Source organism: Dromiciops gliroides, chromosome X (assembly GCF_019393635.1).
Source record: "Dromiciops gliroides isolate mDroGli1 chromosome X, mDroGli1.pri, whole genome shotgun sequence".
Taxonomy (NCBI): Eukaryota; Metazoa; Chordata; class Mammalia; order Microbiotheria; family Microbiotheriidae; genus Dromiciops; species Dromiciops gliroides.
Genome location: NC_057867.1, coordinates 68,270,184 through 68,342,272, shown reverse-complemented (window position 1 = coordinate 68,342,272; position 72,089 = coordinate 68,270,184). Strand labels below are relative to the sequence as shown.

Sequence of the window (72,089 nt, the reverse complement as noted above, 5' to 3'; positions counted from 1 at the left end):
CATTTTTTCTTTTACTTGAGTTTTCTTGTACAAAATTACTAATATGGTAATGTTTTATATAATTGCACATTTATAGCCTAGATCTGATTACTTACTGCCTGAGGGAGGAGGGAGGGAGGGGAGGGGGAGTTAGAATTTAGAACTCAAAACATTAAGTAAAAATGTTTATTATCAAAAAAAGAAAGAAAGTGAAAAACAGTATGCTTGAATCTCCATTCAGACTTCATCAGTTTTTTGATATTCCTTTTTTTTTTTTTTTTTTGCGGGGCAATGAGGGTTAAGTGACTTGCCCAGGGTCACACAGCTAGTAAGTGTCAAGTGTCTGAGGTCGGATTTGAACTCAGGTATTCCTGAATCCAGGGCTGGTGCTTTATCCACTACGCCACCTAGCTGCCCCCTCCATCAGTTTTTTATCTGGAGGGGAATACCATTTTCCATCATGAGTCCTTTGGAATTGTCTTGTATCACTGTCTTGATAAGAGTAGCTAAGTCTGTCACAATTGATCATCCTTAATAGACTGCTGTTACTACATAAAATGTTCTCCTAGTTCTGCTCACTTCACCATGTATCAATTCAAGTAAGACTTTTTAGGTTTTTCTGAAATCATCCTGCTCATCATTTCTTATAGTACAATGGTATTCCATTATAATTATATACCACAACTTTTATGCCACTCCCCAGTTAATTGATATCCCCTCAATTTCTAATTCTTGCCCCTACAAAAAGAGCTGCTATAAATATTTTTGTACAAACAGGTCCATTCCCTTTCTTTATCTCTTTGGGATACAGACCTAGTAGTGGTATTGCTGGGTCAAAGGGTATTCACAGTTTTAAAGCCCTTTGCACATAGTTCCAAATTTTTCTCCAGAATGGTTGAATCAGTTTGCAAATCCACCGATGATCCACTAAAGTGCTGAACACTAAACGTTTTGACAAAGATTAACTCTATATTTTAGAGGGCTAGCTAGGACATTTACATTTCATGTTTGTTTCATTCTATTAAAGAAAAATACTGACAGATTTTTGCTAACTAAAATACATACTATTTATTCTCTTAGCCCAAATAAACTGAGAAGAGACTACTACCTTTTTAACTGGCTTAAGAGTGAATTTGTTTTGTTAATCTACACTAAGAAGATCCAACATACATCTAAAGATATTTGTTGGCAATACAAACCTGAAAGCCTTACAATATGGTATGATAATTTCAGTGTCTATAATTAAATGGCAGGGGTTCCAACTAGATAGAGCTGTCTCTTCTTGTGTGAAGGAGGCTCCCATTGTGGAGAGGAGGACCTACAACCAAATAGGCTCCATGGCCACTTCATAAGGGCAGAAAATCTGGGATGAGTGGAATTATGCAGGAGAACCTAAAGTCAGGGGACACAGCATGATATAGTAGAAGGGTGTGTAATCGAAATCAAAAGACATAGGTTATAGTCGTAATTCTGCCACTAATTTGCTTTGTGACCTATCACAAGCACAGAAAGAAACTTGCTACAGACATATATCAATTGGTGCCAGGTGATGTAAGCAAAACCAAGAAAACAAATTTAAAAACAACAATATTTTTAAGACAACAACTGTAAGAGTTTTACGAACTCTGATCAGTCCAAACCTGGATTCCAGGGGACCAGGCATGCTTACTTCCTGAAAGAGAAAGTTGATGGACTCAATTTGCAGATACAGGCTAAATGTGAATTTGTTTTGATTGACTATGCATATTTGCTAGAAGATTCTTGTTTTGTTTATACTAAAGAAATAATTATTCTTTTGTTTTTTGTTTTTGTTTTTTTGTTTGCAAGGCAATGAGGGTTAAGTGACTTGCCCAGGGTCACACAGTTAGTAATTATTCTTTTAAACAAATATTAAAATAATACTACTTTTTTAAATAGTCTATCAGGTGCCAAAAGACTTGGTAGAGGGGTAAAGCAGGACCCAAACCAGGGGTTAGGTCACAAAAAGTGGCAGGTTAGATTCGGTTTGGAGATTATTTTGAGATGTTGCAGTTCAGTACTTCTAAAGATTAGTGAATTCATTTCTCTATTAATGCATATTACAACTCTTCTACACCTTAGTAGAGTCTTTATGAGTAGATCTGACTGAAAAAAATTAGCACCTGGTAGCCAGTCTTCTGATGATGAAATTCTTTGAACTTAAGCTAAAGAGGTCCTTGTATGATAGATATTTCTAATCCTGTGTCTTTACTGTTTGAAAACATTCCTGCCTGAAAGGATCTGTCCAAGTTTCTAAGGTGCAAAAAACCTATTACAATAAAAGGAAAGAAGGGAGGGGTGAACCTTGTTTCAACCTTACTCTCATCAGATTTGGTTCAAAGAGGGAATAACATATATGTTTGTTTGAATAAATAAATTTAGCTTATTCTTTAGGGAAAAAACAGAATCCTAAAATATGCTGTTTACAAGAAACATATTTGAAGCAGAGAGTAAAGGTAATAGGTTGGAGCAGAATATATTATGCTTCAGCTGAAGTCAAAAAAGCAGGGGTAGCAATCTTTATCTCAGACAAAGCAAAGGCAAAAATAGATCTAATTAAAAGAGATAAGGAAGGAAACTACATCTTGCTAAAAGGTACTATAGATAATGAAGTAATATCAATACTAAACATGTATGTGCCAAGTGGTATAGCATCTAAATTCTTAGAGGAGAAGGTAAATAACAACAAGAAGAAATAGAAAAACTATACTAGTAGGGAATCAGAATTTGTTAAATCTAGCCACAAAATAAATAAGAAAGAAGTTAAAGAGATGAATAGAATGTTAGAAAAGTTAGATTTGAGAGATGTCTGGAGAAAATTAAATAGGTAGGGATAGAAAAAATATACCTTTGTTCAGTGGTACATGGCACATATTAAAAAACTGACCATGTTAAAAAAAATTGACCATGTATTAGGGCACAAAAACCTCATAGTCAAATGTAGAAAGGCAGAAATAGTAAATGCATCCTTCTCAGATCATGGTGCAATAAAAATCACATGTAATAAAGAGCCATGGAAAGGTAGGCTGAAAATTAATTGGAAACTAAATAATCTCATTCTAAAGAATGAGTGGGTCAAACAACAAATCATAGAAACAATCAATAACTTCATCCAAGAGAATAACAATAATTAGACAACATACCAAAACCTATGGCATGCAGCCAAAGCAGTGCTTAGGGGAAATTTTATATCTCTAAATGCTTACATGAATAAAAAAGACAAAGAGGAGATCAATGAATTGGGCATGCAACTAGAAAAGCTAGAAAAAGAACAAATTAAAAATCCCCAACTAAATACTAAATTAGAAATCCTAAAAATCAAAGTAGAAATTAATAAAATTGAAAGGAAGAAAACTATAGAATTAATCAATAAAATTAAGATCTGGATTTAGGAAAAAAACAATAAAATAGATAAACCTTTGGTTAATTTGATTTAAAAAAAAGAGAAGAAAACCAAATTACCAGTATCAAAAATGAAAGGGGTGATTTCACCACCAATGAAGTGGAAATTAAAGCAATAATTAGGAACTATTTTGCCCAACTGTATGCCAATAAATTTGACAATCTAAATGAAATGGATAAATAGTTACAAAAATACAAATTGCTCAGGTTAACTGAAGAGGAGATAAAGTCCTCAAATAAGCCCATATTAGAAAGAGAAATTGAACAAGCTGTTAATGAACTCCCTAAGAAAAAATCCCCAGGGCCAGATGGGTTTACAAGTGAATTCCACCAAACATTTAAAGAACAATTCCAATACTAGACAAATTATTTGGAAAAATAGGTGAAGAAGGAGTTCTGCCAAATTCCTTTTATGACACAAATATGGTGTTGACACCAAAACTAGGCATAGTGAAAACAGAGAAAGAAAATTATAGACCAATTTCCTTAATGAATATTGATGCAAAAAGCTTAAATAAGATATTAGCAAGGAGATTACAGCAAGTGATCATCAGGATAATGCACTATGACCAGGTGGGATTTATACCAGCAATGCAGGGCTGGTTCAACATTAGGAAAACTATCAACATAACCACATCAATAAAAAAAACTAACCAAAATCATATGATTATCTCAATAGATGGAGAGAAAGCTTTTGACAATATACAGCACCCATTCCTAATAAAAACACTAGAGAGCTTAGGAATAGGTGGAGCTTTCCTTAAAATAATAAGCAGTATCTACCTAAAACCATCAGCAAGCATTATATGTAACGGAGATAAGTCAGAGGCCTTCCCAATAAGATCAGGGGTGAAACAGGGATGTCCATTATCATCTCTATTATTTAATATTGTACTAGAAATGTTAGCTTTAGCAATAAGAGAAGAAAAAAGAATTAAAGGAATTAGAATAGGCAAGGAGGAAACAAAACTTTCACTCTTTGCAGATGATATGATGGTATACTTAGAGAATCAACTCAACAATTACTTGAAACAATTAACAACTTTAGCAAAGTTGCAGGATATAAAATAAATCCACATAAATCAGCAGCATTTCTATACATGACCAACAAAGTCCAGCAGCAAGAGATAGAAAGAAAAAATTCCATTTAAAGTAATGGTAGACAATATAAAATACTTGGGAGTCTACTTGCCAAGACAAACCCAAGAACTCTATGAACAAAATTACAAAACACTTTTCACATAAATCAAATCAGATCTAAATAACTGGAAAAATATCAATTGCTCATGGATAGGCCGAGCTAATATAATAAAAATGACAATTCTACCTAAATTAATTTACTTTTTCAGTGCCATATCAGTCAGACTACCTAAAAATTATTTTGTAGAGCTAGAAAAAATAATAACAAAATTCATCTGGAAAAACAAAAAGTCAAGAATATCAAGGGAACTAATGAAAAAATGTACAGGAAGGTGGGCTATCTGTACCAAATCTGAAGCTTTACTATGAAGCGGCAGTCATCAAAACTATTTGGTACTGGCTAAGAAATAGAGTAGTGGATCAATGGAATAGGTTAGGCACAGGAGACACAGTAGTAAATGACTTTAGTAATGTACTGTTTGATAAACCCAAAGACTCCAGCTTCTAGGATAGGAACTCAGTATTTGACAAAAACTGCTGAGAAAACTGGAAGATAGTATGGTAGAAACTAGGCATAGACCGACATCTTACACCTTATAATAAGGTCAAAATGGGTACATGATTTAGACATAAAAGGTGATACCATAGGTAAATTAGAAGAAGAAGGAATCATTTACCTCTCAGATCTTTGAAAAGGAGAACAGTTTATGACCAAACAAGAGATAGAGAATATTATTGAATGCAAAATAGATTGTTTTGATTACATTAAATTAAAAAGGTTTTGTACAAACAGAAGCAATGCATCCAAAATTAGAAGGGAGGCAGAAAGCTGGGAAACAATTTTTATAGCCAGTATTTCTGATTATGGCCTCATTTCTAAAATATATTGGGAACTAAATCCAATTTATAAGAATCCAAGTCATTCCCCAGTTGAGAAATGGTCAAAGGATATGAACAGGTAATTTTCTGATGAGGAAATCAAAGCTATCTATTGTCATATGATAAAATGCTCTAAATCACTATTGATTAGAGAAATGCAAATTAAAACAACTCTGAGGGAGGCAGCTAGGTGGCACAGTAGATAGTAAGTGGTCACACTAGCTGTGTGACCCTGGGCAAGTCACTTAACCCCCATTGCCCCGCAAAAACAAAACAAAACAAACAAAAACAACAACAACTCTGAGGTACCACCTCATACCTGTCAGATTGGCTAATATGACAAAAAGGAAAATAATAAAGGTTGGAGAAGCTGTGGAAAAATTGGAACACTAATGCATTTTTGGTGAAGCTGTGAACTGATCCAACCATCCTGGAGAGCAATTTGGAATTATGCCCAAAGGGCTATAAAGCTTTGTATACCCTTTGACCCAGCAATACCACTACTAGGTCTTTTTCCCAAAGAGATGACAAAAAAGGGAAAAGGACCCACATGTACAAAAATATTTATAGCTACTCTTTTTGTGGTGGAAAGGAATTAGAAATTGAGGGGATGCTCATCAATTGGGGAATGGCTGAACAACTTGTGGTATATGAATGTAATGGAATACTATTGGGCTGTAAGCAACAATGAGCAGGAGGAGTTCAGAGAAACCTGGAAGGACTTAGGTGAACTGATGCTGAGTGAGCTGAGCAGAACCAGGAGAACATTGTATACAATGTGTGTTGGTCAACTGTAATAGACTTGACTCTTCTCAGCAATTCAATGGTCCACGATAGTTCCAAAGAACTCATGATGAAAAATGGTCTCCAAATCCAGAAAAAAAAGAACTGTGGAATCTAGATAAAGATTGAACCATGCTATTTCTATTTTTTTGTTTTTCTTTTTTGAAGTTTTTCCTTTTTGCTCTGATTCTTCTTACACAGCATGAGTAATGCAGAAATACATTTAATGTGATTGTACATATATAACCTATATCAGATTGCTTGCTGTCTTGGGGAGGGAGATGGGAGGGGAGGGAGGGAGAAAAATTTGAAACTAGAAATCTTATAAAAACAAATGTTGAAAACTATCTCTACATGTAACTGGAAAATAATAAAATACTGTTATGGAAAAAATTATAAGCACTATCTATCTAAAACCATCAACAAGCATGGGGATAATAATGGGGATAAGCTAGAAGTCTCCCCAATAAGATACAGGTAACTAGGAAATAAATCTTTGCACCAAATTTCTCTGGTTATGGTCCCATAATGCAAGATCTGTAAGGAACTGATTCAAATTTATAAAACTAAGAGCTATTCCTCAATTTATAAATGGGTAAATATGAACAGGTAGTTCTCAAATGAAGAAATCCAAGCAAGCTATCACCCAGAATACATAAAAAAATCACTGACAATTAGAGAAATACAAAGTAAAATAACTCTTTAAAAATATATTATTTATTTGATTTTTCTTTCAGCTGGCTTTTTTTTTTGGGGGGGGTGAGGCAATTGGGGTTAAGTGACTTACCCAGGGTCACACAGCTAGTAAGTGTTAAGTGTATGAGGCCGGATTTGAACTCAGGTCCTCCTGAATCCAGTGCCAGTGCTCTATCCACTGCGCCACCTAGCTGCCCCATAAAATAACTCTTAAGTTCTACTTCATACCCATCAGATTGGCAAAGGTGACAAAAAGAAAAACGACAGTTTTTGGGAGGGCCAGGGTAAACAAGCACACATGTACTGTTAGTGAAGTTATGAACTGGCTCAGCCACTCTGGAAATCAATTCAGAACCTTGACCCCCCCCCAATAACTACATATATACAAACACACAAAATACATGCATATACACATGTACACATACAAACATGCACATATGTGTATGTATATGAATGTATATATTTATAGCATCTATTTTTGTAGTGGCAAAGAACTAGAAACTAAGGGGATGCCTATCAATTAGGGAATAGGTGAACAAATTATGGCATATAAATATAATAAAGTATTATTGCATTGTTAGAAATAATGGAAGGGGGGCGGCTAGGTGGCACAGTGGATAAAGTATTGGCCCTCGATTCAGGATTTCCTGAGTTCAAATCCAGCCTTAAACACTTGATACTCACTGGCTGTGTGACCCTGGGCAAGTCACTTAACCCCCATTGCCCCGCAAAAAAAAAAAAAATAATGAAAGGAATGGTTTCAGAGAAACCTGGGAAGACTTGTATGAACAATTTATATCATAAGAATGACATTTTAAAGACAAACACCTCTTTTCAGAGATGGGGGACTATAGGTGGGAAAAATAACATATTCTATCAAACTCAGATGTTATATTGATTAATTTTTTTCCTTTCTCTTTTAATATATGTTATGGGGAAGGTATATATTTGGAAATGAAGGCTAGGTAGAAAAGATATCAATAGGGGCAGCTAGGTGGCACAGTGGATTGAGCACTGGCCCTGGAGTCAGGAGGACCTGAGTTCAAATCCGGCCTCAGACACCTAACATTCACTAGCTGTGTGCCCCTGGGCAAGTCACTTAACCCCATTTGCCTCACCAAAAAAACAAAAAAAACAAAAAAAACAGAAAAGATATCAATAAAACATTAAGTGTACATATGTATACTAAGTAATAAAGAAAAACTATCTAGATTATAGGAAATCCCAGATAGTATGACAATGATTAAAGGGGACATCAATTAGATTTATCTAAGTATGAAAGAAGTAACAGAAAAGAAAGAAGTTAATGATTTGAACTCAATATTAAATAATTAGAAATAATCAACCTATGGTAATTATCAAATAGCACTCTTAAGAAAAATGCCAATTTTTTCCCATATTGAACACCACTTGTACAGAAACTGACCATGTACTATGGAGTAAACAATTCATAAATAAATGTAGGTACAAAGAGTAAACACATTCTTTATATACCATAATACAATACAAGTTGAAATCAATAAGGGAAGTATGAACAAAGGAACCAGACCTAGATGGAGGTTACCTTAATCCTAGAGAACAATTGGGTCAAAGAACAAATTATAAAAATAATTAAATAACTATATTAAATTTTTCAGTATAATTTCAGTGAAACACTGTGAGAGAACAGCAGATACCAATATTTAGATATAAACATAAAAGCACTTGTTTTCTATTATCCACACCAGGGCTATTCTGCATTAGCATGGAGTATCATAAGTTGACTATACACCCTTTAAAAAATTCTGCAAGGAAAGAAAATGTTTTTTGCTATGACTATATTTGAGAGAAAAAATACTTTAAAAGAAATTAGTTTTAAGTCTTAGCAATATAATTGCAGAGGAGGGGAAAACCACCTTGATTTAAATCACTTATTCAGGAATCATTTCCCAGTTTGTATATTATCCAGATGCCTTCTCCCTTTGCCTACATTTTGGCTATGGTACTACAATTGGCACCTTCACAATAAGTTGAGAAGTGGTGTGAAGGGCATTTTTTTCTCCTAGATAGCAACTCTGCTGAATAGTTTGGGAAGAAAGTTGAAGCATTTGATGGAAATGGTGTTTATGGATTATGTTGCCATGACCACTTAAAATAAAGTTATCGATACTTACAAAAAAGTTGCTAGTGATTATTGTTTATCATCCTAAGTGAGTGTCAGAAGTGAAACTTTAAAACCAATTTTCTGATCATTCTTCATCATATGTCTACTAATTTTTTCAGTTCCTAACATAAAACCATAAATTTTCAGCTACCATTTAAAAACTCTAGTATTTAAAGGTTTGCTTTCTTTCTGTACACAATACTGTATCAAGAAGGTCTCTTATTTTAGAGAAAAACCTCAAACATTGTGAAAAAGGAGCATTTTAACTAATCTATCATATGCCTTTTTAAAAAAAGCTAACCAAAAAATTTCAGGGTTATTAGTCAAATGAGTTGTGCTTATGCCATCTCCAAGGATATCAAAGTTACAAAATTAGGGAGCATTTTTCAGCACTGAGATTCATCACCATCAGCTCAAAATCTCCAGGGAGCCAGAAGTACTGGGTAGTATACTAACCTTGCTGAAAGCTGCCTCATGACACACATACAGTACTACTGATAGGTATCAAAATCATGTAATATTAACCCATCTCAAAGTCATTCAAGTTTTATTGAAGTAGCAGCTCTCCAAATTTAGATATAGTTCCTTAGGATATAACAAAAGGAAAGATAATATTGATGTATAAGTGATAATAGGGTGATGATTAAAAAGTTCAAGAGACATATTTCTGGGTAACTTAATCATTTTATTAATAAGACCAGCAGGTTATTAATAAAAGGATAGTTAGGGGGCAGCTAGGTTGCACAGTGGATAAAGCACCGGCCCTGGATTCAGGAGGACCTGAGTTCAAATCCAGCCTCAAACACTTGACACTTAATAGCTGTGTGACCCTGGGCAAGTCACTTAACCCCCATTGCCCCACCCCCCAAAAATAAATAAAAAATAAAAGGATAGTTATTTGGCAGGCTCTCTTAGACCAAAGACTATTCATGGCTGTGGGACTAAAAGTTTATATACTCTTCAAAAGAGTATGATTCATCCACAGCAATCAAATCTAATGATTTGATTAATTACTAGCTTAAGACCTTACACAGAACTTGATGGTCAGCTGAAATCAGTTAACATAGAAACACATTGTCATATTTCACAAGCAACCAAGATGCTCAAGGTCTGGTGTTAGATGCTAAGTAGAAGAGTTTATTAAATAATTTTAAGCAATTTTTCAGTGAATAAAGAACTTGAGACGTGTTATGGTCAAAGTGGTGATTATCAATCAAGCAATAAGCATTTATTAAGCGCCTACTATGTATCAGGGATTACGCTATGGTAAAGATACAAAAAGAGGCAAAAGACAGTCCCTGCCCTCACAGAGCTCATGATCTAATGGGGGAGACAACATGCAAACAGATATATACGAAGCAAGGTATATACAAGATATATAGGAAATGATTAACAGAGGGAAGGTGGTAGAATTAAGATGAGTTGGAGAAGGCTTCCTGTAGAAGGCAGGATTTTAGTTCAGACATAAAGGAAGCCAGGGAGGTCAGTAGAATGAAGGAGAGTGTTTCAGGTATGGAGTACAGCAAGAGAAAATTCCCAGAGGCAAGAAATGGAGTTTGTTTTTCATGTAAAGGCCAGGAGGCCAGTGTCACTGGATCAAAAAGTAAGTGGTGGAGAGTAAGGTATAAAAAGAATGGAAAGGGGGCAGCTAGGTGGCGCAGTGGACAGAGCACCGGCCGGGGAATCAGGAGGACCTGAGTTCAAATCCGGCCTCAGACACTTAACACTTACTAGCTGTGTGACCCTGGGCAAGTCACTTAACCCCAACTGCCTCGCCAGAAAAAAAAAAAAAAAAGAATGGAAAGGTTGGGGAAGGATAGGCTATGAAGGCCTTTGAATGTCAAACAGAGCATTTTGGTTTTGATCCTGGAGGCAATGAGATTGTCTTGGAGAAAAGTTCCTGAAGGCCTAAGGAATCTAACAATAGCAGTGTGGTGGGTTTCTCTCATTTAGGAATGAGTGCTTAAATGACCGACTTATTGAAGCTCCCCAATTATTATTTTTAGTAATTCTTTTCTTGCCTACTTTATCATTAAAGTTTTGTCAACATTTTAATTTAATTTTACCTACTCTTCCCTAATTTTATGATGGATTAGATATTATATAAGTAAATTTTCCCTCAGAGTTCTTACACCACCTAATATCCATTTTAGAATATGAACAAGCATATGGAGTGATAATTTTTAAATGTCCTTCAATCTAGAGCTGAGCAATAGTTAATTCGTATATTTGGACAATGGTCTGAAAAAAATGTGAGATTCAAAGCTGATGAATTTTTTTTCTTTTATCCAAGTTTTCTTATATAAAATGACTACCATGGTAATGTTTTACATAATTGCACATGTATAACCTATATCTGATTGCTTACTGCCTCAAGGAGGGGGTAGGGGAGGGAGGAAAGGAGGGATAAAATTTGGAGCTCAAAACTTTAAATTAAAATGTAAAAAAAAAGGAAAAAACCTTGATGAAAGCTGGCAACAAAACATCAGTCATGACCTAGCCTTAAGTAAGTCAACCATGAAATCTGTCATTCAAAATATTTGCTAAATAATAGCTATTGTTTATATTATCTTTTAAGTTTACAAATTGCTTTACATATACTATCTCATTTACATATACTTTCTCCTCCAAACAACCCTATTGAAGTAGGTGTTATTATTATCCCCATTTTACAGATGAGGAAAGTAAGGATGAGAGATTAAATGGCATGTCTGGACCACAGCTAATAAATACTATCCGAGGTAGGATTTGAACTCAAGTTTTCCTGACTCCAAGTCCAGCACATTATGCCACCTCACTGCCTTAGACCCATGATCCAACTAAGTACACTGTCTCTGACAGTGGCATAAGGACTCTTTGTGGTATGACATCATTTATCTCCATGATATCAATTTCAATCATTAAGGATGTATTCCCCAAATATTATAACCGAAATAACAGATTTATAGATGAAAGGGGTCTTCAAGGTTATCTGGTCCAACTCCCTCAATTTACAGATGAGAAAACTAAAGCCTGGTGAGATGATTCTCCCAAAGTCAGGCAAATAGTAAGTGTCTGAGCTGGGATTGTACCCAGGTCCTGTTGCTCCAAATCAAGGTATTTTTTCCAATTAATAACTTCATGTATATATGAAGGAAACTTAATAACCGAGGTAAATTTTCATTTTTCGTGTTAGCCAAAATTCTCATTACTTTGTTTGAATCTGTGGAACACAGTTTCTGCAATATCAAGCCATAATACTTTTGTTCACATTAGAAACAAAGTTCTATGAATATATTACTATTTTCATTTTAGTTATTGACTTCCCTCTATAGCATCCACAAATTTATCTAAACCTTCATTTAACCTGTTTTAAATGGACACTACGTCATGGATAAGGAGTTCCATATTGTTGCTGTCTACTATCTTACTACCTAAAGACTTAGGATCACGAGATCATAGAAAACGTGAGGGAATTCAAAGATCATGTAGTCCAACTTCCTCATTTTATTAATAGAGAAACTGAGGCCCAGAGAAGTGATGTTCTACCCGCTGTGATAGACCTACTACTCCTAGTTATGTTCAGTATGTCAAACTCCCCTCTCGTCTCACCAAATTGTGTGAGCATCTGTCCTGTATTCTTGAGATTCTCCCTTACTAGTGACTCAGACAGGCCCCTGCACACCTTAGCAGGGAAAAGCACTGAATTTATCCAGCCCTCCCAGCTCTTCTTTTCACTCTCTGTAATCTGTTCAGGAGACAGAAGACAAATCTAAAGACCTAGATTCAAATTCTATTTGCGACACGAACAACCAATGGGATCATAAGTTCTCTGAGGCTCAGTTTCCTTTTCTATAAAATGAGATGGTTGGACTAGAAAACTTCTAAGTTCTCTCTCAGCGATATATCTATGATCACATACTCTTCAATTTGACTGTGGGAGGAGTCACACTATATAATACAGAAGAGAAGGTCCTTGCCTAAGATGGTAGAAGGAACACTCAGGTATTAACATAGAAACATTTTTTCAAAAATTTCTTTACAAGAATTAAATGGAGAAAAACACAAATTTGCCAATTATAGTTTAAAATCTGAATCAGTTAAACTTACCAATAAGATGAAAGAGAATGGCAAAACAGATGAGAAAAAAAATCTAATAATTTGCTGCAAATGGGAAAAACGTTTAGAAGATAAAAGACAGAGCAAAAATCCAAGGTTGGAACAAAATCTATTATGCTTTGGATGATTCCAAAAAAGCAAGAGTTGCAATCATAATTTCAGAAAAGGCAACATTAAAAATGGGGAAAGCCAGTAGAGATTAAACAGGGGAAATTCACATAAGTACTCTGGTATGGCATCTAAATCATTAAAGGCAAAGCTAAAATAATGTAAAATGACACTAACAGCAGTACAACATTTGTAGGAAACTTTAATATCCCCCTTTCAAATATAGAGTCATTTAACAGAAAGATAAACAAGAGAAACATCAAGGTGAACAGACTGTTAGAAAAATCAGATTTCTTCTGAATAGGAATATTCAAGGATATACCTATTTGCCAGTTTCATATAGCACCTTGTACTAAGTGCCTAAAGAAATCATACAGAAATGTTAGAAAGCAGAAATAGTAAACACATTGTTTATAAAGAAATCATAAATAAGTTGAGTAATTCGTATAATGGCTGTTGTATTTCATCCTCAAAGATGACCAAAATGGCATCACTGTGTTAGGGTCAAGTGTGTCCAAAGGTGGCTAATCAGATTAGACCAATATGAGCTTAGAAAGCTCTGCCACAGGTCAGGCACAAATTGTCCATATGATTAATATAGGAAACATAAGGAAAATATATAGACCTAAGTAATGATTTCCTAAATGAGTGTTAAAAAATCATAACTAAACTACATTAAAGAATGAGAAAATAAAATATACCACAACTTTATAGGATGCTGCTAAAGAACACAAATTATAGGGAGCAGCTAGGTGGCGCAGTAGATAAAGCACTGGCCCTGGATTCAGGAGGACCTGAGTTCAAATGCGACCTCAGACACATGACATTTACTAGCTGTATGACCTTGGGCAAGTCACTCAACCCTCGTTGCCCCACAGAAAAAAGAAGATAAATTATATCTCTGAAAACATGTATTAGCAAAAATAGAAGAGGTTATTGAACCGAGCATGAAGTTTAATAAAACAAGAAATTAACAATACCAAAATAAAGTCCAAAAGAAGAAAATTAGGAGAAATAGATAAAAATTAAAAACAGGAAAGATATAGAAATGATAAAGTTGAATTTGTTTTTAAACACTAAGAAAATCAATAAACCACAAACTTGATTTTCAAAAAGAGAGGAAAATCAAATTACCAAGATAAAAAACATAAATAAGGTAAATTCACAACAAATTAGAAAGGAAATAAAAGGAATTACCAGAAATTACTATACACAAGTAAATATTCAAAAAGCTGAGAATTTAAAGAAAATGGATACATACCGAAAAAAATAAAGTAACCAAATCGACAAAATAAGAAATGTCTTAGCCAAATCTCACAAAGTAAAATAGAGCATGCCATAAACAAACTACAAAAGGGGATGGCAGGGGAGAAATGAGGTTAACGTGGATTTACAAATGAATTCTATGATATTTAAAGAACAATAAATATCTATGATATAAAGATTGTTCTTAATGGTTGAGAAAGAAAGCATTCTACTAAACTCCTTTTATGAGGCAGATATGGTGCTGATTCTCAAACCAGAGTGAGATAAAACAGAGAAAGATGTTAGTTATAGGCCAATTTCACTAACAAATATTGGTTGATGCAAAAGTGTTAAATAATAAACGCTAGCAATTAAATAAAATGCATGCTATAAATATTATCTCATTTTATCCTGACAACAACCCCAGGAAATAGGTGCCATTATTCTCCGCTTTTTACAGATGAGGAAACTGAGGCAGATATCAGTTCAGTGAACTGCCCAAAGTCACACAGCTAGTACATGTCTAAGTCTGGATTTGAACACAAGTCTTCTTGACTCCAGACCCAATGCTCTTTCTACTTAACCACTCAGTTATCCTCAAATATTAGCAAAGAAACAGCAATAAACCAGAAAACTATTCATTCTGGCCAAGCTGGATTTATACTAGGGATGTAAAGACAACATTAGGAACGTAATTAGCATAAGTAATCATCTGAACAAAACTATATCATTATATCAACAAGTACAGAAAAAGCCTTCAACATAATACAATATTAATGCATAAGAATGGAAGGGTCCTCCTTTAATATGATCAAAAGTATAAATCCAAATCCAAGATCTAGCATTATTTGCAATGAAGAAACCTTGGAAGTTTCCCCAGTAAGTACAATGACCAAGGAAAGATGTCTGATCTCTCCAATTTTATTTAATGTAGTATTAGAAATGCTAGCTATAAGAATAATACAAGAGAAAGAAATTCAAGGTATAGACACTGACAGAAAGAAGGCAAAATATGCTTATTTTAGGTGACATCATGGCTTAGAAAATATCAGGAGTCATGGAAGAGATTAATAGCTTCAGTAAAATAGCAGCATATAAAATAAATCCACATACATCACCATAATTGAGTAAAACCAGTAGGAAATTCTAGAAAGAGAAATTCCATTCAAAACAACTCTACAATTCATAAAACATCTGGGATTTAGCCTACCATCCACTTAGGTCTTATACAAATACAAGTACAAAACACTTTAAAAAATAAATAAAGATTCATTCATTGAAGAGCTATTCTATGTTTATGTTTGGGCTACATATACTATAATAAAATATCAATACTGCCTAAATTAATGTACAGATTTAAACACTATACTAATTAGACTTGCAAGATGTTCCTTTATAGAACTAGAAAAAATAACAAAATTAATTTGGAGAAATAAAAGATCTACAATCTTATGGGAAATAATGAAAAAAAGGGATTAAAGGCACCTAATTTTACCTGATTTCCAACTACCTTATAAACCAAGAATTATCAAACTATTTGTTACTGTTTCTTTTTTAAAAAAAAAAAAAAGGTAGAAAAAATAGATCAGTAAAAGAGAGTAGTCAAGAAAACCCTAAATAGAAGTGAACACCAACAGATCCATTTTCAACAAGCCCAGATATACAAAGGACTACAGGAAAGCTTCTCTATTTAACAAGAAATTATGGGGAAACTGGAAAGCATTTTTCAGAAAATAAGTTTAGACTAGCATCTTACAGATAAACAACCTAAACTTTTAAAAAGTCATATCCAGGGCAGCTAGATGGCACAGTGGATAAGCACCGGCCCTGGATTCAGGAGTACCTGAGTTCAAATCCAGCCTCAGAGACTTACTAGCTGTGTGACTCTGGGCAAGTCACTTAACCCCAATTGCCTCACCAAAAAAATAAAAATTAAAAAGTCATATCCTAAAAAATACTCTGAGAAAGTAGAAGGTAACTTTTACAAGCATACCCAAAGAGAGGACATAGATCACAAAAGACAAAATTTATGACTTCAAATATGTAAAATTGTAAAGCTTTTACAAATTGGTAGCTAGAGTAAAAAAAGAAACGATTGAGTAGAAAAAAATTTTAGATTAAACATTTCTAATAAATTTTTTTTGCAAGACATAGAGGAAATTGACATAAATATTCAACTTTGATAGGTTAAAACTTCTCAATCTTTTGGAATACCCTGTATAAAATAAAGAATCATTCCTGGATAGAAAAGTAAGTAAAGGATATGAACAGTTTTCAAAAGGGTAAGAAATTATCCAAATCACTAACAAGAGAAATTCAGATTTAAAGAACCATATGGTTTTACCACACACATATTAAATTGGAAAAGATGATAAAAGACAGGTTTTAAGTTGGAGGAGCTATGAGAAAGTAGACTCCACTTTTGGTGGAGCTATAAATTAATTCAACCATTCTGGAAATCAATGTGGTATTGTATGAGAAAAGTCATTACATTGTTCATACATTATTATATTCCAAAATTTTCATAGCAGTATTTTTTTTCTGCTGACAAAAATACTAGAAGGAAAGTGGATGCTTCCCAATTGGGGAATAGCTGAAAAAATTATAGCACATGGATATAAAAGGGAACAGTATTACACAGTAGAGAAAACAAAAGAGAAAAATTCAGAGAAAAATGGAACTGACAAGCCCAAGTGAACAATATACAAAATGCCTCAGGACTGTAGAAAACAATCTCAAAAGATAGGTAAAGTCAGATTAAATGTAATAATTGCTCTTGCTTCCAGAGCACAGAGGACACACTTGTCTCCCCTGAGAAGAGAGATGGTGGACTATAAGTATGAGATCTTATATATGCTGTCAGAGGCCGTCTCTATATCAGTAAGTTTTATATAACTTTGTATAACTTACAAAGGAGGGTGGTATGTTAGAAAATGACTGTGATGTGAAAAATAAAAGACAGCTTGAAAAAATTTTTAAATAAAAGCTAGGGTTTTATTCTTGAAAGCAGAGTAGGCCCACTCTGTTTTAGTTCAAAATAAAGTCCCTATTATATGACTGCATCCAACAATAAAAGGTGTGAGCCATTTAGTAGCTACTTTTGAATAAACACAAATCACAGGATGTATGTCCTAACATTCAAGAGATTTATGAACTGCATAAAAATCGTGTCAGATTTTTCTCTGACCAAATGCCTAGGTAACTGTACTCACGGAAATAACTTGGAAAGTTCTTTTATCTTAAGAATCTAGATGAACAGTCACTACCAAAGCTTTGGGGAAAATAATCTAAACAACACACTGACATTGAGTTTAGGTCAATAAACAATGAGGCAGAGTGGGAATTTCAGAAGTGTAGAATAATTAAATCTATCCATAAAACAAGATTTTTACCTTGTTGTTGCCTTCACTTCAAATGTAAATTGTTCTTTACCCAAAAGACTTCTTCACACAGCTCTTGGACCTTAAAATACTAAAGGAAAGGAAAAAGTTAATTGTAAATGTGTTTCTTTCTGAGCAGATATTCCTGTGTGTGTGTGTGTGTGTGTGTGTGTGTGTGTGTGTGTGTCTGAACCCAAGTCTTCCTGACTACAGATTCAGCAATTTATTGGATATGTCACAGTATCTCTCATTATATATATACATTCCAAAAATAATTTGAAAGGATTCTCAAGTGTAAAGATATACCTGTTAACCAAAAACGCGTGATTATTTTTCCTTATCATGTCACCTAATAAGAAACAGCCAAACTCTGCTGATGATAGAATAATATAATTTCAATTTGGTTATTCAAGTTTTTTAAAAGGTTGCCTGGCAGAGGGAAAATCAAATTCCTAGATACTCTATTAAAAGTATACGAGATGGGGCAGCTAGGTGGAAATGTGTATAAAGTACTGGCTCTCGATTCGGGAAGACCCGAGTTCAAATTCAGCCTCAGACACTTGACACTAGCTGCGTGACCCTGGGCAAGTCACTTAACCCTTACTGCCCCACCAAAAACAACAACAACAATAACAACAACAACAAAGTATATGAGACTGCTCTAGAGATTTTCTTTCTGAGAGCTGCATATTACACTTAATCCTCAAATGCTCCTTTATTTTATGAATTTACATATTTAAAAGAATTTAGCTTATTTTCGACTTATGATAAGCAGTTTGTATTTATTCGCTTTCAAATCATAAATCTGTGGACTTAAGTACTATTATTGACCCAGACTTTTCCTCCTTTTTTCTATTTCTTTTTTCCCATATTAGAGAAATCTTGTTTAATTCCTAGTGTCAGGTCCCATTCCTGCTTCCTTATTCTGTATTTCTTTTCTCTCTAATTTTGGTGAGAAGTTTGCAAGTCCTCTAGGCTTTGCCAGCCAAAACTAAATAAAAGGCTAATTGAAAACTAGCCATCTTTTTGCCCTTGTTTTCATAAACCACCTTGATGGTACCTTTCCCCTCAATTCTGGGAGTGACCTCTCTATTACAATGAATAGTAAAAATCCTTCCCAGATCTTCAAGGATTCCAATTTCTCTTCCTCCTGTAGCCTCCTGAATGACTTCTAGCCATATCTTGATAATCTCTCTCTATGGTTAAGTCCCAAGTCACACCTGATAAAGTACAAAAATGGTCTTTTGGGGTGCTCCTAAACACTTCTGCCAACTCACCATATTGTCATTATTCCCTTAAGGTACTGGTTAGTTTTTTTCTTTCCCTTCCCTCTACGTACATACCAGTGAGTTAGCGTGGCTCTGGAACCAGAAGCACCAGGTTGAAACCCCCTTCTCTCTGATGTTTGCTACCTGTTCAACCTTGGTCAAGTCACTTAACCTCCCTGGGCCTCAGATTCTTCATCTTTAAAACGAGAAGATTGGACTAGATGGCCTTCTGAGGTCTCTTCCAGCTCTACTTCTATAAAGCCGTGACCAAAATTTGAACCAGCACCCAAAAAAGAACAGCAGTGCAGCTGAAAATGCTGGGGATGGGGAAATAGGCTAACAACTACTATGATCTCAATTGTCTCCTTTGGTTTTCCTTCACCGTCAAAGCCCTGTCACATATCCTACAGTGGATGTACAAAAAGAGCGCACAGTAGTTATGGATCTAGAGCTAGAAGGGACCTTAGAACTCACCTTATTTTACAGAGGAGAAAACTGAGGTCCATAGAGAGGAAGTGACTTGTCCAAAATCACACAGGAAGTGTGTAATAGAACTGGGATTCTTTGAATAATTTTTATTTGCATATCCATAGGAAAAATAAGTACACCTGAATCATCTAAGTTTACTACATGTGGCTCTGTGATAGACACTACTTATGCTAAACCTTTAGATTCAGCATTAACATTGGCAGAAGACAAATTGAGATATTGAACCTAACTTGAATCATTCTCACCCTGTTCTAGGGATAGGATAAAGGAAGCTGCCTCTTTGGGAGAGGGTGTGTGTGCACATATGTATGTATTCATGTAAATTTGCCAAAGACTGAACTACATCAGAGATTCAAAAACCACATATAATGAAGAAATGGATATTCCTACTGCTAAAAAAAAGGTAGAAACACATTTTAAAATATCCATTTGGATTAATACAGTTAATCCTTATTAGCTGTGTGATATAGTAGAAAGTAAAAGAGGTTTGGAATTAAGACATGAATTATAATTCCATATCTGAGTTTACTAACTATGCCAATTTGAACAAGTTGTTTAACCTCTCTAGGCCTTACTTTCTTCATGTAAATTGAAAGGCTTGAACTAGATGATTCCTAAAGTTTCTGCTCTACTTAAAAATTGTATAAAGCAAATTGATGGTTTCGTGTATATTCAGAATTGCCAAGATAAGGTTTCAGTGAATCAAACTTATCATTAGTATATTCAATTGTATCCTTAAAAGTTACTTTCAAAATCTTTTTTTAACATACTTCATCATTTAAACTTTTAACATCAAAACCTGAGGCCTCTAATCTACTTTTCTGAAATAAGAAACTAAAGAAAAATGTTACTTTTACAACCAAGGTTAGTTCAGTCATCTCTCAACTAACTTTTTTTTTGTTTTTTGGGGTTTTTTTGGCAAGGCAATGGGGGTTAAGTGACTTGCCCAGGGTCACACAGCTAGTAAGTTTCAAGTGTCTGAGGCCGGATTTGAACTCAGGTACTCCTGACTCCAAGGCCAGTCCTTTAACCACTGCGCCATCTAGCTGTCCCTCAAGTAACTTTTAAGTCATTTTACGAATGTCGGTGAAAGTGATGACATAGAAATGCTTTCTATTTCCTTTTCCCTTAAGTTAAAAATATCAATAACAGAAGGAAAATTAACCGACTGAACTGATAGTTCTGTTTTACTACTAGTATCAAGTGCTACAGCAAAAGCAAAAAGGAGTTCCATATATAACTGATCCAGGTCTTTAGCATTATTAATACATAAATATCATGAATTCTTTCCCCAAAATTTTTTCTGGTTATATCCCCACAGCTTTTCAATTAAATTATTATGCTATGCATCACCTACCTGCAGTACTCCCAACCTAACCTAAGGTTCCAAAATCCTAGAAAAAAATGTAGTAATCTAGCATTTCTTTCCTTATTCTATGTGAATTTATCATAAGATGGGTTTTCCTATGCTGAGAATCTTAGAAATATTGATTTTATTATTATCTTAATGTCAAAATTGTGTCTTAAAAATAGGGGGAAAATTGTTCCTCTACCTCAGAAGTACAGAACTAATAGCTATCCTGGTCAAATTTGCCAGGTTGAGTTTTACTGTGTCATTGTAAAAAAATAAATATTTTCAGAGCCATATGGGGTAGGACTAGAGATGCTAAAAATATTATGTGACAGCTTCATTCATATAAGTTCTTCCAAGAATTTATTTCTTATGAGGATTATAGACAATAAAGTTTATCTTTGAAGCATTAAGGGCTGGCTCATTAGTCTAGAAAGCATTTACACAATCAACTTTAAACCTTGTTTTTGCTTTATCAACAAACATACCTCAAAGTAAACATATGGAGCTCGTCTAAATCCATTAACTATGGGGAAATAAACTTCAATACATACGGAAATATTTTGCTAAAATAAAGATACTAAAAGTGAGAAAAATCAAGCCCAATTGCCTGAGGACACAATTTCATGAGAACAGAAAATGATTTTCAGAGTACCTTCCTTCTACCGCAATTTAGGATCCAACATATCCCAAGATAGGGGGAATTTCAATTTGAAGTCAAATCTCTATGTCACTCTATTCCATTGCCTCATTTGACAGATGAAGAAACTGAGGCCCAGACAATTTAGGTCATTTGCCCAACATTCCACTAGTAGTCATCAGCAGAGACAGGAAAGTAGATCATGATGCCTCCTTTCCTGTCCAGTCCACTAAACAAAGTTTCAAATCTCTCTTGTGAACTTGGGTCCCTACAGGCAGCCAACCTTGACTTTCGCTATGCTTTAACGGTCACTTGACAGTTGACCAAGGGTCCTCCTATGTTCCCCATCTTCCATTTTCCCAATATTGGAACAGTTTCCTAAGAAATGATAGGGGATTTTTTATATAGTACTAAGAAATCCTTAAAAACACCATGCGAATCCTCAGAAACTTCCTCCCACCTTTTGGGGGGGGGGGTACCACTATGCTTTGATGGCTGGAGAAGGAAGTGGCACACCACTCCAGTATCTCTGCCAAGAAAACCCCAAATGGGGTCACGAAGATTGGGACTTGACTGAACAACAATATGGTTTGATTGGCAGAGGCCTTTTGCACCCATCTGGAGTTGGGCCTTTACTTGAGGTGGTTGTCCAAGCCCTCAAGGTCTTCGTAGACCGCCAAGTGTGGCCTACCTCCCCGACACCCCCCCCCCCGACACCCCCCCCCATGAGGACCGATGGGGCTCTCCTAACGGGAAGCAGGCCAAACCTTTCCCAGTTAAGCTCACACCCTACTTGGGCTGCCCAAACTTTTCCTCAGGACATAGCTCTAGCCCCACCCCCACCCCCCACCCCCGGCCTTTATTTTAAGTGGAAATAAGAAAACAGTACGTGAAATGGCCTAGTTCTACCTTTCTCCTGCCGAGTGACTTTTTTGTAGTGAGGGAACAAACAGAAGAGGAAAAGAGCACTGTCAAATGGAAGGCGCGAGGCGAGGGGAAATCGGGCCTAAACGACACGGGCGATCGGGAGCGAAGGCTGAGGCGACGACCCCACCCAGGAGCAAGAGCGCGTGCCGCTGTGAAGGCAAGAGCTCGAGGCACTGGGGAAGGGGAGAGGGAAGAGAGGCGCGAGGCGCGGGGGGAGGGGCTAGGCAGGACCAGTGGCGCGTGGGCGCCCCTATTGGTCGCTCTCCGAGCACCTATTGGTCGCTCCAAGCGCCCCTATTGGTAGCTCCCTGAGCGGCCCAGCTGGCGGTTGGGGACGGTTGGGACCGTTGGGGCCCGTTGGGACGGTTGGGGCCGGTAGGGACGGTAGGGACGGTTGGAGCGCTAGGGCCCCGCCCCTCGGGCGCCTGACGCCTCCACCCGCCACCCCGCGCGGCAGCAAAGCCGGAAGTGGGTTCCCCAAACAAACGGGAGGCGCAGTCGGCTCGGTGCGAGTCGGAGCGCGGGTTCTCCGGTGACTTGCAGCCTACGAGCCACGCAGCTCCGGTGCCCCATAGCCAGCCGCCACCCCCCGGGAGGAACGACAGGACCATGTCGAACATGGAAAGTATCCTTTCTCTTGGGCCGGGGAGGTAGGGAGAAGGCGCCGCCACCGCGGCCTAGGGAGCCGAGCTGGGTGTGGTAGGGCGGGGTGGCTAGGAGGTGGGGGTGGGGCGGGAAGGGGCCCGAGTGGGGGGCAGCACTGACTGAGAGGCTGCGGCCACGGCGGCTCCGGGGTCGGCGCCGGCGCCTGCTGGGTGCCTTCTCCGGGAGCAGCCACCTCTGCCTTCCTCAGTGCCCCGGCGCAGGTAGCTAGGTAGGCAGGCGGGCGGGCGGGCGGGCGGGCGAGCGAGGACGGACGAAAGGAGGGAGAGCGAGTGGACAGGCGGACGAGAGCTGAGACGTTTTCAAGTCGCGGGACAGACGGGCTCAGGAAGAGTCCTGGCCTCTCCCCCCAGCCCCCCCTCACCCCCTGGGCTCCGGCTCCGGGCTCTAGTCCAACTGCCCCAGTGTCTCCGCTCCTTTATCAAGTGATTGGGGAGGGGGGCGGGGGGGAGGCAGGGGGGAGGAGAGTGGGAAACTTCCAAGGACTCGGGGTTGGGGTGTGCTTTGGGAACACGGGGCCGGCTGATCAGTATCTCGGGAACTGGCCTCCCTCCCCCCCACCGCCCCCTTCCTTGTTCGTGGTTGGCAGTGGAGCCAAGAGAGGTCGGCCCAGCCTCCCTCCCCTCGCGATACACCGCGTGCAGCCAGCGGGGGGGGAATGGTCTAGTTTGTTGTTGTTGTTTTTTTAAAAACACATGAAGCAGCTTGGACTTCGAGTTCCTTTGAGTGCCACAATTCATCGGTTCTGCCTCTCTGATCATACCCCCGAAAAATAAAGTGCAGATGCAAAGGAGATCTGTTTCTTTTGAACTTTCCTCTCGGGTCTCTAGCGAGGCCACGTTCAATAAAGTCAAGTATGTCACTGGCAACCCTTCCCGAATAGGCTTCGTGCTTAGGGATAATTCCTTAAAGGGATACTTTGATTTCGACTCCTTTTTGGCCCTTGATCAAAGAGAGACTGTGTGGCCTAACTAAGCTGCCCTAGGCAGAGTTGGGAAAAGTTGACGTTTTGACCCTCTGAGAAATAGGGTGACTTTTCCCCTAGGTGAATCGATGATATAGTTTACTTAGTTTGTTACCGCAATAGGGAAATGGGGCAACATCCAGTGTAGGTGATTGCAAATTGTTTCTTAGATCGGGCCTACAGCACTTATCCCCATTATTAGTGACTTTGACCTGTAGGTAGTCAGTCATTGGTGAGAGGTGGAATCTTAGTCATACAAGGAAACCGATGACATCACCAGGCCCTGCACGGGGCCAGGTCCAACCAAACCTCTGCTGTAAGTTAGAAACTGCAAGGAAAAAGTCATATTGTGGTCAGAGTGGATGATTCAGAAGTGTACTTTCGAGTTCCCAGACTTTTAAAAGTGACAGTGCCTGTTAAAGGTGCTTCTGGGGGTAGCTCTGCAAATTGTAGTGATATTTGGTATCCCTTTTCTTCCCCGTTAAGGGGAAGATATGACAGTGTCTGTGTGCCTGTATCATTGCAAATGATTATTTTAGCTTTATTTTGCTGCTCCTAAGCCAGGCACCTGCTTTGGTTTCCTTTTTTTTTTTTGGAAAAGTATAGGGTCTCAGTACTCTCAGGTTTGATAGTGCTGTTGTCCAGAGCTGAATATATGAAATGGCTTGTTAAGTTCCCTTTGTGTCTAAGGTGAATAGGATGAAAGTCTGACTTGATTCAGACCATCTGGCAATGATTATTTTCCTTGGGTTATTTTCTGTTGAATCTGAGCCCTTTAATTGGTTCATATGGAAAAAACACATGACTCAGACCTATCTTTCATAAATGGTTAACTTGAACTGAAATTTTTTTAAAGTAATATTTATAATCTACTGCCTTTCTGAAATGCAAAGAATGTGTCTTGTAAGATTAAATGTGCTTACAATATTCTTTTATCATAGCTATTTTGTTTAGGGCAGTGTAGGGATTTTGTTTCTTTGTCCAGGCCTCATTTCATAGGTCTCAGGAACTCCTGGGAACTTCTCTCAATCCATGCAGATTGACAACTTTTCTGTAACATTTACCCAGGTCTTTCTGACTCCAAGGCCATCCCTCTCTCTATTCACTAAGACAAGCTTCTCAGGACATTTAACCTTGTGATAGTGCCAAAGTCAAAAATCATCTTGAAATTCAGTTCTGAATACATTTTTAGATCTGTAAGGGCTTCCTCTGAAAGGAATTAAAAAGTGAAGATGATGCTATGAACCCATTAGGAACCAAAACCTCATACATGTAAACCATCTAATCTATTCACTTTTCTGATTCCTTTCCTTACCCAAACCTGGCTTTGTGTCTTTGCTTTGGGCAAGTGATTTGGGAATTCGTGGGGCTCTGGGGATGAGGAAGATGAATAAGTAAGAGGTAGACTATGACAAGAGTTAAAGGGCACTTTTTCTCCTGGGTTGAACAGTTGAGCTATGAAAAATTCTGTTATCTCCTGCAGTTTGAATGGCAGAATCAATTCTGCAGGCAACCTGGTAGTTCCCATTCAGTGTCACACAGTATTTTCCTGGAAAGCATTGGGAAAAGTAGAGCAGATAAAGCAGATTCAAATCTCTTGTGATTGACATTGTCACACAAGTGGCCAAAAATTGTTAGAAGTGCCTACCCCTGTGTCTTCGGGTTAGCACATAGTTAATGTCTGCTGAATTGAAACGAACCTGTTATTGTTATCGTGATTGGAAGGGAAAGGAATGCTGGCATGTAGTACAGTTTCGACTTACCAGATCTCCACTTTGTCCCTGTTCTTGCTATGATCTTACATGATATTTCTTTAGCCCTTCTATGTAAATAGTATCATTCAGGAAGGGAACTCTCAGGGTGGGGATTTGTTCCATCAAGCACATCAAAACCCATCTATGATGTACTAGATAAGTCTCAGGGAGTTAACTAAGAGGTGGTATAGGAGTACAGAAAGGACCGGACTTGAAGGCAGGAGAACTGGGTCCAATTCTTGCCTCTGGTGTGAGCTTTGTGCCCCTGACCAAAGCATTTAACCTCCCTGAGCCTCACTTTAATCATCTACAAATGAGAATGATCATGAGGATCAAATGAGAAAATAATATACTCTAGAAAGCACTGGATAAATGTTAAATATGATTGCCTGGCACAGCCAGAGATCAAGTGCTTACGAATTTATACAAACTGATGTAAACAGAAGTGAACATAGAAGAATTTTCACAGTGACCATAATAACATAAAGAAAACATCTTCATAAGACTTGAAAACTATCATCAATACAGAGGCCAAGCTTGGCTTGGGGAGACATGACAATAGCTCGTGCTTCCTACCACTTGGCAAAGTATGATGGAATAGAAGTGCAGAAAAGGACATTCATATAGACCTGGCCCAGGTGATGTTTGTTTCACTTGACTCTCCTGATTGGTTACAAGGGAGAGCTTTCAAGGAAGGGTTGGAGAGAGTTGATAGATGGTAATGGTACAAATAAAGAAGAAAAGGAAAAGAGCATCAGAGTTGTTTTTTTTTTTTAATACAGGAGAGTCAAAAGAAGTTCAGAAGGAGGGAAGGGAATAAACATTTATGTAGCACTTAGAATTTGCCAGGCAATGTGCCTACCCTTTACAAATATGGCACCTGTAAGGTAGGTGCTGTTATTGTCCCTGTTTTACAGATAAGGAAACTGAGGAAAAAAGAGACCAGCAAACAGGGTGGTTTTGTTACTGTTGTGTTAAATTTAATAAAATAACTACTATTCATATAGCATTTAATATGTGCCTGGCACTGTTCAAAGCCCATTCCAGATGTTATCTCATTTAATCCTCACAACCAGCCTGGGAGGTGGGTGCTGTTATTCTCCCCATTTTAACTGATAAGAAATGGAGACAAACTGGTTACACGTGACTTGCTATTGAGTGCCTGAGGCTGAATTTTAATTCAGATCTTTCTGACTCCAGTACTCTATGCTATGTGCCACCTAGCTGCTGATTATTAAGTTTAATAGACTGAGACTTTTAGGAAAAGATAAATATATTTGAATGTTTGGGGTAATATCAATACTTGGCCTAGCCAGTGGGATGTCAGATTTTATAATAAATATTAAGTGGATTAGTAAGGAAAATTTATAGTACCTTATTTAGCACCTTTTGCAGAGCATTTCTTGGTAATTGAGTATGAAAGTTAAAATTTGAGTCTGAAAAGTGAGAATGTTGACCTAAATCTGATATCCTCATGATTTTTGTTCAGTAATGACTCTCTCCCCAGTTCTCCTTATCCATCCCTCTTTAAACTTCTAGCTTATCTCCACATCCACACAGGGAGACCGATTCAGGAAATAAAGAGGGGAAAGGAAGTAAAGATGTATACATGAAAACTCTTTTCCCTAGTCTCATATTTGCAACCTATATGGAAACTGATTGGACTAAGTTGTATTGTGAGGATTGTTAGAGGCATTCTACCATTTCTTAACACATTGACTTCTTTCCTTCTAAACCCCATTCCATTTCCTATTCCTTTTTTCTTTCCCCTCCTTTCCTTTGACCTGTCAGTGACATTCAGCATTTCTTAGGTCTACTTTTGGCTCTTATCTTACTTGGTTCCTTTAATTTCTTTTCACTTGATAATACACTTCCTAATTCAGAAATGGGGAAGTGAGAATGAGCTTTCTAGCCCTATGATCAGTATAAGGAAACCCCACTTCAAAAATAAAATTGACTATTCCACTTAAAAAACCATGTGACCAGCTGGGCTTTTCTACACAAGGAAGGTGCTAACTACAAATGACTGATCCCTTTAAAGCACTTATAAGAGGTTAAGAAAAGGGGCAGCTAGGTGACGCAGTGGATAGAGCACTGGCCTTGGAGTCGGGAGTACCTGAGTTCAAATCCAGCCTCAGACACTTAACACTTACTAGCTGTGTGACCCTGGGAAGTCACTTAACCCCAATTGCCTCACTAAAAAAAAAAAAAGAGGTTAAGAAAAATAGCACCATCGGGGCTCCCCTTCTAGGTCTGTCTACTTACATCAGTCAACAGAACAAGGCAGGGGTTCTATCCTCAAAGGGTCTCAATCCACTTTAGGGAAAGAAGCATTCTGTGCCTTGTCATTTCAATTTTTTTGGCCTCCCCATGGACCATTCTGACCAAGTCCACTACAAATTTGTTACATAACCTCAACTGGGCCCATATTGTTTCTAGCCAGTCCTACATATACCTTCCTTAGCTCACTATTCCACTTTCCACAACCTTCCCATCCCTCATCAAACTGCTCGTGGTTCCCCTTTCCCTTATTCTTGAGCTGAGAACCTTGACATATTTTATAGAGAAAATTGAGTACAGTCATCATGAACTTCCTCTTCTCTCCTCCTTTACCCCTGTCTCACATGATGAAGTGGCCTTCTCCTTACCAAGGCCAACTCCTCTACTCGTTCAAGCAATCTCATTCCATCCCATGTCCTCTAATGTCTTGCTGCTCTTTCATCTATCTCCACTCAGTTATTTTCGGTCTCTCCCTCCCAACTGGCTCATTTCCTGCTGCCTACAAACATACCCATCTCTCCATCCTGAAAAAACCTTCGCTAGATCCCTCCATCCCTGCTAACCATTGTCCTGTATCTCTCCTGCCCTTTGTAGTTAAACTTCTCAAAAAGGTAATCTACAATTAGTTGTCTCTACTTTCTTTTCACTCTCTTCTTAAATCCTTATAATCTGGCTCCAGAGTTTATCATTCTATCAGAACTATTCTCTCCATAGTTACTAATGATCTCTTAGTTGCCAAATCCATTGATCTTTACTCAGTCCTCATGCTCCTTGACCTCCCTGCAGTCTTTGACACAGTTGATCACACTGTCCTTGATACTATCCTTTTTCTAAGTTTTCCTACCTATCTGCCTGCTTCTTTTCTGTCTCCTTTGCTGGATCTTCTTCCAGATCACTCCCTTTAACTATAGGTGCCCCTCAGGGTTCTTTCCTAGGCCCTCTTCTTCTGCTATTCTAATTCATTTGGTGATCTCTTCAGCTTCTGTGGATTTCATTATCATCTGTATGCTGATGATTTTCGAATCTTTCTCCTGTCTCACATCTCTGCCTTTCAGACATCTTAAGCCAGATGTCCAGTAGATATCTTAACTCAGTATGTCCAAAACATAACTCATTATCTTTCCCCCTAAACCTTCCCCCCACATATCTTCAGTTACTGTAGAAGGTTGTCCTATTCCCTCAGACTCACAACCTAGGAGTCATCTGGGACTCCTCGCTCGCTCGCTCTCTCGCTCTCTCTCTCTATCTCACACACACACACACACACACACACACACACACACACCCGAGCTGTTGCCAAGGCCTGTGATTTCACCTTTGTAACATCTCTCAAATATATCCCCTTCTCTCCTCTGACACTGCCACCACTTTGGTACAGACCCTCTTGATTATTACAGTAGCCTGCTGGTGAGTCAGCCCTCCTCAAATCTCTTTCCACTCCAGTCCATCCTCCATTTGGCCACTAACATGTTGTTCCTAAAGCACAGGTCTGATCATGTTATGGCACCACTCAGTAAACTCCAGTGCATCCCTGTTACTTCCAGTAACAAATACAAAATTCTGTTTGGCATTCAAAGCCCTTCGTAACTTAGCCCCCTACTACTCTTCCAGTCTTCTTACTCCTTACTCTTTGACTCATATTCTTCAATCCACTGACACTGGCCTCCTGGATGTTCAATGAACAAGACACTCCATCTTTTGGCTCTGGGCATTCTCTCTGGCTGTCCCCTATGCCTGGAATGCTCTCTCTCTTCTGCTGTGACTACTGGCATCCCTGGCTACCTTAACATCCTACCTTCTACATGAAGCCTTCTCCAAATTCCTCTTAATTCCAGTGCCTTTTCTCTGTTAATTATTTTCTAGGTATCTTTGTATATAGCTTGCTTTGTATATATTTGTTTTCATGTTGTCTCTCCCATTAGATTGTAAGCTCTGTGAGGGCAGGGACTATCTTTTGGCTTTTTTTTGGGAATCCTAGCAGTGCCTGGCACCGTGCCTGACACATGGTAGATGCTTAGTAAATATTTATCAATTGATTGATAACATAGTTCCAGGGCTACTTGATTTATCAGTTCTATTTTTCTTTTTCCTTTCTTTTTTTTGTGAGGCAATTGGGGTTAAGTGACTTGCCCAGGGTCACACAGCTAGCAAGTGTTAAGTGTCTGAGGCTGGATTTTAACTCAGGTCCTCCTGAATCCAGAGAGGTGCTCTATCCACTGCGCCACCTCGCTGCCCCAAATGGCAACTTTTTTTTTTTTTGCGGGGCAATGGGGGTTAAGTGACTTGCCCAGGGTCACACAGCTAGTAAGTGTTAAGTGTCTGAGGCCGGATTTGAACTCAGGTCCTCTGAATCCAGGGCCGGTGCTTTATCCACTGCACCACCTAGCTGCCCCCCGATGTATCAATTTTCTATCCTCTCTCAGAAGAAACACTTGGGTGGGAATGAGGGTGCCCAGTTTCTGTTGTCATTGAAGCTCTTTATCAACTACCTAGCTGAAGACTTGAAAGTCATTGAGATGATAACTATGAACACAGAAGCTCTAAAAGTTAGGGCCAGTTTCAGTCCATTTATTGAGTGGTCAGACTTCTGAGAACTATAATCATTCAGGATAGGACCTTGAGCCCCTCTCTGGTCCTCTAATGAGGACTAGATTAGAACTGGATTAGAACTCTAAGGCCTAGAACTCTCCCTCCTCATCTCAGGCTCCTGGTTTCCTTCAAATCTCAGCTCAAGTTCTACCTTCAGTGAGAAGCCTTTCTTCACCTTAATGCCATCCCTCAGGGATTACTGCCAAACTATGCTGTATGTACCTTGCTTGTATGTGGTTGTTTGCCTGTTGTCTCCCCCATGAGACTGACCTCCTTAAGAATAGGGACTGCTGGGGGCAGCTAGGTGGTACAGTGGATAGAGCACTGGCCCTGGAGTCAGGAGTACCTGAGTTCAAATCCAGCCTCAGACACTTAACACTTGCTACCTGTGTGACCCTGGGCAAGTCACTTAACCCTCATTGCCTCACTAAAAAAAAAAAAAAAAAAGAATAGGGACTGCTTTTTTGCATTGCCTTTCTTTACATCTCTAGCATTTAGCACAGTTGCTGGCACTTAAAAAATGCTTTTATTGACTTGACTTGACTTCTAGTCTTCCTGTTCTATGGTCAGAATAATGTCAGAGAATCACAAGGAGAAGAAAAAACCCTCTGAGCTGTTGTAATAAAACCTACTGCCTTAATGCCCCTGTACTTTCATCTGTCAGAGAATCCCCGAGGCCACCATTTGGAGCTTATTGACTTTCACTTTATACACAATTGTAACCATTGCTTTTTTTATTTCTCAGACCACCATTAGAAGGAGTGACTGAGGCAGGCATAGGGACAGCTGACAGCTTGACATCAGAGAAAGAGAGAGAAGCCCAGCCTATTAAGTGATGGTGTTCATGGTGAGTCAGGGTCATAAGGCAAAGGTCAGACTTTGTTCACTACACCCTGTTTTAAGGAATCAGGGAAGTGTAATGTATTCACAGAAGACTTTGATTTAAAATGGCTTTTTAAAATGCTACTTTAAAAGGCTATGCTTCAGTTATCTGGAAAATTCATTTCTGTGGAAGACCTTGTTCCCTGGGGATGGGAGATAAATGAGGTGTTACTGCAGTAGAAAATACTGTAGTAGAAAGCCAATGAATCAGTAGAAAAATGACTTTCGATAAATAGAATTTCTCTCTACAGCCAAGGAGGGGGGAAACATCCCTAGTCTGTATACAGAAGGTTATCTGCATAGCCCAGACAGCTACAGTGCTAATGTTTTTCTGGAGATCAATCTTATGCCTGCGAACAGAAACAAAAGGATCCTATCTGACCGAAAGCTAGCTTTTTACACTTGGATACTTTCTATACACATGGTGTTGGATTCTCTAATGACTGACACTATTGAAATCAGCTTCCTTCACCAAAGTACTTACTATGTCATAGCAAAAACAAAAAAGCAAACTTTGCCACTGCTAAAAGTGGCTATAACTCACAGCTACCAAATGGGACTAGTTAAGCAACCCTGTGTCTTTTATCTAGTTCTTCTTGCTGTGGGTTTTGGAACTTTTAGGGGTAGGGTTCTTAACTCCTAGAGTCGTTTTCTGTTCAGGACAATTGTGCTGTTTAACCAAAATTCAGAAAATGGAATTTAATCTTCTCCCTCATCTGCTTGTGAAAAACTTGCTTTAGTAAACAAATTACTTCAGTGGACCAAGAGAATCCAGAGAAAAGCCCTTCTTGGAGGACCCAGAGTTTAGGCTCTAACCTATTGTTGCTTTTTCCCTCTTGCGGTGACCCAGAGCTTGTGGGAAGGGCCACAGTTTTCCTATTTGCCTAAATGCTTTTATCCAGGATGCTTCTTCCTAAAATCTAGGCTAAGTCAATTTAGGATTACCCTTCTTAAACTAGGAGAGTCAGCTAGATCATTTTTCTTTCTTAAAGGGATGTTTGTTCTGGCTTTGGGATTGCTCAGATTGTTTATCTACATGAAGGAGAAAGAAGGACTCTGATAGAGCATGGCTGCCTGACCCATCTGCATTTGATTTAATCAATATTCCCATGATACTATATTTTGCTAATCATTGTTACAGTCTGTGAAGTACTTTGAATAGTTAGAATGTTTTTGCTGCCAACCAAGGTCAATTCCTTTGCAAACCAAATTCATTATGATCCTTGAAACTGTAATTCCTAAGTCTGTTCAAGAGCATGAAGTATTAAAATAGTTGTTAAAACCCCAGCACTCAAGAGAAAATGACTCCCCTCTAGCAGGCAGGACCTTAGCAATAATCTTATTATGCTAATAAATGGATTATCTGATCATAGGGCTTACTGTTAAAAAACAAACACCGAAGAATTGGCTTACATTTCACTTTTGAGTACTTTGTGCAGGTATGCCCCCTTGAATTTTCTACACAGTCTATTACAAATCAGCTTCTTTCACATAAAATGCCTAATGTGGTATAGTCAAAGTGGGGGAACCCCACTTAGTATATAATACCTTGCATATAGCTGCTCAATAAAAATACTTAATATTTGCTTTGTTGTTAGTTTCCACAATTGTGTCAACGTTTTAGTTCTTTTGAAGGGATACAGATAGTTCTAAGCCTTTTGAATGAAGGATTTCAAGATAAAAAGTAACCTATTGGACATGTCCAGATTGGACACTGTTAGGTGCCAGTTCACCAGGTTTGTGAAAATCTTGGGACAGAATGAAAGGCTTGAGGAATTTAAGAAGGGCAGAACTCCAGGCCTTACATATCCTGGCAGAGAGGGCATTCCCAGCCTTAAGTATATCTTGGCTAGAAATGAAAAAAAAAAGATCAGTGGGGAAAAGTGGCATGAGGAGGGGAAAACGAAAATCTCATAATAGGTTGGAATGCATTGTGGCTTTTGATGGGATTTGATTGTTTCTCTAATGTGTGAAATGATTTGATGAAGGCATACAGATTCCAAGATTTGACTCTTGAGAGATTCACTCTATTACTTCAGGCATCGAAGTAGGTACTATTATTCTACGTGAGAACAAGGGGTCACCTCTGTGCTGTAATGAGGCATTGGCTTGAGGCTATAGTATAAAATGGTCATGAAAAAGATTTGTACAATAGATGTTAAATGATAATTATAGAGCATTTTCAAGAAATTTATTGCAAGTATTTACATGGAAACTTGATGCCACTTGTTGACGTTCTCCTTATATATGTAGATTCAGATGTTTGGGGTAGTTAGGGATGAGCTGTTAATGTAAGGTCTACTTTCCATCACAAAATTTTCTGAAACAGTGAAAAAAGCAGTGACATTGAAGTCCAGAGACCTAGTTTCCATCCCCATCTCTGCTCTTGACTAGCTTAGTGACCTTAGACAAATTACTTTGAACTCTGTATTTCCCAGTATTCCTCATCTGTAAGATGAACTAGAGACCCTAACACTAAGAAGCCAATTTGACCTTATGGGTATCACTGAGATTTTATATAATGGAACTTCTGCCTTGAGTCTAGTTCTGGAAGGGGACACTTTACTTAAGAAAAACAATTCATGTGAAAGGGGTGAGTGGTAAGGAAGGATATCATAGTGGCCCTAAGCATTTCAGAAAATTTAGAAACTTGAAGCGAAGAACATTTAGATATGTTTATCAGCCACATACTCTAGACTAGTGATGTCATACTCATATAGAAACAGTTCCCTATATGTATGTATTGACATAGAACACCACAAACTAACAATGTCTAGGTTGTGTTGTATTTTTATTCATTTTGTTAAATATTTTCCAGTTATATTTTAATCTGGTTCCAGTGCACTCCGTTGAAAATTTGACACATCTGCTATAGAATGCCTAGACTGAAAGAAGTGGATGAGAAGTTCAGGAAATAAATCACATGCCTGGCACAGGGACATGAAATGGTCTCGATGGGTGACTTGAATTATCTAGACCTCTGGGGCAATCTCCATGCCAAAAGAAGAGTAGCTAATAATTTATTGGCTTGCTTGGCACTCTTCAGATTGCTAGAGAAACCAGAGAATGTTGCTGCTGAGCTGGGAAGGATAGGAACTTTGGGGAAAAGTAACCTTTCCATCACAGAATTTGTGATAGAGGAGAGGAAAGTTGGGCATGGGCTTTCCTTCAGGATCAGGGTAGGGAGAAAGGAAGGAAACAAGCATTTCCCTATGTGCCAGGCACTGTGCTAAGCCCTTTACAAATATTATCTCATTTGATCCTCACAAGAACCTTGGGAGCTAGGTGCTGTTACTATCCCCATTTTATAGATGAGAAACCTGAGGCAGACAGATTATGTGGTATGCCCAGGTCCCAAAGCTAGGATGTGTCTAAGGCCAAATTTGAACTCAGGTATTCCTGACTTCAGGACCAGCGCTCCAGCCGCTGTGCTACTAGGGACTAGACAACTGTGATTTCATTGATATAGGAACCTCCTGAATGAGAAAGTTCGCTTTACCAGTGCAATTTGGCAACATCCCTAAAATTTGAAATAGGGTAAGATAGAATCTTGTAGACTGAAATTCAGCAGGGGAAGTTGGCCCCAGAGGAATGGGAAACTCACAACGAAATGCAGAAAAGTAGATGCAGCATGGTCTTCTAAGATTAGCATAAGGAGTGTGAAAGCTCCGGAAAAAGTTGAGGCTGGTTACACACCTATTAGGCACGCTGTGAAGGGATTTTTGTTTGGGTGTGGCTTAGACTTGATGCCCTCAGAGGTGCCTTCCAGTGCCATGTTTCTGTTTTCTAACTTTGTATCCTCAAGGCCTAGCATTATACCTTGTATAGTAGCGGCTTAATAAATGTCAGTTGAACTGAATGATTGGTAAAGACTTAATAATATTCCCATGGATTATTAATATACATATATATGTATATACATATACGTATATATATCAATTTGACTGAAGTTTTATCACAAATTACTAAGCAGTCTGCCATTCAGTTATAATTAGCATTTAACCAAAAAACTATTTTTGTTAATCCAAAATCTTAGGGAAGCTTTGCTCTAAAAAACTGAGGTCACTTCTGTAGCACACTTGTGTCTTTATATCTTGAAATGGTTAATACAACTTCCCAAAATGCAATGTTTACTCCCAGGGAGAGCTGAATTGAAAATACCCAATTTAACAGGAAGTTTATAATCTTTACTAGAAGATAAGTTTGTTTTCTCTTGGAAAACCAAAAGAAAACTTGGAAAACTCTCTTTTAAGTGTGAAGAGGGAGAAAATACAATTTCATAGAATTAAAAAATGATTATTTCTTTTAGAAAACAAAACTTTTTTTACTCTGGAATTAAAACTAAGAAATGTGACCTTTTTTCCTGCTTTTTGTTTTGTACTTTGTTATAAACACCACGCTAACAAGTGTCCACTGTATGTAATTGGCACATTTTAAATGCTAAGGCCATCACATCCTAAGTTCTTTGAAGTAATTTCTCTGGGCTTGCACTTAGTAATACATGTGCATGCAGTTCAGGGCAAGGACCAAGAAATTTCCTTTTTCTCAAATCCCTCCTTTGCCTGGTGGGTCTCCTGGGAACAATGCCTTTTTTAAAAAAGAGCCTTAATATATATGTTTTAGAACACCTATTTAACCTGAAGTTTGCTGCAAAAGAACTTAATAGGAATGCCAAAAAATGTGATAAAGAAGAAAAAGCTGAAAAGACCAAGATTAAAAAGGTGAGTGGAATTTTAAAATTTTATGCATGTAGCTTGTGAATTATAAAGATTTGAATTCTCATGGAAATGTTATTGATGCCTTTTGTCTTTTCATCAGTCATTTCCCACCCTCCCCCCATCTAGATTGAACCTTACATTATGATAAAGAAAAACAATTAAGCAAAACCAGATAATACAGAGACTATGTGTGACAGTGAATTTGATATTTTGACCTCTCTGCTATGAAGGAGGAACTATGTAGTAACATCAGCTCTTTTGGGGGATCTTTACTGTTGTCTTTTTCATTACTTGGTTTTCAGCTCATTTTTAGTGAGTTTGAGTTTTGATAGTCACTGTATGTTCTTTCTGGGTTGTGTTCTCCTTGTTCTACATCATCAGTTCATGCAACTCTGCCCACATTTCTCTGAATTTTTCATATTTCTCATCTCTTACTGTACTGTAACTACATTATACCATAGTGTTTTTTAACTCTTCCTAAATTGATGAACTCCCACTTTGCATTTTTTTATTCTACAGAGCGTTCCTACAAATGTTTTTACATTTATTGACCCTTTTTCTTTGATGATTCCAAATGAAAACCAAATGGTTAGAATAGTTCACTACTCCTCCAACCCTTTATCATCATGCCTGTCATCTTGTAGACATTCCAACATTGACCATTCCTATAGTTTTTTGTTTCTGCCAATTTCCATGTTGTGAGGTGAAACTTTAGTTGGTTAAATTTGCATTTCTCTTACTATTTGTGATTTATAGCATGTTTTCTTGAAGTCACTGTTTTTCATTCTTCTTTTGAAAACTCTTCATTATAGTAAAAACGCAGATTAAAAACTCTCATGCTTTTATTAACCACCCAACAGCTTAGCCAAGATGATAAAAGATGGTAGTAGTCAGTATTTAAGGGGTGAGTTGTGGAGAGAGAAGCATCTGAGTGAGCCTCTAGCGGAGTTGTAAAGTGGTTCAGCAGTTCTGGAAATAAATGTGAAGCCAAGAAAGGTACTAAAACATCTATATACTTGGACCAAGAGATCTCATGAATTGGCATACATACCCAAAGAGGGAATAGCAAAAAGAAAAAAAAATAGAGCATAAACTAAACATTTTATAGCAGTACTTTTTTAGTAGTAAAGAACAGGAAACTAAGTAGATGCTGATCAGTTCCGAGATGACTAAACAAATTCTAGTACATGAATGATCGGGATATTACCTCGAATATAAAAACTGAAAAGAAACATGGGGAGACTTCTGTGAACCAAAGCAAAGGAAGATAAGCAACATACGCAATGACTACTATATCATGGTAAATGCCAACAACAACAATAAGGAAGAAAGTAAGTGCTGGGTAATTATAATGAGCATATTTGGCTCCAAAGAAGAGATGAGAAAATGTGCCTCTTTTCCTAGGAGGAGGTAGGGGGGTGCTATGGGTGTGGAACATTGCATACTTTGCCAGGCTCAGTTGAAAGGTCTTGCAGAGCTACTTTTCTTATATTTGTTTTTTACTCCTTCTTTTGAAGGATGACTCCCAGGGTAAAGAGGAATTTGATGTAAAAACAAATAACATTTTCTAAAAACTTCATATTCTTTGACTACTTCGATTGATAAAGGGCTCTTGCTGTTATAAAATTGTGTCAGTTCTGATGTTAATACCTTTTCTGAAAGACATCCATGTCCTTTTACACCTCTTAAATGCCACAGTTAATAAATACATTTGATTACATTTGAAAACAACCTACCTTGAAGTTATCTGGCCTTGGCTTTTCTTGGAATTCTTTACAAGTCATTAGGTTGTAACTCTTCAAAATGAAGGCAGTATTTATTACCCTTTTGGCACTGTCCATAACTAATCCAGTGTTAGCTGTGCTCATTTGCTTGTATAGGTGATATTAAATAATTACACACACCTTAGGTTGGAGTATGAGCCACTTTGAGTCTGTTGGTCTATCCTCTTAATTGGAATGATGATAGGAGAATCAAAAGAGAAAAGAGAAACTATGCAGAATGGTGAATTTGAAGCACATTTTTCATGTAACACTGTTGCATTAGCATTTTCTTCTTTCAAACAAAACGAAAAAAACAATTTTTACCTTTTGGTCAGAGGATAAGCATGGAAAAGTCTTTTCAATGAGGGTGTGTGTGTGTGATTGAATGGTTGAACGAAAGGGTTTACACCAGTGTTTTATTGAAATTAACCAGGAAATTTTCATTATGCCAGACCATAGGTCTGGTGACAATAGGACAGTAAAATGTTGTCTGTCTTTGTATGCAATTGAATTCCTCACCGGGCTAGGCTGTTCACTCTGAGGCCTATGTCTATGTCTAGGGTGCTATATTGTTGTTCTGTTACCTCCTCTCTCTTGTCTTATATTAAACATGGCTTTACCCCCACTGTCTCAGTTTTCTTCCACCTCTAGCATCTGTTTCAGTACTAGATGTATCCCAGTTCAAGTTGGCAGGTAAGAAAAGCTAATGAAGTCTTATGCAGTGTTGAGAGAGGGATAGTGCTTAGAAGGAGGGGAGTGATTGCCCTTTCTTCAGACCACATCTAGAGTATCATGGTCAGTTCTGGGCACATTTTCAGGAGGGCATTAATAAGCTGGAGAGGGCCAAAGGAGAATAAATAACCAGGATGATAAAGAGCCTTGTGATAATGTCATATGTGGATCATTTGTAAAAACAGGGTCTTTAGTTGGGAGAAGAGTAAAACTACTGGGGACATGGCATCTGTGTTCAGAGTATTCAAAGGACTGTTGTGTGAAAGAGGGATTAGCTTTGTTTTGCTTAGCTTTAGACAGCAGAAGCAGGTAGCAGTAGGTACAAGTTGCAGAGAAGCTACTTTAGGCCAGATGTCAAGAAAAACTTCCTAACCATTGGCACCATCCTGAAGTAGATTGATTGGTCTCCCCAAATCATGGCTGCTTCTTCAGTAGGGAGCTTCAAGCAGAGATTGGGTGACCCTTTGGCAGGGGCTTTGTAGAGGGTCGTCTTGTTCAAATGTGGGTTAGGTTTGGGGCTGGAAAGAATCGTAGAAATCATTTCATCTAACTCCCTCATTTTATATTTGGGAAACTTGTCAGCTAGTAGAGTGGGTAGTAAGTATCAGAGGTAAGATTCAAAGCTAGATTTTCTCTGTCCTTTACAAATTTGAGATTATGTGATTACCTTCTTACAGTATGTTCTGAATGACAACTTCTGCATTCTGTGATCTCTTTAGGCTATATCTAAGACCTCCTGCTGTTGCTTCCCGGGATTCTCTGGTTGCTCTCAGCATGCCATCTTCCCTGATAGGATAGTGAAATAGAAGCCACAGCTTCCTGGCTCCCACCTCAGGGAGCCTGAGGCTATTGGAGCAGCTCCTACTGCTAAAGCCTTCCCTGCTTCCAGGGGCCTTCATCAGCTTGGGAACTCACTAATACGCAGAGCTGCCTGGACACACTGATTGTTCAGTCAGGAGGAGATGAGAGAGCATTAGTGGTAGTCAGGGATTTTTAAAGTCTTTTTCTTTCTTTGCTTTGTCATTTTAGGTGAGTATAGGCTGCTTTAAGTGGAGCTTAATAAGCAGAAGACCAGCAGTTTAGGGTGATTTCTAAAATGCTTTAATATTCCCAAAGTGCTTTCTTCACAACAACCCTGCGGAGGTATATGTATTGCAAGGATTTCCCCTGTATTACAGTTAAGGAAAATTGAGCCTCACTCAATAAGATTAAGTGACTTTGCCCCTGGTCATACAAAAAGTGTTAAGAGTCAAGACCAAGTCTTCTGATTCTCAAGTCCGGTGCTCTTTGCCTGCGTCACACTATTTTTCTCTTACTCTTTTGACAATGTTAGTCAAAGGTTACTAACCTTTTAAAAAGCTCATTTGTAAATACAGATTCTATACCAATGTTGGATAGTTGTTCTCTCTTGATGGGCAGCTAGGTAGTATAGTGGATAGGGCCCTGAGCCTGGAGTCAGAAAGACCCAAGTTCAAGTCTGGCCTCTAATACTTGATAGCTTTGTGACCCTGGGCAAGTCACTAAACCCTGTTTGCCTTAGTTTCCTCCCTGTAAAATGAACTGGCAAGAAAACCCCAGATGGGGCATGAAGAGTCAGACACAACTGAAAAAAATGCCCGAATCACAACAATCTCTGTTCTTAACATGCGTATTTTGTTATGTGTGTCTTCACTTTCCCATAGTCACCTTTTTGTCATTTTCAAACAGGCCATTCAGAAGGGCAATACAGAAGTTGCACGAATACATGCTGAAAATGCAATCCGCCAGAAAAACCAAGCAATTAATTTCTTGAGAATGAGTGCTCGGGTTGATGCCGTAGCAGCTAGAGTTCAGACAGCTGTGACAATGGGCAAGGTAAGGAATCTGCTCTCTCTCTGAGTGAGGGCACCATCAGTGTTGGGAAGATGCCGGAAACTCTTGGCGTACAATGCCTAATGCAGATGTAAGTTTGGAGATGCAAAGCACTACCTTGCTTCTTTATTTTCATACTATAACCAGAGTCTATTACTTTGAGAATATCCAGTATTATATGTAGCATTATAACCTCGAGTTTTTCCTTCCTCAAAAATGAGTGGAAAGGAAGAAAACTGGGAATCAAGGGCTACTATTTGAACACTATTTCATACTTATTATTGCTAATAGATCTTTAATAGTCCTGGCAACATACTGCTTTGCAAGGGCCAGTTTAGATAGGTATGGAGAGGCAAGCTGGCCACAGAGATGAATTCTTTTGTCATGGCCACTCATAAGAACAGTACAAAATGGCTTCTTGTGCAGGGATGGCCACAAATTGGCAGAAAGGAGATCTCAGAGGGTACTAAGGATCAAAGGTTTTTGTAGAAAGTCTGTATGTGTAGGCCGTTACCAAAGTGTCTTAAATTACAGTTAGGCTTTTGGGACATCCAGTATTGAAGTAGTGCTACTCGGAGATAGGAGCAAAGAGCATGTCACAGTGAATAGAGCCAGCTTTGAAGACAGAAACACCTCAGTTTAAGTCTTGCCTCTCAATACATTGGCTGTGTAACCTTGGGCAAGCCATTTAACCTCTCAGGGCCCCCATGTAACTCTAAGTTTCCTCACATTAATGAAGTCACCGTCCTGGCCCTTCCCTTTTCCATTTTTCCTCCTTTCTCCCTCAACCCTCCTCCTCCCCGCCCAAAACAAAAAAGCACCTTGTCCAGTTTGTTTGAACTAACACTGCAGGAACTGAGTCATATCTAACTGTAAATGGAGCCCCGAGAGATAAGGAAGTTGCAGCTAAATGAGAGGATGCCTCACAGGCTGTCCTTGGAGAGGCAAATAAAAAGATTTCATTATGTGTTCAAAGGCAACCAAAAAAAGCATTCCGTGGGATCAGTGGGGTAAGGGTCCAGAATGTACTCAAGGCGTAGCAAAGGAAATGAGGTGTGGCGGCGGGGGGCGGTGAGAAGGAACTGGTAGCTGGGATGGGATGGGTAGGGGTCAAGCAACAAGGGTTTTGAAAAATTCATGTGATGACATCAAATGTGACATAGAGCAGAGGTGTCAGACATGTAGCCCCCAGGGAACCAAATCAGATTTAAATGGAATTGGTAAATATTTAACAAAATAAAGGAAAAAATATACATTATGTTAATAAGTAGTTTTCTAATTTAATATGCAGCCTGTGGGGACCATTATTGTATGGTTGGGTGACCCCTATTTTTGAGTTTGACATCACTGCTCTACATCTCTCAGATCCATCCCCTTCTCTCTACTCAGATGGCCCGAAACCTAATTGAGGTTCTTATCACATCGTGTGGACTGTTGCAATATAGGCTTCTTAAGTGGTCTCCTTGGTTTGTCTCCCCTTTCTAAGCCATACTCCCAAAACACAGATCACTTCGTCATGTAAAAATCTTCAGTAGTTTCTCTTATTTCTAGGATAAAATAGAGTCCTCAATCTGTAAATTTAAAATGAGGTAAAATTCTGTGTAACTCAAGTCGTTAGAAGAACATTTGCAGAAATTTGACCTGGTTATACTGTGGATGGGTTGACTCATTGTTTCTTATTTTCTTAATAGGTAACTAAATCAATGGCAGGGGTAGTTAAGTCTATGGATGCTACATTGAGGAGCATGAACCTTGAGAAGGTAAAGAATTGCATCCTTTAATAATTTCATTATATTTCTAGTTTATGTGTTTTTTCCCTTGGTCATATACCTCTTTCTCTCTCTGTTTATAGATATCTGCCTTAATGGATAAATTTGAACATCAGTTTGAAACATTAGATGTTCAAACACAACAAATGGAAGACACTATGAGTAGCACTACAACACTAACAACTCCACAAGTAAGCAGAACGATCAATGAATATGATGGGAAGTCAACTCCAAATTCTGGCCCTCAAGGGCCTTTTGAACACCATTACCTTTCAAGACATTACCTCCTAGGGCCCAAATTCTCCCTTCTTCCTAACTTGCCCATTAGTCTTGAGGGTACCACTACCCTCCAAGTCATCCAGTGTCACGATTAAAAATATGAGTTTCTGGGTAATTTAATCATTTTATTAATAGGCCAGCAGGTTATTAATAGAAGAAGATCTATTGGCCATCCCTCTCAGACCAAAGACCCCTAATGGCAGTGGGGTCTCCGTTCATATAGCGTTCCAACTATAAGAGGTCCATCACATAACAATGAAATCTAAATGAAGTTTGGGTGTACTGACTCAGGTCACTCAGCTCTTGGTAATGACATCAGAGAAAGAATATAGACCCCAGTCAAGTTGACAGGGACACAATGGTTCCTACCTAAAACAGGCCAAATCTCATCAGTAAAGTCCTTCAGCTGTCTAGACAAGGATCTGTCTCTACCCAAGATTCATTTGACCCAGATGAATCTTACCTTCAAGGAGAACTTAGACTTTGGAGTACGAGGGGGGAAAGACTAAGAAAGAGGGAGGAGATCACTGGGGTCCCCCAAGATATCAATTATTAATAATTATTTTTCACAGTAGGCATGCAAACAAGGTGTCATCCTCCACAAACCCCTTCATAACCTAGGTCCCCCAACTCTGCCAGTCTTCTTAAACCTTAGACACCCCTCCCCACCTCAAACAGCCTCCCCCCACTTATAGATTCCAGTGGTGCTGGCCTCCTTACTATATAGAAGACTCTGCTCCAGGTATTTTCTCTGGCTGTTCCCCTATACTTGGAATGTTCTACCTCATCCTCTCAGCCTCCTGGTTTCCTTCAAGTCACAGCTAAAATCTAACTTTTGCAAGAACCCTTTCCCAATCCTTCTTAATGTTAGCTCTTTTTTTCTCTTGATTATTTCCATTTGACCCTGGATAGAGCTTGATGCTGCATAGTTGTTGGCGTGTTGTTTCTTCAGTTAGAGTGTGAGCTCCTTGAGGGAAGGGACTGTCTTTCCCCATTCTTTGTATCCCCAGCGCTTAACAGAGTGTCTGACCCATAATCGGCAATTAATAAATACTTATCAGCTGACTGAGACATGAATGTATAGTCAATTATAGGCTTGATTCTGGGTCACAAAATTCAGTTTGTTTCTGGTCCAATTGCTTGGATAAAGAGCAGTCAAATCAAAGAAACAGAATCTTGTAAACCAGTTTGCCTGTAGGTGAACCACAAACAAAATGTAAGATTGAGACTATCCAAATAGAGAACTTTTTTCTTTATTTTTAAACCAAAATTGCCTTTTTTAACTAGTTATGCTGAAATAATAGAATAGTAAAACCTGATACCCTCAAATCAGAATTTTTTTTTTCCTGCATTCTGCTTTTGTCAGAAAGAGGCAAATACTTACGAAACAAGCTTTATGTTTTGGGGTTTCTTTTTAAATAAAAATACAGAGTATTTCCATCAGCCTTTTGTCTTGTATCCATGTCTATATTAAAATTACCATTCATTTTCAGAATGGGGCAGCGCGGTATATAGTAGGCAGGGTATTGAACTGGGGGTGAAGTTCTAGTTTCATCTCTACCTATAATTCCCTGTATGGTCTTGGGCAAGACACTTTTCCTCATATTCAAAATGAGAGAAAGGGCTGGCATTAGCCGATGTCTCAGGCCCCTTCCGGCTTTGACATTTTATAAAAAGGAAGAGCCTAAGATTCTACACAATCCCGTATCACTAGAGACTGAATTATGTCCAGTAGACTGGGCAGGAAAGTGAACTCATTTTCTCTTTTAGAAATGTTTTTCAACTATTTCCTAACTCTACCCCTTCCTTCATTCTCTTGGACAAGTGATTTAACTTTGGTGGACCTCAGTTCTTTTATGTATGAATTAAGGCTGGATTAGATCATCTCTAAGGTTCCTTTTCTCACTCTCAGATTATAATGGTTTTAAAATTAACACAAAAATAGTTGATGGATAAATAATTCAACTAATAAAACACCTGTTTGCTGAAAATTCTTATATTTGGTAAATGTTTCAACACTTATTTTAATTTTATTCTTCTGTATATTAAAAATTCATGCAATACTTGAACCAATTGGCAATAAAAATGAATGCTACCAATTTCATTTTAAAGTAGAACTCATCTATTACAATCAAGTTGTAACAGAGTTCTAAAAGCTCTTTGTTCCAGAAAAGTTGATTTTAGTTAAGGATACAACTCAGAAAACAAGAGGTCATTTAAAATAAGATGTCAAAATGTAGCCAAGGTTATTTATATGGGCCTATTTTAAGGTTCCTCAAATTAGCTTAAGGGAAGTGATACACTGAAATATGGCTCCCTCTGGTGGCAAAAGTTAAACAGTGCTGTCTAAATGGAAGGCTTGTTTTGAAAATTATAGTTGACGGTCCACCTTAATAAAGGTAGATATGACTAGAATAAAGAAACAGCCATAAATAATACTGAAAAAGCAATCTTTTTTTTCCTTTTAGAACCAAGTAGATATGCTCCTTCAAGAAATGGCTGATGAAGCAGGGTAAGTATGAACCAGGACTCTACTAGTGTTAAAATTAAATCAAGACTCAGGTAAAATGATCCACAGAGAATATTTCCGTGACTCCTATTTTCATGAAAATGGTAAATTGGGTAAAAGTCAGGGTGGAGCATTTGTATTTGCATTTGAGACCACATCTAAATTGTTACTTAGAGCTTGACATAATTCATTGTTCTTATAAGCCTGTTTTGTTTGTTTTATAATTACAGCCTTGATCTCAACATGGAGCTCCCACAGGGTCAGACTGGTTCTGTTGGCACAAGTGTTGCTTCAACAGAACAGGTAAATAAATGTTGGATTGGAACTTGATTGAATTCAGCTTGAATTATATCTAAGGCCTTTAGGAAATGTAGAAATGTATGGACTTCATTTTCATCAGTGTGGTGTCATGTGACAGTTAAGCAAAGCAGGCCTTTGTCTCCTTTCCAAAGTCCTCCCATACTTCATTTTAGTGTACATTTGAAATCAAGATTGAATTTGTTCCTAATGGTCTATCTGCTTCTGGCCTTTTAACAAATTCTCTAGCCTATATAAAACTTCTCAACCTTTTTGTGTGTCATGGTGACCTTGGGAAGACTGCTGAAGCCTGTGGACCTCTTCTCAGAATTATGTTTTTAAATACATGAAACCAAATATATATGATTACAAAGGAAACCAATTATATTAAAATAAAGATGTAATTTGTTTTTCCTATCCAAGTTTATAGACCCTATCCCCCTCCTGAATTCTCTCCAAGAACCTCTTGGGAGTCCATGAACCCCACGATAATAGTTTAATCTTAAAGTATCATTCAACAAGTATTTATTAATAACCCAATCAATCAACATTTATTAGGGACCTAATAGGTGCTTAGCACTGAATAAAATATGAGTCTTTAATGTTGACCTCATGAATACATTATAGTCATTTTGGACACAGTTTTAAATATTACTTTAAATGTGAGCTATTTGCAGTGTGTATGTGTGGTTTTATGCCTATAAGAATCTTCATGAGACTTAGTGACTTAAAAATTTGCCTCCTCCAGGATGAACTATCACAGAGACTTGCCCGCCTCCGTGATCAAGTGTAACACAAAGAACTTGATGCTGCTCTTCACTACACTTACTTCTGAAACCTCCTGTGTGTGTATCCGTGTGTGTGTGTATGTATGTGTCTGTGGGCTGTGTGTGCATAGATATATATGGAATGTTCAAATATTCTTGGTAGAATAAGATGCTTTGGGCTTACAGTTCTTTACAAATATGATAAGAAGTTCAAGGGAGCTTGCACTCTTACTGGATTTTGTCATTCTGAACAGTATAGGTTTAAATGTGAAGGATATCTTTTATAAGTGTCTTAGGTTGAAACTAGAGTTTAACTCATTCTGTTTGAAACATCTTCATTAAACATTAAGTCAAAATTCTAGTACCACAATACTTCATCTCCTGTTTAGAAACATTTTAAATCCCACATCCTTTTTATCTCTATAGAACTGTTAAAAAAAAAAACCAGTAGGAATGGAATAGGGCAGGGGAATCTCTTTCATTTGCTCTCATAGCCAAATACAAATCATTCCCCGTTTTGGGACGAACAGTACTGTGTATATTGCTCTGCTTCAATTCATATTTTAAGCTTAGATGACCATAGGCATTTTCACATCATATTTTGACTCTGTGTATGTGTGTTCTCTAAAATCTTCATGAGATGATCATCTTCACACATAATCACTTCATTTTCAGGAAAGAAAAAGACTTAATTGATATTTGTTTTTTGCAAGATCTGGTGATTATTAACTCACAACCCTATACATCTTTCTCCAATGGAATGATAAAATTGAGAAATTGCCCTGTAAGATTTTTATTAGCCAATATTTTTATGTTAGTTTACATGGAACATGCACATTTCCTGGGACTATTGTTGATTCATTCAGGGAAAAGTCTGACCTGTTTTTTTTTTTAATCAAGAATTTCCAGAACAAAGAAATCAGTAGTGCCATCCTTGAAACTGAATGCATTAGTCCACCATGTCATAAAGCAGCACCTCATTACTCATTGGGAATCTTTAAGTGGATTGAGAGATTTAAGTTTGACCATACAAGCAACATAAACATTCATCTAGTCAAGTGGAAGTTAAGATAGTTTGGGGGTATTTTGGGTAGGAGCAGAAGGGGACTGAATAACTGAATTTTGTTGCCCAAGTGTCCATTCAGCCTCTTAGAATGGCCGGTTTAGTTTATTAAATGTGCAATTTTAACATGTAGCTATGATGTTTTAATTTAGTAGTCACAAAATTGTGGCGAAACAGTGAGTTACTAATACATTGTAGCAAGTATACAAATGGAGGCTGAATGAGTACAGTGACTTGGGTAGGGGGAGTTTATCCCCTCATGAAATATTTCCCCATTAATGAATTCCATTGCTGTTTTTTGTTTCATTTTTTCCAAATAAGAAAGTTTTATTGAAGAATGATTCTCCCTGTCGTGACTCGTGAAAGCATTCGAAGTGCAATTACAAGAGCCTTTTGCCAGACCTTTTTTAGCCAAGTGTTACCCATTCATCCAAAGTATTTTCCAGTGCGATGAGTATGTTTGAATGAAAAATAGATGAACAGGTAAATGCAGTGAGGAATAACTGTTGTTTGTTGAGCATTAGGCCTCATGTATACAAGTTTCTTGGTATGTGATTAGGATGTTTCTGTCTCCATGTGGACAGCCTGCATTTTGTTAAATGAGTGATGCTTTTTTCTCTGTATGCAAGTGGTTGGTGTGTTTGTTTCTATTGAAATATTCTAGGGAGCCAGAGAAGAGAATTATCACAGACCAAAATGCCTATGAAGTATAAACTCTCTTTATTTTCCATTGTTGAAGTATGTAACTTGTTCTTTTGATTTGGATAAAAAGATTATCATTAAAAATCTGTTAACTTGTGGATACCTCTTATTTAAATCTTTAAACTATCAATCAAAAAGGATTGTTGTTGTTGTTTTTAACGTTGGGATGCTATTGTGATGTTTAATAACTGAGTCATTTGTATAGTTTAGATGACCTTTTTTTTCTCTTTGTGAGGCAATTGGGGTTAAGTGACTTGCCCAGGGTCACACAGCTAGTAAGTGTCAAGGGTCTGAGGCCAGATTTGAACTCAGGTCCTCCTGACTCCAGGGCCAGTGCTCTATCCACTGCGCCACCTAGCTGCCCCCCATTTGTTTAATAGTTTAAAAACCAATCTTTATTTAGAGTTCAATGTTCAGCTAATTGTCTCTGATAGTTACCAAGCTTGTCACTTAGATTTATACATTGATATCTAAGAATATGTTGTGAGTCCAATACATTGGTAATCTTAGTGTTTATTCTGAACAGCATATATAATTTACAGGCCTTGGTTTGCTGCTATGTTGATTGTGTTTACAATTTGACTAGTGGCTGGGGAACTAAGCTAAAAGATAACCCATGGGGGAATTATGCTGTCATGAGCTAAAAAACTTTCTTATATATTTTCAGTCTTGATACTCTGTCCCATCTCAGTCTTTTTCTATTTTTTCCCTAATATTTGAAAACTATATTTGACTTGGCCACAGAAATTCAAATGAATGTTCTTTGCCTCTCTTACCTAGATTAAAACATCTTTCAGATAATTCAGTTCTCTTGGACCATGAATCACGTAGTCATTGGAGAGACTTCCAAAGGCTCCCACTAAGTTAGCACACTTCCTCACCTCACCTACCTCAGTACCCCAAATTCTCTCCTTTTTGGAGGCCAATGCATTGTCATTCAGGAGAGGGTAGTATCTGAGCTGAAATGGAGGACTTAACGCCATGGAAGCAATCAAATAAGTAGAAACCCTGACCTGGAAGTCCCTTCACCCCAGGGAAGGAAGTGTTACCGAGGGAAGAGGTTCTAATTCTTGTCCTTTGGGGACTTCTGACAGAAGGAACTGCTGAGCCTGGGAGGAGGGATTCCAGGCCCTCTTCTCAGGAGGTCCTGAAGCAAGCTTTCTCTCTTGCTCCAGTTTACTTGCCTGTCAGGAAACCCTTCCATCACCTTATTTCTACAACCAGTATGAAAGAAATTGGCATCCTTCTTTTTTAGTTAAAGTGAGCCTGCACATTTCTGGAAGAAACCTCTGATTTCCTTTTTATTATAAGTGTTCTTCTCAGAAAGTTTCACCTCATCTCACCTGTTGTGGCTAAGGCTGGGGAAAGGATGAGGGTCGAAAGCTATGAGAAGCCTCACAACAAAGATGAGGATGTTTCCCAGGCACAATGGTCAAGATAGTATAGGACAGTAGAAAAAAAACCACTACACTGGGAATTAGGAGAACTGAGTAGTTCTAGACCCAGCTCTGCTACTCACTTGTATAGACATATATGTGACATATAGTTCATAAGATCACAAATGCAGAGCTGGAAAAAAATCTCAAAGGATTTAAAGGCCAACCATCCACATTTTTATAGATGAAAACTGGGAAGTGAAGTGACTTGCTTAAAGTCACACAAGTGTCAGTAGGGGGAATTTGAACCCAGGTCCTATGACTACTGTCTTTTATTTTTTTTAGCCCTTATGTCCCCCCCTCTTAAAATGAAGGGTTAAACTAGGTGGGGCAGGGGGCACAGCTGAGGGATTCTTCACCTTTTTGTGTCATGGATCTCTCTGATGAAATCTATAGATCCCTTCTCAAAATGACACTTTTAAGTGAACAAAATATATAGGGTAACAGAAATCTAAGTTATACAAAAAAAAAACAACACCACTTTTTTAAAATGAGGTCACAGACCTTAGATTAAGAACCTCTGTGCTAGATCATCTCTAAGGGTCCCTTCCCAGATGTGACATTGAGCAAAAATAGATTGTTTCCACTCTTGGCAAGGTCCTCAACTGGACTGTTTTTTGCTATAATATCCATCTGGGTTTTGCTGGTTACAAATTAATATTATGTTCTCTTATCTTCTCTACTTTTGTGCTAGTAGAGAATCTATTTCCTGGTTTGGTGCCATCCTTGGGCAAAAATTCTAGGATTCACATTCAGCATCTTTTAACTGTTCCACTTTCTGTGTACCTTCTCTACCCTCTGACCCCCACCCCTAAACACACATACACAGAGTGTCTGGCATGTAACAGATTCTTAATAATGTTTGTTGATGAATACAATCAGTAAGTCTTAAGCACCAACCATGTATGTGCCAGGTATTGTGCTCTAGACTAGACACTAGGGATACAGACAAAAATGAAACTTCCCTTTTTCTCCCTCAAAGCTTACCTTCTAATGGGAGGGTGGGGAAAGCAAATTGTATATCTGGGGAGAGAATGTGGATGAGGGAAGGGAGGATAGTATAGCAACAGACAGGAACAAGAAAGGCCTCTTGCAGAAGGAAGCACTTAGAGGAGGGTCTTGCAGGATCTGTTGACTTCATTTACAGTGGGAATTGTAGAGACTTAGGTGTATTGTCTCTGCCAAGATTATTTGCGGGGTTTTTTAGGGCAGTGCTTAACCCACATATGACAGTGTACTTATAAAACCAGTTCTATCCCAATTCTTCCCACTCTTTGTTCCCTGGTATTTTTCTTTCATGTTTTGAAAACATTCTTGTCTCCAAAGGGAACCCACTGTTCACTACTATGAATACTGAGGCTCCTCGGAACATATCGATGTTGGCAACAGACTAGGCAACCATGGAACACCTCAGTCCACTGTGAATATTGATGTTCAGTCTGTTAAGCAAAGACAACTTCATACCCATCTAAAATTAGCATTTATGTTTCTATAGCAAAGGGTAACTGCTAGACAGGCCATTTGCTCCATTCGAATCCTCAGTGTCTAGAGATAGGCCCTTGGCACTCTGCAGAAATTACTGGAGAAGGTGGGCAAAGAGTGCCCCAGGATGGGCAGGCATGGATGAGTTAAGATCTGTATGGTTGGAGGGAGGATCCATTTTACAGAGGAGAAAGCTCAGGCCCAAGAAATATGCAACTTAACCTATATCACAGCCACAGTTTGAGTCTAGCCTACCTTCCAGTATACCATGATGCTTCTCAGATCAGACTTAGCATATTATAGTCATGCCCATTCACTTGGGGGTGGAAATACAGAAACCAGAGCAAAGATATAAGATAAATGCTTCTCCAACCAGACAGGATAAGTCAAAGAAAAATGGCCTTGGATTTTTTTCCCCAGCTACCAGGGGATTATTTGCTGTTGATTGAATAAATGCATTTCAGATTTATGAATAGAGCCTTTATCAGACAGTAACACCTTTAGTGTGAATTAGTTTATCAAAGATTCATAAATCAGTCTTCTGGCAAGTCCCCTTCCCCCAAGTGAATTCCAGTTATGAGCTCCCATCAGTTGATGGGAGTCAGATGGGTGTAGGGTTAAAGCATTGCCCAGTTGAAGGGATTTTATATCATGGAACTACTAGGTAGCCAGAGGACAGAATGGTTGGGAAGAGGGTCCCTGAAGAGGAACTGAAGCCTGGATATATTTTTCCCCAGGCTCAGCTCCCTTTGTGGGATGGTATATATGTTTACCTCCCCAATTGTGTTGAAAATTCTCTTCATTTTCTATACATTTCAGCTGGAGAATAACTCAGATTCTTCATAACCATCTGAATCTTTTTGTAACCACCTGGCAGGTGACATAACCTTGCTATGATGACCTGTCCTGTCAATTGATCTCTCAAGAAAGACACATCCAAATTATTAGGAGACATAAAATGAGAAAAGCTTCCCAAGACTCATGTCTTAAAATCAAGGTTTTTCCTTTTGAAATGGTCTTGATTGAATATAGTATGATTGCTCCCAGGGGTGTGTGTCATATCTGGGCCCGCTCTTTCTGGAGAAGCCAAATTGTCTTCCTCTCTTTTGAGCTGCCCCAAATGTGGTACCACAAGGGTCCCCCTCAGCTTCTAAATGCCTTCTCTTTGCATTCTATCTACATACAACTCATTAGGAGGCCTATCAAGTATCTATTGTGTAACCCCAAGGCCCTGTAGATGGTGTGATTTGAAAGGGTACCAGGCAAGCCCCCAAATACTGCTACTCCCTTTGCAACATCTGAAAATCTACTACAGGTGCTTAATTCCTTTGGCTCTTAGAGCTTCTTTTAAAATGCAAATAATCCTAGAAGCAGGAAGTCCTTAAGACCATAGGTTAATGCTTTAGAATCTTGGAATTTTAGAGCTGGTAAGACACCTCAGAGATCATGTGATCAAACTGCCTCATTTATTCATTCAGTAAGCATTTATTAAGTGTCTACTGTGTGCTAGGTTCTGGTGATTTTAAAACAAAGATTTTTCTGCCTTCAAAGAGCTCACCTCCCCCGGGGGTCTTGAATAATTAATTTTCTTGTGAATCAGTTTTATGCCCTTCCAGAGAGAAGCAACACAGAGTAGTTGATAAAGAGCCAACCTCAAAACCAGGAAGATCCAGATTCAAATCCTGCTACTGACATAATACTGGCTGTGTGACCCTGAGCAAGTCCCTTAACCTGTTATTACCCAAGGAAAATTTACTGAAACTGTAAATTACAGAGAGCATTGGTACAGGAAGCTTCTTCACCTAGATTGTCTATTTATTCTCAGGAAACTATAGCCAGCCCCTCTCCAAGTGAAGGAATTTTTCAGTCTAGCAAATGAGTATGGGGATTCATGTAGAGATTTATACCACAGCAGATAAATAGTTGGCTCCACTTTCTGAAGACCTCCCTGGTTTTAAATGTCAGCAAGTTCAGAAGCTAGAAACCTGTAGTTTCAGGGATATAGAACAGCTCCCTGCAAGAGCTAGGGCCAGGAAATCCACCTCCCCAATTGGGACTGTGACGGAATCTGTGATAGAATCATTGACTCTAGAGCTAGAGGGAACCTCACCTCCTAAACTCAGCTACAGGCAAGTGAGGGGTTTGTTGTTGTTGTGCTTTACTTTCCAGATACAGAAACTGAAGCCCAGAGAGACTGACTTGTCCAGAATCATCCAGCAGGTGTGTGGCAGAGAAAGGAACTTGAACCCAGGTCTCCTTCCTCTTTGCGTAGTGTTCGTTTGACTACCATAGCTAGCATAAAACTGAAGGCTGTGATTCCTAGAGCTTGAGGTAAGAAGATGAAGAGCAGGGATCTTGGAGATCATTTGGTCTAAACCTCTCATTTTACAGTGAGGAAACTGAGGCCCAGAGAAGCAAAAGGGATTTGTCCAAAGTCACCCAGGCTTTAAGTAGCGGAGCCAAGATTGGAACCCAATGTTTTTTCCCAAATCCAGTGCTCTCCTTTTCACAAGAGGAGAAGTTTTTCAGCCAGGCCAATTTTGGACTAATCTAGTTTTTGTTTTGTTTACACAACACATACTCCCCCATGCAGGAAGATCATGCTGTCCCACATCATAAGACAACTGATGTCCTACTTACGTAGAGTCCTATCTGTGATCACCTGAGATTTTCAAAAGGTTCTGTACAGTACACTTTGTGCAGGTCAGGAACTGGAGAAGAATTGATACTATTTTGACAGTCTTTCCTTGACCCCATGCAACAAGTACACAGTGCTCAGCCCCCCGTGGAGTATTTGAAGAGGCCATGTCATTGATGTGGGTGCTCCTTCCACTGACAGATCACAAGGTTTTATATAAATGGGCATTACAGAATTTCAGGGTTGGAAGGAATTTCAGGGACAAATCTAGTTCAAACTATACATATGTGAATGCCTACTACAACATGCCTGGCAAGTGGCTTGCTTCCCAAAGTAGCCTGGTCCCCTTAGGGACAGCTCTAGGAAGTCTTCTCCAACATCAAGCCTAAATCAACCCCTTTTCAATTTCTGCCTATTGCTATTCATTCTAGCCTCTAGGGCCAAAACCAAATCAACCCTTTTCAAAATACAAAGAATAGTGGATTTGGAGTCAGGAACAGCAGGTTACAGGTCTGCCTCTCACTCAGCAGTGTGACTTTGGCAAAGTCACTTACTCAGCCCATCTGACTATCACTCCCCTCATTTATAAAAAGAGGTCATGGGACTGGATGGCTTCAGCTTTAAATCTTTTATATTATAATGGCCCTCCTTGAATATTGTATTTGAACACGGCTATCATGTCTGCCCTGAGTCTTCTCCATTCTTTCAACTGATCTTCATATGACATGTGGTTTTCAAGAGTTTCTATGACTGAAAAAAATCATCACCCTACAGCCAACCTGGCAAAGAGCCTCTCCAAACTTAGATATGAACTGAACTTTGCACAGCTGAATACTAAATGGAAAACTTTACTGATAACAAAGCATGCCTGACTTAATGCACCCTTGATTCCACACCTCTCATCTTCATCAAATTTCCCTCTTTCATCACTATTCTCTCCCTATCTAATGGCCCCTTCCTTGCTACCTACAGTCATACCCACATCTCCTCTGTCCTTAAAAAGTCCTCCTTTGATCCAACCATCTCTGTTAGCTGTCATTCAATATCTCTTCTCCCCTACTCAGCCAAATTCCTTGAAAAAGCTGTCCACACTCTTTGTGTTCACTCTTCTCTTAGGACAGTATAGGTTGGTAGGCCATGTGCTCTCCCTCTGAGAGAAAACTTGATGCTGGGCCTTTTCTGCTTCTGGTGACTGCCATTCAGTCAATACTTTACTGATATTCAATACTGATTAATAAAAATACTGCCAAAACAGGTACAATAGTCATTATTTTATAAATAGCCTTTAATATATAAGTAGCAATAATTTAGAAAAAGCTGTCCCCTCTAGATGCCTCCACTTGCTCTCCTCTTCCTCGTTTCTATGTCTTCTGCAGTCTAGCTTCCAACCTTATTGTTCAACCGAAACTGCTCTCTCCAAAGGTACTAATGATCTCTTACTTGACAAATCTAATAGTGTTTTCTTAATATTAACTTTTCTTCATCTCTCTATGGCCTCTAACATTAATGATTACCATCTCCTCCTGAATACTCTCCCTGACTCTGCCATTGTTCTCTACTGGTTCTCCTCCTGCCTATCTGACCACTGCTTCTCATTCTTCTTTGATATATCTTCATCTAGGTCATACCCACGAACCATGGGTGTCCCTCAAGGCTCTGTCCTGGGCAATCTTCTCCCTCTCTGCTATCTCTCTTAATTATCTCATTGGCTCCTGTGTGGTCAGTTATCTCTAGACAGATGGTCTCCAGAGCCTTATCTCTCATCTAGCCCTCATCTGTCCCCTGAGCTCCAGTTCCATCTTACCAACTGTTTCTTAGAGATCTCTAACTACTTGTCCCAAAGGTATCTCAAGTTTGATGGCCTGGTCAAAAGCAAAACTCATTTATCTTTGTCCCCTCCTCCCTTCCCCTTTCCCAACTTTCCTACTGTCTGAAGTACCACCATCCTCCCAATGATCCAGATGCCGCTCCCTGGTGTCATGCTTAACCTGTCGCTCAAACTTACCTTGCATATCTAATCTGTTGCCTGTTCTTTTATTTGTACCTTCACAACATCTCTCGTGTATGTCTCCTCTCCATTCACAGTCTCCATCTTAGTGTATGCCCTCATCACCTTTCACTTGGACTACTACAATAACCTCCTTATCTGTCTCTCTCCTTCAAGTTTATCCCCCTCCAGTCCATTCTCCACTCAGCTGCCACAAGTGATTTTCCTAAAACACATGTGTAACTGTGTCACTTCCCCTACTGAAAAAAACAACAAACCTCCTTTAGATATGTTACCTTGTGGATAAAATGTAAAGTCCTCTGGTAGACGTTCCTAGTTCTTCACAAAGCAACTCCTTCCTACCTTGCCAGGCTTCTTAAATTGTGTTCCACGGTCCAGCTCCACTGGCCCACTTGCTGTTATTCACATGCACCACTCTATTTCCTACCTCTGTGCCTTTGCACTGACTGTATCCCATGCCAAGGATGCTCTCCCTCCTCATGTCCACCTCTTAGCTTTCCTGGCTTACTTCAGGTCCTACCTTTGACAAGAGGCTACTCCTGCCCCCCCCACACACACACACACTCTTCGACTTCTTCCCATCTGTGATGACCTTCCATCTTCTCTGTCTGTATCTTGTATGTACTTAGTCATTTACATAACATCTCGTCCATTAGCATGTGGGCTCTCTGTGAACAGGGGTACTATTTTTGCCTTTCTTTATGTTTCTAACACTTAGCCCAGTGTTTGGTACATAATAAATGCTGTGTAACTGACTGATACCCAAGTCTCAGTCTTGCCCAATTCCCAAGATGCATTTGCTTCTTGACACTTATTTTAAAGATGCAAGGATTCCATTTTTGGACAGTAAATAGAGTCATAGAATTTGGAACTGGGAGGCATCTTGGAGACGATATAGTCCAACCCCTTCGTTTTGCGGATGAGGAAACTGAGGCCTAGGGAAGCTTTAGCAAGGTCACAGAGTTGAACATCAAAGTCAGTGTTTGCACTATTACTTGCTCCCTTTAAAGGTAGCCTTGCGCCAAGTAAAGCAGAGCAGGTGCCTGGCTGGAGTGTTACTTGAATGGCAATTTGAAGGTCATCCTGGCCAAAACTATCCCCCATCAGCCACTACCACTTTGTTTTAATACCCTTCTTGTGTCAGGGGCATTGATTTACAGGAGTACCCTTTTCAAATCTATCCTTTCCTTAAATGACAACACAGTAGGCTGTAATAACCATAAGAAGCAAAGAATCATGGACCTTGAAGGTCAACAAGGTCAACCCCTTCATTTTACAGATGACACAGAAGTAACATAGTTTGCCCAAAGTCAGTAGGAATCAGAACTGAGATTCAAATCCGGGTTTTCAGACCCTAAATTCAGCATTCTTGCCACTATTCATGATATCTAGAGAGAAGGATGGGGTGGGAGGAGAAGGAGGACAAGCTACCCCAAAATGCATGAGTTTTTCACAATAGATTTGGCCAGACCTGAGTCCTAGCGCCACCTCCCCTAAGAAAATTTTGTGTGACCTCAGAGAAGTCACTGAGCTGGTTTTTCAGATGTGAGTTAGCTCGGTGGATCTTGCAAAGCTATCTCACCCCAGATGGAAAAGAAGAGAGCCTTGGAACATGCCGTTCAGATTATGGAAAGGATAAACCTGGCCAGGGGACCTGTAGATAGATGGCCCCACAGGACATTAGGACCCTTGGGGAGATGAAGCCAGAGGCAGATGGGCACAGAAAGGGGCAATTGGAGAAACATCAAAAGAAACTGACTGACTTTGCAGTTTGCCTGAGGGCCAACCGTGTCTCTCAGTTCAGCTTTCACACTAATATGCACACAAGAATGATGGAAGGAAAAGAACACTGCACCTGGAGGTCAGAAAACCTGAGCTGGAGTCTCTGCTCTGCCAGTCACCACCTGTGGCACCTCGGGCAATGTGCCTCCTCTCCCTGAGCCTCAGTTTTCTAATCTCTAAAATGGAGACCACCACATTTTCTGTCCTTACTTCCCAGAGCTATTTAGAGAATCGTGTGAGATGGACATGGAAGTATATTATGAATCTCCCTGTCTGGAAGCATTAACTATCATCTATCATCCATTCCATGGAAGCAGTCACAGACTTCCCACTTAGTTGCATGTACCAAAAGCAAACATGAAAATTTCCCTTAAAATTCATGGGAAACGCCAGTTTGTCTTCCCTCAGTGATACCAGTTAGTTCCAGTCTGTAAGCTAGCACTGCGACTAATTGATATGACCTGGAAGTTGATAGAGTCCTTGACAGTTACACCAACCTTTCCTTCAGTGACCTGATAAATGTGCTCCCTTTTAAAGGCCCATATGGGCCCCAATCTCTTATTCTTTGCTGACAAGGCCCTGTTTCCCAGATGAAGTGCTAATGATTCTCCAGCTTTCTACTGCTTTGGGGCAGTAAGAGCCTTAATTGATTAATGCCAGAAACAAGGCTGGATATTCAATAACCAGAAGTGGGGTCCTGCTAGAAATCATATTTCAAAGTTGTGACTTCTCCAGTTACAACCCCCCAATCATCTGGCCACTGCATAAGCACTCAAACTTTGTAATGGAAAGCGACATTTCCAAAGACTTCTGCCTGGGCAGAAAGTGAGTAAAAAGGAACACAATTATAAAATACCCACTTTTTGATGTTGCAGAATTAAATCGCCTAGTTGATGCTTGCTATTGACTATTGAATGACTGAATCCATTAAAGTGGAAAAACAGAGCTAGACATTGCAGTCACTGTGCTGTGGGAAGGAACTCTTCCATATACCAGGAATTCCAACAGAAGTCTTATCAAGGCAAAGGTAGTGGCTATGAAAACAAGGGGAGGAATGGCTTTCCTCCTGGAGTCAGAATGCCAAAAGTCTAGTCCTGGCCATAAAAACAACTCGTTTTCTGACCATGGGCCAGTTGTTTCACTTCTTAGGCCTCAGTTTCCCCCATGTGTCTAATGTCCCACAGTTGCCCTTTTTGTTTCCAACACCAATGTGATGGGTGAGACTCCAAGTAGTGGTCATGGTCTGTGAGGAGAACCAGCCCACTTCCTTTCTTTACCTAAAGCCCAACATATAGGTGGGGCAGCCTGTTGCTGTCAGAAGAAGTGGGCCTCTTCTGAGCTGTGACATTTTTGGAATCTATGAAAATCCCAAGTTCAAAAGGGGACACAGACAAGAAGGGCAGTGTCGCTACTACTGTGAATGACACCAAACTGTAAGTAATAGAAGCTCATAGTTTTGTATATAATCCTCTTTTTTCCATTCTTTGAATATAGAAATGTGTATCTTTGGGGCAGCTAGGTGGCGCAGTGGATAAAGCACTGCCCCTGGATTCAGGAGGACTTGAGTTCAAAGCCAGCTTCAGACACTTGACACTTACTAGCTTTGTGACCTTGGGCAAGTCACTTAACCCTCATTGCCCTGCCCCCCCATGTGCATCTTTGTTGATTTTTGTCACCTTAATAATAACAAAGGAAAGAAAAAAGAAGAGCCATCCCATGTGCAATTTTCAGGTAATGACGTTCTTGGATTTTTAAAGAAACCACGTCTGTGCAGTTTTACAACTGCTATTTCTTCTGCTTACATTCTTTCCTTTCCTTGTTAACCCTGCAGACATAGAGGGCTTGACAAAATTTACAAAGCCTTCCACACCCAAAGTCTGGTTTGAGCCTCCCAGAAACCCAGGACAGTAGGTAGGCAGGTAGGAGAGGGCAGGGCAGGACAGGGATCCTGATCCTCTGTATCACAGGTGAATAGCCCAAATGGGTGAAATGATTTACCCACCACCAAACAGCTGCTAAGTGACCTGGATGGAACTCAAACTCAAGTCTTCTGACTATGCCCACTAGCTACTATAGCTGCCTCTTTAGGGCTTTTGAGTTTGTCAAATCACAACTAGAGAGCAACAAGAAATTGCAGGATGGGATTTGGGCACACGGTTAATGGGACATCTTATTTTATTTATAATTTATAATTTCTTTCAAATGTACAACTTGTTTGCCCTCTCTGAAGACAATTCAGGCTTTGTGTTGTCTCTTGACCTTCATGTCCAGGAAGGGAGGGTTTTAGAACTAGGTCAAGGGAAGCATTCCTTCCTCTAATCTGAGAAACAAATGTTTCCAGGGAAAAGGATACAAAGTCTTCCCGCCAAAAAATTACATATTTGAGTTGTTGTTTTTGGTTTTCCTTCCAGAAAAAAATGTTAAGGAACATCCTTGAAAAATACAGAAAGTTTTCTATGCTGTACATTTGACTTCTTGGCAATAGGACATTAGAGTGGGAAGCCATCTTCAAGAAAACCTCGTTAAAGTCCTTCCCTGAGTCCCAGAATCTCAGAGTTGAAAGGGACCTATGAAACCATCTAGTCTCATCCATATGGGAGCAAGAATCCTCGGCCATTGGTCATCAAGCTTTTGCTTGAGAATCTCCTAAATGCAGCCCATTCTATTTTGGGACAGCTATAATTGTTAGGAAATGTTTCCTTCCACTGAGCCAAAATCTGCTTCTACAACTTTGACCTGTGGCTCGGATTTCTGCCCCCTTGAAGCAAAAAGAATAATTCTCCTCCTTCTTTCACAGGACAAGCCTTGAAATACTGTATTCTCTTCTCCAGGCTAAACATTTCTAGTTGCTTCACCTGATCCAGTAGCATGATCTTGAGGCCCTTCACAGTTCCGGTTACCTTCTTCTTGATCCTTTCCAGCTTATCCAGGCTCTTCCTAAAAGGTGATTTTTTTATTCAATTCAGAATTGAATGATATTCCAGTTGAGGCAAGAGACCAAGACAAAGTTCACTTGAATCATTACTTTCCTTGTTTGGGATTCTTTGTCTCTCCTAATGTACCTTGAGATCACATTTGGTTTTTTGGCTGCCATATCACACTTTTGGAGCCTGTGGTCCACTCAGATTCCCAGATGCTTTTCAGACAAATTGCTATCTTGCTCTGCCTACTCTTTCCTATACTTGTGAAATTTAATTTTTCAATCCTAGTGTTGGACTTTACCTTTATTCTTGTTAGGTTTCTCCTTAGTAGATTTGCCTCATTATTCTAACCTGAGATCTTTATTTCCTTCTTCATTATACAGAAGAGGAAACCAAAGTCCAGAGAGGTAGCAATTCTTTTTCCTCTTTGTCCATCCGTGAACATGAAGACAAATGATTTTTGTGGACATATGGGATACAGATGGCCAGTTGGAAGGTGCCACAGACATGTCACATATGACCAAAAGGTGAAGGGCCATCTATTCAAAGATTTGAATTCTATCCTCCCCAACTAAGCTGCTTTGATAAAAGGAGGAGGCTGCTCACTTTCACTCATTCTGAGGCAGACTCTTCTGGATGCTGTGATCGTTTCAAAACAAGCAGAGCTTTCTCACCTCTATCCAATGAAGCTTGCTAACCTAAGAACACCCACATCATGTCAGAACTACTCAGATTTTATGAAAAGCATGGCTTTATTTAAGAAAACTAGAAGTTCATCTGAGTCTTCCTTCATTCAACATATAGTTAAGAGGCAAAGCCCTAGCTTCCAGAATAGTCATGATCAAATGAATAAATGAATGAATGAATAAACTAATAAACAAATGAAGCATTTATTTATTAAGCACTTACTGTGTACACAACCTGGTACTAAGCACTGAGGATACAATGGTCCCGCTTTCAGTGAATTCACATTCTAACGCAGAAGGTAATATCCATATATATATATATATAATCAGTTTCTAATGTTGAATCACTTGACAGTACCAAGGACTTTGGTGGTGAGAACTTTACTTTCGGGGTCTTTAGAAGGTATGGCAGTAGCCCCTTCAGCAGCAGCTGCCAGGCTGCCTCTCCTCTTCCTCAAATGATGACTGAGGGCACTGGGCTGGAAGCATGACTACTGCAATGTCTCTTAGGTCTGGCGTCCTGGGACATCTCCATAAGGGTCAGAGGGAACACGATGGTCAAAATGGTGATGGTGATCTGACTCGTGTGGCACATGCAGCCTCCTGTCTCTCCCTCAGGGTGCTGTGCCTTGCTTCAGCAAGGCTGGCTTGCGTACCCAAGTGTGTGGAAGTGGGTTAGCTTTTGGTGGGAATGTTTAGCCTCTGCTTCATGGACGGGATCTGCCTCCCCTGATGATGGGCCAGAAGTAGGACTGGAATTTGGGGAGAGGGAGAGGGAAGGGTGTTGCCACTCCCAGGGTTATCATGCCATGCCAGTCTGACCTTTGGTGGCAGTTTGTCAGTAGCTGTTGCTGGAGGTGATGTGGTAAGTGGACTTTATTTCCACAATGATTTCTCTCCTCTGACAGCTGTGGGGAGCTAGGTTGCAAGTAGGTATGGTGCTTTGAGGCCACTGCCATTACCAAGGCTCTTTGGTTCAGGCCCTAGGCTATCTGCATCAGGATCTGAAGGAAGATGGTGGTTAAGATGGTAGAGGTTGAGAAACCTGGAAGGTCTTACATGAACTGATGCTGAGTGAGATGAGCAGAACCAGGAGAACATTATATACAGTATCAACAACATTGTGTGTTGATCAACTGTCATAGACTTGGCTCTTCTCAGCAAGATAGTTCCAAAGGACTCATGATGGAAAATGCTCTCCACATCCAGAAAAGAACTGTGGCATCTAGATGCAGATTGAACCATACTATTTCTATTTTTTTTTGTTTTTCTTTTTTGATGTTTTTCACTTTTGCTCTGATTCTTCTTTCACAGCATGACTAATGTAGAAATATGTTTAATGTGATTATACATACATAACCTATATCAGATTACTTGCTGTCTTGGGGAGGGAGAAAGGAGGGGAGGGAGGGAGAAAAAATTGAAACTAGAAATCCTATAAAAACAAATGTTGAAAACTATCTCTACATGTAACTGGAAAATAACAAAATACTTTTATGATTAAAAAAATAAGAAAAAAAAAAGATGGTAGAGGTTGTTTGACGTACCTGGCACATTGTTGCCTCCTGTCTCTTCTTGACTTAAAGACCTTAACATGCAGGTTAAGGGATAAGAAATGCATACAAGTAGCTATTAAACAAAACAATATGTGCCCTGTGAGAAGTATGAACAAAATAGGTGACTCAGAAAAGGGATCAAGTGATCAGGGAAGGCTTCATGGAGGAGGTAGTTACCAAACTGGGCCTTGAAGGATCCATCCACAAAACTTAATGCATCCACAAAGATGTCATCCAATCTAACCCTCTCATTTGCACTGGATTTGGAGGAGGAGGACGTGGAATCGAATCCCAGCTCTGCAGCTGTCTGTGTGACCTTGGAAAGGGCACCTCACCCCTCTGAACCTTGGTTTCCTAATTCGTAAAACTAGGGTGTTGGACTAGAGCTCAAATTTCCCTTCCATTGCTAAATCCCACGATCTAAGTTATTTCTCCAAAGTCACAGAAAATCAGAAATATGAATTCAAATACAGTTCACTTTCCAAGATACCTTGTTTCAAGGTATCAAGGAGTTGAGGTGAGTAGAGTACTTTCCTCACAAACGTGGAGGAGGTCTTGGGCCTGCACTTCTCCAGGAAGTGTTTGGTATGCTTTTGAAGGCAAATTCGGTGCCTACACCTTCTTCCTGCTCTCTGTTGATTGGCTGACGAGCACCAGCGATAAAGTGTCTGAGTCAGCGATGTGCCTACAGGTAGAAGTAGCAGAGCCAACACTCAGTCCCATCACTGAAGCCTTAATCTTTTCAATTAGGCTCTTGTTTAGCCAAAATGGTGTGTTCTTTTTGGAATTTTTAAAAATGTGATTAATTTCCTCTTTTCCAGCTTGCCCACAAAATATCAATGTTGGTGGGTGAGCTAGAAAACAAGATACTGACAAGATAGTTAGTTATAGGTGAAGCAGTTGCCACCCCCAGTGCATAACTCATAGCTCCCATCCCCAGTATGGAGAGAAGGGAGGCAGGAAGGCTGGAAGGGATAGCTACACAGGTCATTTACCCTAGGGAAAAAAGTGGACCAGACTGGGAATGAGAGCTGGACTCTCAGGAACTCCAGAGCCTTTGGAACCATTTTGTTCCCCATCCCCTAGCCCATTCTAGAGCACCTTAAGACAGCCTTTCATTCAGAAGCTGCAAACTACAGTGTGTGCAGCTGATTGGTCTTTTGAAAATGGTAGTGATGGGGGCAGCTAGGTGGCGCAGTGGATAGATCTCTGGCCCTGGAGTCAGGAGTACCTGAGTTCAAATCCGGCCTCAGACACTTCACACTTACTAGCTGTGTGACCCTGGGCAAGTCACTTAACCCCAATTGCCTCACTAAAAAAAAGAAAGAGAAAAAAAAAAGAAAATGGTAGTGATGGCATGAGAGCCTGTAGTCCAAAACCAAGAAATTCCATTTCACTTGTATCCTTATAAGACTGAATCCTAAACTTTGGGAGTAAAAGCTCAATTAGTATCTCCTTTTTTTAGTTCACAGTCTGTTGATGAGAAAGTTCAAACAGAGGTTTTTACAAAGGTCTCAAGCAGCCATCCCATTCACCTAGCTTCCACCTTAAAATTGTGTCTTACAACTCTGAGTATATATGAGAAACCAGATGTCACCAGATATAAAATGTCAAAACATGGTGAGTCACAGTTTATTTGTCTCGTCTTTCTCTTTTAAGAGAAGGTATTACAACCTCAACTTTATATAGAATTCAAATTACGGTTGTTTGAATAATGTCTTATAAAGGTTGATTAAGATTCTCAGGAGATGATAGATTTACCACTTAATGACTTTGGGGCCCTTACACAGAAGATTCATTATTTTAAAGTCCAATATGAACTAGCCATACCTTCACTACTATAGAGAACATGGGAAATCAGGAAAAATTAAAGGTTTCTCTAGCACTCTGGGCAGTATCAAAGCTCTAATAAATTTCAACTGATATTTAGACAACATCAACTAACTACATGGAACTGCTGTGGCTTTGGATAGATACCCCATCACCACCACCCAGGTTGTCTTTTCTCTCATTTTGAATAGGAACGCAAATGTTTCCCCGTCCAACAGTTCCAATGTAGGCCTGCCTATCACCTGCTTGATGTGAACTCTTTTCCAACATGATGGGATTAATAAGGATGAAGAGGGAAAATAAGTAAATGAACAAGAATGAGCAAGAGAGAATCAAAATCCATTTCATGAGCATTTATTAAGCTCCTACTATGTGCAGTCCCATTCCAAGCTCATATTGGTCTGATCAACCAGGGTTGGACACACTGTAACCTGACTCCAACACAGTGGTGTCATTTTGGTCCTCTTCAAGTACAAGAGACCACAACCAGCCATGTGCAGTGTACTCTGCTAGACAATTGAAATATAAAGGCAAATTATAGGATTTAGAGTTGGAAGGGACCTTAGAGATCATCTAGTCTAATACAACTCCTTCATTTTGCAGATTAGGAAAATGAGGCCCAGAGAAGGGAAGCAACTCCACATTATCCAGGGAATTGTGAGATAGCGTGCAAAGAGTGATGGACTTGGAATCAAACAAGACTTGCCTTTGAATAATGCCTTTTCCATTTACTAGCTGTGTGACCACTCACTTGATCTCAATGAAACTCCTGTCATCTATAAAATGGGAAGAAAATCCATGTAGCACCTACTGCACAAGATTGTTGTAAAGATCAAATAACAAATGTAAGTAAAGTATCTTTCCAAGGATTGATTTTTGGGAGTCCTTGAATTTGGACTGGAAAAAATATACCTTGTTTCACTAACCTCTAACTCATATTTAGTATTTCCTTTAATGATGATTTTTTAAAAAAATATGTGATTCTAAGGAAGGTTTTACCATAGGCTTAACCAGGTTTCCAAAGGGGTCCATGACATAAGAATAGACAGGAACTCCTACCTTGAAGCATTAGATAAATGCCAACTATCATAAGTAGCAAAGCTAGGATTTGAACCCAGAACCCCTCCCTCCAAAATCCCAGGCCATGTTGATGGTTTACAAAGTGTGTTTCTCACCACAACCCCATGCGGTAGGTATTGTCCTTGTGGATTAGCAAGGTGATATGACTTGTCCATGGTGGCAAAGCCGGTAAGTTTCAACCAAGGCTCAAATCTAATCGGTCTGGCTCCTAATTCAGTTTTCTTTCCTAGAGCATCCTGTGCAAAGGAGAAAGTGATTATAACTGCTCCTATTTCCATCATGCTTTATATGTTTACAGAGCACTCTCCTAGCCTTATGAAGCGAGAAGTTCCAGTAATATTGTCCCAAAGTTTCTAGATGTGGAAACCGAGGCTATAGGATTTAGGGCTGGAAAGACCATTAAAGAGAATCACATTGGAAAAGAAATTGAGACCAAGAGAGAGAAAGTGACTTGCTCAGGGACATATTAGAACCAATATTTGAACCCAAATTCTGACTCTAGAACCAGAACTTTTCCCGTTATGCCACAGTGAAAAGAGGGAAGAAAAGAAGAAAGAAACTGAGGGCTTAAAGTAGTTCTTCCATGCCTACAGGGCCTCTTGAGTCAGTGCAGGGTTGGATGGAGAAGAACTGAAGGGGCAGCTGGTAACTGTATTGAACACTGGGTAGTTAGTCACACTAGTGGTGTGTTAATTGAATTACCTTTGACAGTGAAGAGCAAACCTAGTGGGCGATCTCCTAAAGGAAATTGATGAATGGGTTCCCGAAAATCAATTACCATCTCAGCGGCGCTGAGCTGCTGCAGGGACACATCCTGCTGCTCTGTGGGGGGACCAGCAACTGGTTGGAGTGATGGCAACAAATGTGAGATGGAGGGAAAGCATACAGCCCGACCGTGGCTGACCGACCTCTGCTGCCCAACGTGAAAGAAAAACCAGGAGGCAAACAGGAGCTGTAAGGATGACAGTAAATCACTGGAGCTCTGGCTGCAGCAGTGATATAGGATGCTTTCCAAATGCTTGATTAATCCTTGGCAGTATATTAAAAGGAGACACAGAAAAGTCGATAGCTGGACATGAAGCTGATACGGCACGAACGAAGAAGAGGGAACATCTGCTAGCTCTCATTCTCTTTGCCGAGGGCTCGCTAGTGAATTCCTTGGGTGGGGGGTGGCAGAGAAGAAAATGAGCCCTTTAGTACAGCGTATATTCTCTTCCTATCTTCTCTAGACAGAAGATCATTAAAAAGGGTTTGCTTTCCCCCCTTTGACTGTTTGTTTCCTATTTGAATTACTTATCGCCACCCTTAACCCCACCTAAAAAAATAACGTGACCCCTGTCTCATTGCAATATGATCCCATGTGCAGCAAAGGGAAACCCGTGTAATAAGGCCCAGATGCTATAGACAGTACAAGTCAGCACCCCAAATTATATTTCAGCAATTGGAAGGTCATAGTATAAACCTGCAAAAGCTAGAAAATTCCCCTCTGAGGCTCTTTCCTTGCTTAGCCCTTTGCTGGGTTCAAAAAAAGGAAAGAGACCAAAGCCTCTTATGGGAAGTGTTTCCTTCCAATTTGGTTCTGACCCCAAGGCCTAGCCTTACAACTTAGGCCTAGAGGTCATTAAATCCATTATACAGAGGGAGAGAGAGAGGCACAGAGTAAGAAGTGACTTGCCCAATATGGGCAAAACAAACACCCAATATGGCCCCAGTTGGACACACTTGAAGTTGCAACTCGTTTTTGAGGTGTTCTCAGCCCTCAGTGCAGTCAATATTATAGAAAAATCTATAGGAGGTTTTTTTTTAACCTATCCATAGGAATGCTTGTTACCAAGTGTATAGCATGATAGATATTATTTTTCCTATTTAACTTATGAGGAAACGGAGACCCAGAGCATTTAAGTGGCTTGCTCAAGATCACAAAGAGAGGAGTTGGAGCTGAAAGAGGCCTGGTCCAAACTTTGAATTTTACAGCTAGGATAACAAAATCTAAGAAAGGATTTTTAAAAAGTATTTTGCCCAGTGTTGTTATGGTGATAAGTAGAAGTGCCAGGACTCAAACTAAAGTCCAGTCCTTTTCTTCCTGATGGCATAGTGCTATCTCAGAGATATGTCAGCTTTCCCAGTGGTCTCAAAGCCAACAGAGAACTATGTCCCCATGAGGTGAATAGTGCATGTTATTTGAGGAAATTCATTTAATTAAATCTAAAAATCAATGTCAGATAAAAATATAAGCCATGTAAGTTCTCACTCAAAATAGACACTGGGATAGATTTAATGGAAAAACAAAAAGGAAGGGTCATTCAATGATATCTGTCCCAGGGTGTGAAACTGTGACGTAGTTAGGAATCAAATTGCTTTAGGACTCCGTGCTGGGTTGTTATATTGTGGGAAGCATTCATTTTTCTGGCATGGGGTCGAAGCTGTTGGAAGGATCCTTAAAGGTCATCCAGTTCAAGATTCTATGTTGTTATGAATACAAGGGGCAGAACAGTCTAGAAGAAAGAAAATGGACTTGAGAGGTAGTAGTCCTGTGTTCCAGTTCTGGCTCTGCCACTAACCAGCTTTGTGACCTTAGGCAAGTTACTCGGTGCCTTAGTTTCCTCTGTGTTCCTCTCAATCAGATCTAGAACTAGAAGGGACCTCAGAGACCATACAATGTAACCGTTCATTTTACAGATGAAGAAATTGAGGCCTAAAGAGGGTAAGGTCCAAGGTCCAGATGGGCAGGAAGCATCAGAGACCAGATCTGAATTCCGATCCTCTCCTTTAAAATCCTGATATATGCCATTGTATCACTCTTGGAATGCCACCTGGCCTTCCTAGCTTATAGGCTTGTTGTGAGGATCAGAGTTTTTATGAGAGTGCTCTTCTTTTGTGTTATCCTCCCCCTGAGTCCCTGCTTTCATGCTACCCCAAGTTATTCCTGCCCAGAGGGAAAGCATTCCCCAAAATTCATTCACACCAAGGTGTTAGGAACATCATGTTATGAATGCTAACTGCCCCCTTCAGGAGTTTATTCCAGGGGAATGAAGCACTAATGGTGGGATTTCAGACTCTGTGGTAGCTATGGAGATAGAGGGATTAGGAGGCCAGGAGCATAACCCCGAAATCATTTTTACCCTGGTAGGTGACTGCTGGCTTATTCTTTCCATGGGAAAGGCTGGCTTTGGTTCTCTGGAGCAGCTTCCTTCAGTAGCCCATGAAGGTAGGCCTACTATTCATTCTACCATGGGCTGTAATCCAAATCTGACCTGAAAGTCCTTCAGTTCTCTCACTCTCCCAGTGTTAGAACTGTCCTCTTTCTCCATGTATCCTTACAAGATGTCAGAGCAACCCAGAGGGCTTCTGAAAACACCACTGCGTTATAAGGTCCTCTTCATGAGAAACTGGTTAACCAGCCATCTACAAAGTGTCTCCTATGTTCATTCAAGGGTCTGTTTTAGAGCTGAGGATGCAAAGCTGTAAATAGACATTGGCCCTGCCTTTTCAAAGGTTCCTCTGTTGTGAAGAGTTTCCAGGATGTACATCTAGCACTTAGCACTGTGCCTGCAGGGCACAGAGTAGGCAATGAGTAAGTGCTTGTTGACTTGTTCCAAAATTAACACAGGTATCCCAGGAAGTAGAATGTGATGGGGACAGAAGCGAACTAGATCCCGGGTGCTCTAGGAAAATGTAAGGAGTGATTTTCCATTTTCAATGGAAGATGAGGGGGTATCTGAGCTCTGTCTTCAAGAGGAAAATGTCAGTAGGCAGAGATGAGGAAAGAGTACATACCAGGAATGGGTCATAGTCTTCATGAATTCATAGAGGCTGGAGGCAGCAGAAGGAGGTCAGCAAGTTAGTAGTCCAGTTTGGCTGGAACTTAGAGAGTGTGAAGGGAGAAAGGTGAGAGGAGGCTGGAAAGGTAGGCTGGGGTCAGATTTTGAAGGGTCTTAGGTGCCAGGCTAATAAATTTGCATTGTAGCCAAGCATTAAGTAATAGGGAGCCACTGGAGATTCTTGAGCTGAGGAGTGACATGGTTGGACCTATGCCTTAGAGAGATAGATGATTCTGTCATTTAAAAAAGCAGCTTCATTACTTTGTAGTTACACTTCACTTTTTACCCCCCAGTGTAGTCCCACCAGACTTAATTATTTGCCTTATACACAAGGCTAGGCCCCAAATGACTTTGGATCATCTTCAGACATCCGATTACCCTCCAAGGATTAATATTCACCACAAAACCAATGCAAGCTCTAAAGGCAGTTCCAAGAGAAAAATTGAAGATAGGTTTGGAACAATAGCTTTGTTTGAATAAGTAAGTGTTCATCCCCCCAACTCCCTTCCACGTGAGGAGTACACGAAGCCTGGACCCTCCATGGAGGAAGAAGAGGAACCTAGACATGGGAACAGGGAAGTGCTGCCAACAAATCTCCCAATTTAGAAGGTGCCCAACTTTTGTGCCTATTGCCTCAGAATCCAGCCTTGAATGTCAGGAATTTAAGCCCAATTTAAAGGCTTTTGTGCAGTGGAATTATGCAACCAGAGCTGGGTCTTGCGAAAATTAACCTAGCAGTTGTATGCAGGACGGGGAGAGAGGGAACAAGCGTTTGTTAAGTGTCTAGTATGTGCCAGGCACTGTGCTAAGCACTTACACATATGATCTCATTGGATCCTCACAACAGCCCCAAGAGGGAGGTACTATGATTATCTTCATTTTACAGTTGAGGAAACTGAGGCAAGCAGAGGTGGAGTGACTTGCCCAGGGTCACACAGCCCATTAGAGTCTGAGGCTGGATTTGAACTTGGATATTACTGACTCTAGACCCTGTGCTCTATCCATTGGACCACGAGCTGCCTAGGGAAATGACTCATTGGGCTCTGGCAATAATTCAGGTGAGCCCTTCCTATATATGTGAGTTGTTCTTCTATAACAAGAGCCAAAACAGTTACTGACTAAGAAGCTCTCAAAAGCAGCTCATGGGGGTCAGCTAGGTGGCGCAGTGGATAGAGCACCAGCCCTGGAGTCAGGAGTACCTGAGTTCAAATCTGGCCTCAGACACTTAACACTTACTAGCAGTGTGACCCTGGGCAAGTCACTTAACCCCAATTGCCTCACTTAAAAAAAAAAAAGAAAAAAAAAGCAGCTCATGGGATGGACTTGGTAACCTGCAGTAGCCGAAATATTTGGAAAAAGAATTTGAGAATACCACATCAAGGAGGGAAACGTCAATATATCCAGGAGCAACTAACCAAGTTCCAAAAGATCCAGTGGCCTATACATTTGAAACTTTGGACTGAAATGCTATCTGCAGCAGATGGCATTGATAATCTTTGACCATAGGGCAAAAACAGCTGACTGCCAGCAACTTGGGGACAGGCAGTAAGAGTGGACTCTTTCCGAAGTGGGGGGATAGCCATACTCCAAACAGGTCATTGCTCTCTGTAAATCAGGCACTCCCTACTGAGCTGTGGGAGTAGTTGTTGTTCAGTGGTTTCTAGCTCTTCATGGCCCCATTTGGGGTTTTCTTGGCAGAGATATCGGAGCAGTTTGCCATTTCCTTCTCCAGCTTGTTTTACAGATGAGGCAACTGAGGCAACCAGGGTGAAGTGTGCCAGTGTCATATAGCTAGTGTGAAAGATTTGAGGTCAGATTTGAACTCGGGTCTTTCTGACTCCAGGCTTGGCACCTCTATCCACTGGGCCATCTAGCCATTTACCTGCTTCTAGGGAGATAGGAGGAGATTCTATCCCTGCTCTGGTCAGACAGAAAAAAGTCCCCAGATGAGGAGGAGGCCCTAAGAGCCCAAAGCAGGATGTAGGGGAATAGTGGGTTGGTAGCCACAAGCAGGGCTGAGTTTGATAGTGTGAGGGTACAAGGAGATGGGAGTCCAGTCTTCCACATTAGAGGGTGGAGCACCTCTAAACCTATCCTGAGGGTTCAAAAATCAGAAGCCAAATTTCAAGGGATAGGGAAGTGGAGGAGAGAACAGGGTCTGATGTAAGGGGATTCAAATTGAGTCAGGAGGAGGGGAGGCTTTTGGTGGATGGCCTCTCTTCATTAAAGTCTGGGGCAAAATCCTGCTAGAGGGTGGGGAAGTATGGTGTAGGAAACTTGAAGAAAGAAGAGAAGATTTGGAATAGTGAATTCCAAGATTGTGAGAGTTCATCAAGGAGGAATAAAATTATTACCTCATGGCAGCAGGGGTCCAGTGGAAGATGGACAACAGAAATTGTTAGCTAACTCAATTAGTATGATTGCATGATTTTTCTCTAGCAGTTTTCAGCAACAGTGAAGTATATGTGGGGAGAGAGGGTGGGGGAAATGATCCACACTTGGGGGCAGCTAGGTGGCGCAGTGGATAAAGCACCGGCCCTGGATTCAGGAGTACCTGAGTTCAAATCTGGCCTCAGACACTTGACACTTAGCTGTGTGACCCTGGGCAAGTCACTTAACCCCCACTGCCTTGCAAAAAAGAAAAGAGGAAAAAAAAAGAAATAATCCACACTTGGGCTTTGTCAAGGTGCAAGGCATGATAGGACAAAAGATACCATACTC

The 72,089-nt window shown here is 39.5% G+C and overlaps 1 protein-coding gene across 1 annotated transcript; it reads left to right on the top strand.

Moving 5' to 3' along the window:
• The first annotated feature begins 22,870 nt into the window (after positions 1-22,870).
• On the top strand, positions 22,871-48,214 carry LOC122733772 (charged multivesicular body protein 1b-2). The gene is made up of 8 exons (XM_043974471.1): positions 22,871-23,171; positions 36,302-36,399; positions 40,599-40,745; positions 42,434-42,502; positions 42,595-42,702; positions 45,259-45,302; positions 45,530-45,602; positions 46,345-48,214. The coding sequence occupies exons 1-8, from the start codon at positions 23,156-23,158 to the stop codon at positions 46,387-46,389; spliced, it is 600 nt and encodes a 199-aa protein (XP_043830406.1). The 5' UTR covers positions 22,871-23,155; the 3' UTR covers positions 46,390-48,214.
• The last annotated feature ends 23,875 nt before the right edge of the window (positions 48,215-72,089 follow it).

Excerpts from the sequence above, each read along its gene's own strand:
- LOC122733772 (XM_043974471.1), top strand. Across the intron at positions 36,400-40,598 it reads AAAAGACCAAGATTAAAAAG|GCCATTCAGAAGGGCAATAC; the intron begins GTGAGTGGAATT and ends ATTTTCAAACAG. Across the intron at positions 45,603-46,344 it reads GTGTTGCTTCAACAGAACAG|GATGAACTATCACAGAGACT; the intron begins GTAAATAAATGT and ends TGCCTCCTCCAG.